Source organism: Pantherophis guttatus, chromosome 13 (genome assembly GCF_059756535.1).
Source record: "Pantherophis guttatus breed Tessera chromosome 13, ASM5975653v1, whole genome shotgun sequence".
Taxonomy (NCBI): Eukaryota; Metazoa; Chordata; class Lepidosauria; order Squamata; family Colubridae; genus Pantherophis; species Pantherophis guttatus.
In genome coordinates, this window is record NC_142075.1 from 15161563 (window position 1) to 15222510 (window position 60948).

The following is a 60948-nucleotide window of genomic DNA, read 5'->3' on the forward strand; positions in this document are numbered from 1 at the left end:
TTGTTGTTAGTTGTGAAGTCGTGTCCGACCCATCACAACCCCCATGGACAACGTTCCTCCAGGCCTTCCTGTCCTCTACCATCCTCTGGAGTCCATTTAAGCTCACGCCGACTGCTTCAGTGACTCCATCCAGCCACCTCGTTCTCTGCCGTCCCCTTCTTCTTTTGCCCTCAGTCTTTGCTAGGAGATATAAATTTGTCCTTGTAGTTTGCTGTAGTTAGCTTCTACGGCTGAGTGGGGATTTGAACCCGAGATCTTCTGGGTCCAGATTCAATACCTAACCACTACCCCATGCTAGCATTATTAATAGGGTTGCCAGGTGTCCACTATTTGAGTGGACAGTCCACTTTTTTCACATTATGTTCATTATTTTTTTCCCAAAATAGTGGACATTTTTTTTTATTCAAAAGCTTTATGATGAAATGGTACGTAATCTAAAGCTGTACAGTCTAAGAGAATAAGGATAGGAGAATCGCATTTTGTCTTTTTTTTTCATAAGTTAGAATGAGACAAAGATCGAATATCCATTGAACTCGATTCTCCGAAAAAATTAATGATGAGATTAAAATAAAAATATATTATAAAATTATGTACAGTTCACATTTTTAAAATGTATTGTAGCTTGTGTCAACTGACCTAAAATGGTGTGTTAAAATGTTTGTAAGAATATATATAATTTAATTGTAAATTTTCTTTTTATTTTTTTACTACTTAACATCCCCCCCCCCAGCTTGTCCACTATTTTTTGGAAGCAGACCTGGCAACCCTAAGCATTAAAGCTGGGACCTCATCAGGTGTCACTTCCTCCTCTCCTTGACAGACATATGCATTGGAAATCAAAACCAAAACATCCGAGGGAGTCATCATCCAAGGAACTGCAGCTTTTCAAAATATTTTTCTAACTCCGCTTTTATTTTTCTTTTATTTTTAGGTTGAGGCTTAAAGCTGATATGTATGGTGTATTCTTTGTCCTCCCCAGCACAGCGCCAAGTGGATAAATGCCTCCCTCATATCAATAACAACTGCTGATTTCCCTCTTTTGGGGGAGCCCAGTAATCAATCCTTCCAAGCAAGCTGTTTCGGAGAAGTGCAAGCTTGCAAGCTGAGCTCACCATCTGTGTTTTCCTCTAGCCAGATTTTGTGGCAAAATTCCCCAGAAGAAGAAGAAGAAAAGAATTTGACGAGTTCCATCCACTCCAGTTCTTTTATTATTAATTTTTTTAAAGGTAAGGGTTCCCCTCTCACATATGTGCTAGTCGTTCCTGACTCTAGGGGGCGATGCTCATCTCCATTTCAAAGCCGAAGAGCCAGCGCTGTCCAAAGACGTCTCCGGGGTCATGTGGCTGGCATGACTAAATGCCAAAGGCTCACAGAACACTGTTACCTTCCCACCAAAGGTTGTCCCTATTTTTCTACTTGCTTTTTTTATGTGCTTTCAAACTGATAGGTTGGCAGAAGCTGGAACAAGTAATGGGAGGTCACCCCATTACACGGCACTAGGGATTCGAACTGCTGAACTGTCAACCTTTCGACCAACAAGCTAAGCATCTTAGCCACTGAGCCACCTCGTCCCTTATTTTGTTTCCACTCTGAGACTAAATAAGCCTCGTAGAATTAAACATGCAAGAACTGGAAAGAAGAGGTTTGGGCTCTCGATTCACATCTTAGAACCAGAAGTCTTCAGAAACAAAAAAAGGAAAAAAATGCTTTTAAAAGCCTCTGGCGATCCCAGTTGCCCGATCATCAGAGGCTTTTAAAAGCATTTTTTAAAAGCAAATGCTTTTAAAAGTAAAAAAAAAAAAAGTTGGCCATGCCCACCCAGTCAGACCCCCCGCAAGCCATGCCCACTGAACCGGTAGTAACAAATTTTAGATTTCACCCCTGCTCCAGAGGATGGTAGAGGACAGGAAGGGCTGGAGGAATGTTGTCCATGGGGTTGCGATGGGTCAGACACAACTTCACAAATAACAACAATCATAAATACCTTGACATCTGTTTTTCTCTGTTTCCAACGCAAAACTTTCTGAAGTAGTTTACCTTGGACGAACCTTTTCTCCCCTCTATCTATTTTCGGCTCTCGGTATTCCCCACCTTGAACTTCTCAGGACCTAGAATTTGTCAGCTTGCTTGGAAGATTCCAAGAGAGAAACCGATGCACCAAAGATTTAGGCTTGTGCTTTCCCCAAATATGCTGGCGGTTCGAATATCTTCAAATGATCAGCTTGCTCTCAAGGGTGTTGCTTGGAGGGTAACCTTCACTGACATTTTAAAATGGCATTGAGAAAATTGATTTTTCTTTTCCTTTTGCAAGTCAAGCAAAAAAGCAATTGCCACTCTCTCCACGAACCCCCTTCCTGTTATGAATGGCACTTTTCTGTAAATATATATTTATATGTGTGTGTGTGTGTTTCCTCTAGCCAGGTTTTTCCTACGTAACCAAGGTTTTTCTGCAACCCTAGCTCAGTAGAATCACATCCACTCGATTCTGGGCTTTTTTACTTGCTGGCTGCCAGAAAAGAAAAAAGCCCAGAATCGAGTAGATGTGATTCTACTGAGCTAGGGTTGCAGAAAAACCTTGGTTATGTAGGAAAAACCTGGCTAGAGGAAAAACACATAAATCCTACGAAGAAGTAAGAAAATGTATATATATATATATATATGTATGTATGTATGTATGTATGTATGTATGTATGTATATATATATATATATATATATATATATATACACACACACACATACATACATACATACATACATACATACATACATACATACATATCATCCTGTACCTGAATTTTTGTTCCCGATTCAAAGCAAAAAGTCCTTATTTTTGCAACAATTTTGAACTGAAATATCATAATGGATATGGAAATGACATATGCAGGTAGTCCTCGGCTTACAACAATTTGTTTAGTGACCGTTCGAAGTTACAACAGCAGTGAAAAAAGTGACTTATGACCGTTTTTCACACTTAACAGTTGTATGATCAAAATACAGATGCATTTGAGATCCTCTGACAAGCAAAGTCAACGGGGAAGACAGATTCACTTAACAACCCTGTTTCTAATTTAACAACTGTAGTGATTCACTTAACAACAGTGGCAAGAAGGGTCATAAAAGGGGGCAAAATTCACTTAACAACTGTTTGGCTTAGCAATGGAAATTTTGGGCTTAGTTGTGGTCGTAAATCGAGGACTACCTGTGCTTCATAGAATCAAGGAGTTCGAAGCCACCTCCAAAGTAATTGAGGCCAACTTTCACCTATTTTACAATTGGCAGGAAGCCAGACATACACTCAACAGTGAAATATTTAATTCATGCAGAATTGCATTTATAGTATCAAATATTTATTTTCAAATATTTTTGGCTTTATTAAACAGAACAGAGAAAATAAGAATCAGAATTTTTTTAAAAAAGAGAGGGAAAAGGGAAGAGAGGAACCACAACAAATTAGACCCCTTCTTATATAAGTTTGTGCTAGTATGTATTGTACATGCATATTTCTTGAGCTATTTTTCTAAGAGCCTTGATAGTACAGTGGTCTAAGCACCCTGTTATTAACACAGCTGCCTGCAATTACTGCAGGTTCGAATTTTACCAGGCTCAAGGTTGACTCAGCCTTCCATCCTTTCTAAGGTAGGTGAAATGAGGACCCAGTTTGTGGGGGCAATAAGCTGACTTTGTATAAATATACAAAAGGATGAAGGCTATTGCTTAACGCATTGTAAGCTGCCCTGAGTCTCCGGAGAAGGACGGCATATAAATCAAATTTTAAAATTTTTTTAAAAAAAATTCTGTGTGTGTGTATACTGTACATAGAGAAAAATATATAGTTGTACCTACATATACCCACACAAACACAGTCTCTCTTCACACATATAGAACATATAGAACATATCAAAGGCAGGCCCTGTAGACCAAACACAATATGTTTCATTAATTTTTGAGAGAAAATGTTACTGGTTTGTGATGTAACTGCAGAACCATTACAGAGTTTGTTCTGTCTTTAAGATAAATCTCTCTCTCCCCCCCCCCTCTCTCCTTCTCCTCTCTCTCTTTCTTTCCCTCTCCCTCTTTTTCTCCCTCTCTCTCTCCCTCCCTCCCTCCTTCTCCCGCTCCCTCTCTCTATACTCCTCTCTTCCTCCCTCTCTCTCTCTCCCTCCCTCCCTCTCCTTCTCCCTCCCTCTCCTTCTCCTTTCTCTCCCTCCCCCTCCCCCTCTCCTTCTCCCTCCCCCTCTCCTTTTCTCTGCCCCCTCCCTTCTTACCTCCCCCTCCTCTCTCCTCCTCTTTCCTCCTCTCCCGCTCCTTCTCTCTCTTTCCTCCCCCCCCCCGTCTCTCATCTGCAAAAGTGATACCTAAATGGCTTTTTGTGGGGGTAGATAACATGGGACAGTTTTTCCGAGTTCGAGACCCAAAAACAGAGACAAAAGTCCTCCTGTTGCAGCTTCTTCAAATGCCAGTTGAAAACCACGATGTCCTCTTGTAGTTTAGGAAACATCAGCTTAAATCCAAATGGAAGGAAAGAGGCTGGTATGGTGACAGTTCAAAATGGCCTATTTTTCATTTCAGTTCAGTCCTGGCAGGATTTGAGCGGCTCGATTCAAGGTTCCTTCTAATACTGTGTCGAAAGCTCTCCTCCGGTCTTCGCCTGCTGTTTCCCCGCCACCATTCTCAGAGCCTGGCAATTTATTTAGCTGATTAAAACAAACAAAAAAAACCCCAGAAAGCACTGACATCATTGTTGGGAAGTAGCGGGAGATGCTATTGTGGTCTCTGTCTCCCCACTGCCATCATTAATTCATTTCTCCATCGCTTTGCAGCCCTACACCTGGCCTACGTTTCCGATCTGACAAGCCCCGTAGGAGTAGTCTTCTCTGGGTCCGGTGGGAACCTAATCAAGACAACCTTCAGCGTGATAATCCTACCACAAAAGACAAAAACACCTCCCTCGTCAACTTGACTGTCAAGATCGTTACAAGGCTATCTTCCTTCCATTCTTGAGATATTTTTTTTAACCATTTTTTCCACCTTTTAAAGCAAAAACAAAGCATCATTTATTTTTCATCGGCTTGAATGTTGGGGGGGGGGAGGTGATGAAAGGTAGGCATTTTTAGCATCACACTAATTTATTCTGATAGGGATGCGGTGGCTCAGTGGCTAAGATGCTGAGCTTGTCGATCTAAAGGGCAGCGGTTCGGCGGTTCGAATCCCTAGTGCTGCATAATGAGGTAATGAGCAGCTGGCGACAGCGCAAGTGCCCACAGAGTGGGCTCTGCGTGCCACCTCTGACACGCGTGCCATAGGTTCGCCATCACGGATCTAGAGAGATCCCCTTCCCTCTCTAGAGACAGACCCCTTACTACAAAGGAGTAATAATAAGAATATGGGACACGGTGGCTCAGTGGCTAAGATGCTGAGCTTGTCGATCGAAAAGTCGGCAGTTCAGCGGTTCAAATCCTTAATGCCGCGTAATGGGCTGAGCTCCCGTTCCTTGTCTCAGCTTCTGCCAACCTAGAAGTTCGAAAGTACGTAAAAAAATGCAAGTAGAAAAAATAGGGACCACCTTTGGTGGGAAGGGAACAGCGTTCCGTGCGCCTTTGGTATTTAGTCATGCTGGCCACATGACCACGGAGACGTCTTTGGACAGTGCTGGCTCTTTGGCTTAGAAACGGAGATGAGCACTGCCCCCTAGAGTCGGGAACAAGTAGCACATAGATAGATAGATAGATAGATAGATAGATAGATAGATAGATAGATAGATAGATAGATAGATAGATAGATAGATAATAGGATGGGTGGATGGATGGATAGATAGATAGATAGATATAGGTAGATAGATAGATAGATAGATAGATAGATATAGGTAGATAGATAGATATAGGTAGATAGATAGATAGATAGATAGATAGATAGATAGATAGATAGATAGATAGATAGATAGATAGATAGATAGATAGAGGTAGGTAGGTAGGTAGGTAGGTAGGTAGATAGATAGATAGATAGATAGATAGATAGATAGATAGATAGATAGATAGATAGATAATAGGATGGCTGGCTGGCTGGATAGATAGATAGATAGATAGATAGATAGATAGATAGATAGATAGATAGATAGATAGATAGATAGATAGACCTCCTCAGGACAGAAAGAGCTGGTGCGCATTATGTGTGTTATGGATTGAAATCTTATTACATTCTCCACCAACGTGTATGAAATCAATGGCCCAAAATCAACTCTGACGCAACTGTAATTTGTTTGACGCCACCGCATGGCCACGGAATGCTGAAATCTGAAGTCCACCTTCACCTTGGAGAACAAATGACTGTTAAATTCTAGTTCCCATCTCCGGTTCCAATCTCAGTATGTATCCATCTCTTCCTGTACCATCTTTAGCTGTCCAGCGCTAGGACTTAAGACGCAGAGAAGACAGAGGACCGAGAAAACTGTTCCTCATCAAAAATGTGTGAAGGGTAATTTTTAAAAAGAATTTGTGGCTACAGGCAAAGGAAGAAGATTATAGGGGGAAAAAAGATATTAAGAAGGAGATATTACCATCCTGCATTACATGGAGATAAAATAAGAGGCAGCAGTTATGATGGTAGATAGGACTCTCTTCCTTTAGCTGAGAAAAGGAAAAAAAAAAAGCTAGAAATGCAGGGCCAACAGTTTGCACACTACCAAGAATGTTAATGGAGTTATTTATAAAATTCATGCTATAATAAAAACGATTATAACAGCAATTAATTCCTGTTAATGTTAAGCAGAGTTAATGACATACCTCTGGCAAAATATTAAGCTCGCTCATGTTACTTCGTTTCCTATACAGCTTGGCCTATACAGCCGTACTTACTACTGTTATTATTCTTATTATTAAAAAGGTAAAGGTTCCCCTCGCGCATATGTGCTACTCATTCTCCACTCTAGGGGGCGGTGCTCATCTCCGTTTCAAAGCCGAAGAGCCAGCGCTGTCCGAAGACGTCTCCGTGGTCATGTGGCCAGCATGACTCAACGCCAAAGGCGCACAGAACGCTGTTACTTTCCCACCAAAGTGGTCCCTATTTTTCTACTTGCATTTTTTTTTTACGTGCTTTTGAACTGCTAGGTTGGCAGAAGCTGGGACAAGTCACGGGAGCTCACCCATTACACGACATTCGGGATTCGAACCGCTGAACTGCCAACTTTTCGACTGACAAGCTTAGCGTCTTAGCCACTGAGCCACTGTGTCCCCTATTCTTATTATTACTCCCTTGTAATAATGCTGTAAGAAAGGGGTCTGTCTCTAGAGAGGGAAGGGGATCTCTCTAGATCCGTGATGGCGGACCTGTGGCACGCGTGTCAGAGGTGTCACGCGGAGCCCTCTCTGTGGGCACTTGTGCTGTCGCCAGCTGCTCTTCTGGTTTCCAGTGCACCAGCCAGCGGTTCTAGGATTTTGTGGCTCGAACTCTTGGCGCTGCCAGTTTCTCCACCAGGGTTTCGCCTCTGTGTTATTACACCTCGGCACTTTGGGCCAAGGCCCCTCCGTCCCAGTCCCTTTGCCGTGGCCCATTCATTGCAGTACAGTTCACGTCGGGCTTTTGGGCACACAGGACAATTCAAAGCCAGCCAATCGATGCAGGGGCTCGGGGGCTTTGGGAGTAGAGTTAGATACTTTGATCTGTAGCATGAATGTTCTATGGAACATTCTTCCTCCAGAGATCAGCATGGTTCAAACCTGGCCTTTTTGTAAACCCCAAAACTCCTGGCTCAGGATTAATGTCCCAAAGTGTGTGCAGGGCCCCATTTCTTGATAATAATGTGATTATGAGATATGATATTCTATTGGCTGCTATGTACTTTGATTTTTATTTTTGAATTGTGGTAATTGAATTGAATTTTGTGCACAACCTAGAGTCTCTTGTTGAGATGGGTGGTTATGCAAATTGAATTTTTAAAAAATAATAGATAGGTCAAGAATGCGACACGATGCATAGGTAGAGGAAGAAGAAGGGAGAAGGGTGAAGGGAAAAGGGAAAAAAAGAGAAAAGAAGAGGAGGAGGAGGAGGAGGAGGAAGCAGGAGAAGCAGAAGCAGAAGCAGAAGCAGAAGAAGAGGAGGAGGAGGAGGAGGAGGAGGAGGAGGAGGAGGAGGAGGAGGAGGAGGAAGGGAGGAGGAGGAAGCAGGAGAAGCAGAAGCAGAAGCAGAAGCAGAAGAAGAGGAGGAGGAGGAGGAGGAGGAGGAGGAGGAGGAGGAAGGGAGGAGGAGGAAGCAGAAGAAGCAGAAGCAGAAGCAGAAGAAGAGGAGGAGGAGGAGGAGGAGGAGGAGGAGGAGGAAGGGAGGAGGAGGAGGAACCAGGAGAAGAAGAAGAAGAAGACGAAGAAGAAGAAGAAGAAGAAGAAGAAGAAGAAGAAGAAGAAGAAGAAGAAGAAGAAGAAGAAGAAGAAGAAGAAGAAGAAGAAGAAGAAGAAGAAGAAGAAGAAGAAGAAGAAGAAGAAGAAGAAGAAGAAGAAGAAGAAGAAGAAGGAGAGGATGATTTATTTCATTGAATTGCAAATCGAAAAGTATAAGACCTGAAGTTCAATGAACCGTTAATGCTCACAGTAGTAGAAATCCTGGGGCAGCACCGTCAATCCACCCCACGGAGCAGCCTCCCATTTTCCTCTTCACCTGCATGAGTTTATTGACATCTCCCTACTGTGCATGTTTCATGGGCACCAAACAAAGTTTCTGGCAGCCTAATGATGATTAATTTTATAGATTAGAGGCTGACGATAACCCTGACCCTGCACAGTATGAGAGAATCCTGGTTGGCCGGAATTGCCATCGACTCCTTTGAAAGGGAAATCATTCTGATGTTTGCAAGCTGTATCTTTTGAAACAACTCCTGCCGGTTTTCTTTTGGGCAGGGAAAGGGGGCAAGATGGCATTTGGAAAAGACGGTTAGCAGTTCCCGGGGACAATCAGGAATGGGAGGTAAATGCAAATGTGGGCAGATTCAGGGGTGGGTTCTAAATTTTTTTACTACCGGTTCTGTGGGCGTGGCTTATTTTGTGGGTGTGGTTTGATGGTCATGTGACAATTCTTTAGGATTTAGCAGAGGTACTGGTCTACCAGGCTTTTAACTGCTTGCAGAGCTGTACCAGTCTACCCATTTGTTCTTGGAGGGTTCCGGTCTACCCATTTGTTTTTTGGAGGCACGGGTCTACCTATTTGTTTTTGGAGGCACCGGTTTACTCATTTGTTTTTGGAGGCACCGGTCTACCACCACACTGCCTTTTAACACTGATCAGCTGTAGGGCAGCCCTTTGAAGCCCCGTGGCAAGAATTTAAATAGTTTTTTTCCTTTTAGCCTATCAACTGGGACTCGGGAGGCAGCGAATAGATTGGGGGCAGGGCCAAATAAAAGGTAAGAATAACACAGGGGCCGGGGGGCAGCTCCTGAACAAAGAGAACTGGTTCGGTGACGTCATATCATCACTGATATGGGCGGGTTGTATCCAGAAGGATTAGAAAGCCACGTGCAACCACCGGTGAATATACTGAGAATACTCATCCAGCCTACGTTTTAACCCTGTTTCAAACGAAAGGAACAAAATAACTCCTGGCTTTGATTAGCAATGATCTTATCAACCAACATCTATTTCCACCTATGCCCCGTGCCATGCTTTCCAAGCAAACTGGCTGGGTAGTTAATTTCTATCCATCTCTTTCATCTCTCTTGGTTTTCTCAAACTAAATGGAGCCATTTCAACCATTGAGACCAATCCATACAAGAAATCCAAACGAAAGCATTCCTGACAAATAGTGGTGGTTGGGAGGGGAGGGACACCATTTTCTCCTTGAAACATCTGCCAAAAAGAAGCCCATGACTTCCTTCAGTAACTGGTTCCACTATCAAACAGCTCTGGCTGTTTGGAAGCTGGGTATTGCGACAGAAAGTAAAGCCATCGAAGAAATAACAGTATAGCAGAATAGGAAAGGGATCTTGGAGGTCTTCTAGTCCAACCCCCTGCTCAAACAGGAGATCTATACCAATTTAGATAACTGGTTGTCCAATCTCTTCTTAAAAACCTCCAGTGATGGAGCATCCATAACTTCTGAAGGAAAATGGGAAAGATGGGACCATTTGCCTATGTCTTCTTTTGTCTATTCAGTGGCTAAGATGCTGAGCTTGTCGACCGAAAGGTCGGCAATTCAGTGGTTTGAATCCCCAGCGCCGTGTAATGGGGTGAGCTCCCGTTACTTGTCCCAGCTTCTGCCAACCTAGCAGTTCGAAAGCACGTAAAAAATGCAAGTAGAAAAATAGGGACCACCTTTGGTGGGAAGGTAACAGCGTTCCGTGCACCTTTGGCATTGAGTCACGCCGGCCACATGACCACGGAGACGTCTTCGGACAGTGCTGGTTCTTCAGCTTTGAAACGGAGATGAGCACCGCCCCCTAGAGTCAGGAACAACTAGCACATATGTGCGAGGGGAACCTTTACCTTTATTTTTTACTTTTGTTGGTGGAACTCTCAAGGTGCTTCCTTCCACTAGTCTATTTTGAGTTTGTGGAACGGAGATGTTTCTACGTTTAATTCCCACCCATAGCATTGAACGTTGGCCTTTTCCATCCTTGCCAGCTGCTTTATTTCCAGCTCGGACTTTTTCTGTATTGTGTCATCCTTGCTAGCGATTGAGACATCCAACTTCACAAGTTGGAGAAAAGGGAGGGAGAAAAGAAGGCTGTTCTGCTTCTCCTGATAAGACATCTAAAGATCCTTGAATTCAGCCTGTGGACAACCTTGAGCAGAGGAAATTAAAATAACTTTTTTCTCCCGTCTTGACTTTCTCTAACTTTCCCTGTGTCAAGTTTACGTGATAAATTCTTTGGATCAGAGATCTGTCCTTTCCAAGACGGGCACGATTTAATTCTTTGGCATGTAAATTTTCCTAATGTTTAAATTATCCTATCCTTTGGGTCAAGCTTGACTGCTCATGATTGCATTTACACGTCGATACAGTTTTCTTGGCAGCATTATAGGAGTTTGACATTTCCTTCTAGATTACTTTTTTTTTTCCACTTTCCAAGCTAGCCTGTAGCCCTGGCATTCTTTGAGCATTTTGCATTCAAACATTATCCCAGCCCAACCCTTCTGAGCTTCCAAACTCAACCAAGTATGTTTAAATGCAACTCCAATCTCTCTTTTAAAAAATTATTGCCGCAATTGTACATAACTTTTAATAGGGTCTTGTAGGAGGTGACCAGGCTGAGCCTGAGGGAGGGGTCAAATATGTCATCAGTCTCAAGTCCTTGCGTGTCCACAAGAGATCTAAGTCCAACCCCACTTTGAATTCCTTTGACTCTTATCTACTGCCAATTTGCTTGGACCACTAATAGTTCAGATTCTTGTAGAAAGTTTCAGCTTGCACTAAATCTTTAAACCCATTTGAACTGCCTGGATCTCTTGATTTCCCTGGTGCTTGACAGATCTCTTTAATTTCAGACACTCTTTTCGCAGAGTTGTGATCAGGGAAAGACACAGTTGCTAGTGGAATCGGAGTGGAAATCAAATTGCCCAGTCCACATTGGGTAGAGTTCATTTGCAATCTTGTTTTTCCATACAAAGCAAATTGCATCGGTGGCACTCTTATCAATAATGAAGATAACTCCAAACTTCCCCTACTGAATTGCTTCTGGTTCTGGGTAACTGGTTCAGTGGTGGGTTGCCCCCGGTTCAGACTGGTTTGCAAGAACCGGTAGTAAAACCGGCGGGAGGCTCTGCCCACTGACCCCGACATCATCAGGAAGCTTCTTGTTCTGTCCCCGTCCCACACACGCACCCCCACAGACGGCCCGGAGTTAATAAGCCACATGACAAAGTCTTTGAAGATAAAGCTGGCAGCAACCCAGTGGCTAGCTGCCAATTCAGACTTTACTCACACAAAACAAAGATTAGACTGCAAGCATTCCGATAAAGCAGGCAAAGTTTCAGCAATACAAGGATTAGTCCAAATGCAGTCCAACAAGGCAGGCAGAAGTCCAGTAACACAGAGATCATGGATTATTTCTAGTTTTTGCTCGTCACAAACTGAACAGGCCACCACACCCACATTTATACCCTGTGGGGTGTGGTCCAGTGACTCAGCTAATCTCTGGCACGCCTTCCCCTCTGCTGCGCATGCTTCTCCCTGCGCCACTGTCGAGGATCCAGCCAGCACTTATCTCCTTCGTCGCTGTCCACCTGTGGCTGTGGGGACGTGCTTGGCTCTGGGCCTATCTCTTGGCCTTTGGTGTCCTCCGGAGGCATTGCCAGAGAGGAGGGTCCTGGAGAGGGAGGCCTTGCCAACTCCTCTCCCTCACTCTCAGAGCCTGCATCTGTCGATAGCCCAGGCTCAGGCAACGGAGCCACAACACTTCTGCTCATAAGTGCACGTGGCAGTGGTGGGTTGCCCCCGGTTCGGACCAGTTCTATAGAACCAGTAGTAAAACCAGTGAGAGGCTCCACCCACTGACCCCAACATCATCAGGAAGCTTCTGCGCATGCGAACCGGTAGTAAAGGTTAGTAGAACCCACCTCTGGACTGGTCCCACTTTGGAATCGGGGATGGGGGAGAGAAAAACAAACATGTCTTTCAAAAGTACTTCTAATTTTAAATTAATTCCTAGCCATGTCGGTGTGAGGAGAACATTTTGTCAGTGACAAATATAATGAAAATAAAGGCTCGGAGATCAAAACATTATGGGATGGGGATAATCCTCTTTGGCTGTTGGCACTGGAATGGAGAGTTCCATTCAATCACTTTAAATTATATTGATTTCCCTAGCCCCCTCTCTCAGCTTTCTGCCTTAAATGGATTTTTCATCTCTGGAAATCGATACTATGGATCTCTTGACGTGGAAAGGTGGGGAGACAGGCTTGCTGAAATGTGGAGCAGATGACAAAAAGAAACCCAAGATTGTTTCCACTTGGGCTTCTTGCTTTGAGGGTCCTAAAAACTGACCTGGCGTTTTCGGCTAGCTCTAGCCAGGAGTTTTGCAAAAGAAATGGAACCAACCAGAGGCAGATGTCAGAAGAACCAGCTGTCAACAGAGCTGTAATTGAAATGATAGATTCAGCCGCACATAGGTACAGCTTTTAGTTTCAAAGCTTAACATTCTAAGGAGGAAATGACCTACTCGAAGTACTAAGTATTCTAAGCTTGTTCTGAATGACTTCTTTTGAGCTTGGAACACAACGCTGTTGTTTTGTCTCAAGCTTTAAACTCCAAAAGTATCTGTCTGAATTCAGGGGTGGGTTCTATTTTTTTTACTACTGGTTTTGTGGGTGTGGCTTATTTTGTGGGCGTGGTTTGATGGTCATGTGACAATTCTTTAGGATTTAGCAGAGGTACTGGTCTACCAGGCTTTTAACTGCTTGCAGAGCTGTACCAGTCTACCCATTTGTTTTTGGAGGCACCAGTCTACCACCACACTGCCTTTTAACACTGATCAGCTGTAGGGCGGCCCTTTGAAGCCCCGCGGCAAGAGTTTAAACAGTTTCTTTCCTTCTAGCTGATCAGCTGGACTCGGGAGGCAGCGAATAGATTGGGGGAATAAAAGGTAAGAATAAAACAGGGGCGGGCAGCTCCCGAACAAAGAGAACCGGTTCGGTGACATCATATTGTCACCGCTACCGGCTCGGCCGAACCGGGCCAAACCCACCACTGTCTGAATTGCATTCTTTGAGAGTTTGGTGCTGTTCTGAAGCTTATGATGACTGGTTGTTTCATTATTTGTTTTCCACCCTAACCAATCAAGGCACAGAGACCAATAGCTGTTAGGGTAATGATGATTTAATAGCTGACCAGCTGCTGTAAGGCTGTGTAAACTGAGATGATGAACTGAGGATGAGTCAGCAGGATTATTGCCCTTTAAGAAGCTGTCGATATAAAGGAGGTCATGAGAGGGCGTATCTCTCTCCTCGTGTATCTGCATTGTAGTTCTCCGTGTAGAGTTGAACAAGACTGACTGCTTGCCTGGCTTTGCTTAGCACGTGTATGTATATATATGACTTGTAGATAAACCACTGTTTGTAACGACAAAACCTCTGTGTCCCGTATTTTGCTCCTGGGTAGTCTCAAAATATTAATCACACTGTAAACACTCTGACAGGTTATGGGCCCAGTGCAGAGAGAAGGCCAGAGTTACTAGAAAGAAGAGAAACCCAGTGAGAACTTGCACCAGAGCCAGAGGGGTTATGCAACGTGGTTTGATAGTGGTTAGTGGCTAGTGAAAGAAAGCAGGCAGGACTTAAGGGAGCACTTAAGTTTAATAGCACTTAAACTTATATTTTATTTATTATTTATTTATTTGATTTGATTTATATGCCGCCCTATCTCCATAGGACTCAGGGAGGCTCACAACAATAAAATATCCGAATAAAAGCATGTTAAAATACATGTTAACCCCCCCCCCCAGTCTAGGCTGAACAGCCATGTCGTTAAGCCGCGACGGAAGGTGTGGAGGTCAGGAGCCAACCGGAGCCCCAGAGGAAGTTGGTTCCAGAAGGTGGGAGCACCCACAAAGAAAGCTCTAGGGGTCACCAGTCGACACTGTCTAGCCGACGGCACCCTGAGTAGGCCCTCCCTGTGAGAATGCACTGGGCAATGGGGAGCTGTTGCTGGTTGCAGATGGTCCGACAAATATCCTGGACCTAAGCCATGTAGGGCTTTATAGGTCATCACCAGCACCTTGAATCTCACCCGGAGGGCAACCAGCAACCAATGCAAGTCGCTTCGTTGTGCTTTATAACACTCTCTAAACAGTTTACAGAGTCAGCCTATTGCCCTCAACAATCTCGGTCCTCATTTTCCTGACCTTGGAAGGATAGAAGGCTAAGTCAACCTTGAGCTGGTCAGGATCAAACTCCTGGCTGTGGGCAGAATTTTCCTGCAAAACTGCATTCTAACCCCTGCGCCGCCACCAGTTCTGTCCCTGTGGCTACTCATTTGGACTGGACAGTATGACAGAGAGGAACATTATGATATGCAGTGCTGGAACAAGGCACATGGCTTAGGTCTGAAGTGTCTCTTTGGACTAGGCTCTGGGGCTGCATTTCAGTAGATGGAGGGAAGACCTTTTGTAACTATATGCTTGCCTCCCTGATAGGAAGATTACAATGGATGGTTTGCAGGTACGGTGTGGAGCTTGCAAAAGGTACGTTTTGGTAAGAAAGAGAAAAGACTGCAGAGAATGCAAAAGACTTGTGTGTGTCTCTGCATTGTCTGCAAAGTATTGCTAATGCTGCAAATATTTAAGAGGTAAATGCAAAAATCACAGTTTGGGGTACATTGATGAGCTTGGTTTGATGTGTTTTCCCCCTGTACCTTCTTAGGTAGCCGGCTGATGTTGAGCCTGCATCAACGTTTAGTACATTTAGAATTATAGTAGATTTAGAATTACAGAAACATCTGGGTGATGGCAGACTCCCAAGAACCAAGAATAAGACGTGGAGTTACTTCTGAGCAGTCTCTAGTATTGTTCACCTACAGACAGAATCTTGCCAGACTAAAGTAATTATCTGCATAACTATAGATATACCCTGTGAACTGGTAGGGAGGGGCTCTCTTAGCCCTCTTCTGCCCTATCAGACTTTCCAAGCTCCGTTGCCTCTTTGCCCTTTGGAAAGCATCCCCTCCGTTCTGGAGCTCCAGACTACATTCCACCACAGGAAGAAGTTGGGTCAGTGGTTCCTTCATGTATTTTGACATCTGTGCATGCTCTTTTGCTCTGTTAATGGATTATTATCATTGCTAATATGTTGTATGCCCTCCTTGTCAGGGTTCTGATGGATGCCCTAATTAAATCATGAGTCTCGAGCCAAGCTTCAAAAGAAATCCAGTTATTTATTAGGAGCTTCATGTTGGCACGTTCCCAAATGAAGCCAGCTGTGACCCTACGTAAGTTACGCTCCAATTATGACCCTGTTTCCCCCCCTCCCCCCAAGGTGTGTCATCGATCACATTCGCCAATGGAACAATTTCGCAGGTTGTAGAGGTCACTCCCCTCAGCTGCTGTAGGTAACCCTGGGATACAGCCTTGAGACAGATAAGCATGGAATGTGCATCTGTCTTTGGCTGCTATGCCATTTCGCAGCTTTCCCATTCCCCCTGACCTATGGCAACTCGAGAGCAGGCCAGGGATGCTTTGTGAGTTGACACTCATATTATTTTTGTAAAAGTGGGGGCGGGGAGGACAAAGGTAGAAGAAGCTCTATACTTCAGTGGGGGATATCTGTCTTCAAAACCATTATCTGATGCCGTGGATTTGCGGCTTCCATTATAAAGCCCTTCAATAGTGAATGAAAAGAAAATGAGAATATACTGCACCTTTGTACAGATGTTAGCAGGTATAAAATGACTCCAGTGAGCATTCAACACTTATTTAATTCACCAACAAAATAAACTGATGTTAGCAGTCACCACACAGCTCAAAACTGTAGGGAGGACAGAGAAAAAAAGACCGAATTTGAGATTGATCTCCTTTTTCCCCTTTAGATTTGTTATCTTAGGAATGCATGAGTGGAATACAAATTGATGCGATTCCTCCTTTCCAACACAAGGAAGCTTTGGGAATGAAGAGCAGGAATTTGCAAAAGCTTTCACTGCTCCTTGAAAGAAGAGAAGAGTCCCTGGAAGCTAGAAAGCCAAAGTAGACAATAACCACTAAAAAAAAATCTTGAGCTAAATCCAAATTAAGTCAATTCGATCTTCAGAGTGGAGCAAGTTGGGAGGTAAATCAATTGGCAAGGATACTAAAAACTGAGCTTAGTAGCTTCATGTTTGTTTGGAGCAGTGTTTTCAACCGTGGCAACTTTAAGATATTGGTAGGTAGACTTCAACTCCCAGAATGCTGGTTGGGGAATTCTGAGAGTTGAAATCCACCTAATTTTAAAGTTTGAGAACCATGGGTTTGGTGGTTTTTTTGTCTGTCTGTCTGTTATGTATAAGCTGGGTTGGCAAAATCAGAAATGAGGAGGTGATAAGCCACCTGGGAAAGCCAAGGGAAATCATCAAAACCATTAAAAAACGAAAGTTAGAATATTTCAGACATGGGATGCGACACCCGGAAAAATACTCCATCCTTCACTTAATCCTCCAGGGAAAGATTGAAAGCAAACGAAGTCCAGGCAGAAGAAGAACATCATTTTATTTATTTTTTTATTTTTACTTTATTTTATTTATATGCCGCCCTTCTCCGGAGACTCAGGGCAGCTTACAATGCGCTAAGCAATAGCCTTCATCCTTTTGTATATTTTATACAAAGTCAGCTTATTGCCCCCACAAACCGGGTCCTCATTTTACCTACCTTAGAAAGGATGGAAGGCTGAGTCAACCTTGAGCCTGGTAAGAATTGAACTCACAGTAATTGCAGGCAGCTGGAAGGTAAATACTACCTTTAACAGTAGCATTAGTCTGCTGCGCCACTCAGGCTCATGGCTTCAAAACCTAAGGGACCGGTTTGGACAAAACTCCGCAGCACTTTTTCTCCGGCCGCTGATAAAAATAGGATCGCCAACATGATTGCCGACATCCGATGATGGATATGGCAGAAGAAGAAGAAGTCTGTCTGTCTGTCTGTCTGTCTGTCTGTGTCTATTGCAGGAAAAAACCACGGAGTAATTCTAATTGCAAAATTGGAATGCTCCAACCTTATTCATTGCCACCTGAGTTGTTCTCTCCATCAACTTGAAAGCTCCCTTTGGACCTAACAAAAAAAAAACAAAAAAAAAAACCCAATTACCGTATTTTTCGGAGTATATGACACACCTTTCCCCCCCTAAAAGAGGCTGAAAATTTGGATGTGTCTTATACTCCAAATGTAGCTTTTTCGAAAGTTTTTTTCAGCCCTAATGAGGCACTAACGAGGTGAAGCGATCTTCCCAGCTTTGCCTGCTCCCTCGACTCTCCGCTGTGCTTTAACGAGGCGCAAGCGAGTGAAGCGATCTCCTTGCTTTGCTCCGACACTCAGCTGTTCTTTAGCTTTTTTTCAGCCCTAACTAGGCGCTAGCTGAGTGAAGTGATCTCCCCGTGCTTTGCATGCTTTTCTCATTGCTGCTTCCTCTCAACTGTGCCTTAGAAACCGAGGTGGCGCAGTGGTTAGAGTGCAGTACTGCAGCTACTTCAGCTGACTGCTAGTTCAGCAGATCAGCGGATCAAATCCCACCGTCTCAAGGTTGACTCAGCCTTCCATCCTTCCGAGATGGGTAAATTGAGGACCCAGATTGTTGGGGGCAATATGCTATTTAGGATACTGTCTTTGGTGTAAGCCACCCAGAATCCTCGGAGAGTGGGCGGCATAGAAATATGACTAATAATAAAAATAAAATAAAAATAATAAATTTTATCCCCAAGCAGGGGATAAAAAACCAGCAAACTAATGTGCTGAAGCTGACCAGACTAAGGACGCTAGCCAGATGAATACCTGGTAGGCAGAATATTTTTCCCCCTATTTTCCTCCCCAAAAACTAAATGCATCTTATACTCCGGTGCGTCTTATACTCCGAAAAATATGGTAAGCATAAGAGAGAGATCTGATATCCATTTCCTCCCTTCGCCCTTGGAAAGAAGAAACCAACGCCTCTCCTGCTGTTGAGATGCCACCCGCGGAGCATAGGATCCTTCTTTAATCTTTATGACAGGTTCTTTTGATTCTGGAGATTTTTTTGGGGGGTGGGGAATCTCTTTCTGTGCTGGTGGAAAGCTGAAATAAAAATGAATGAATGAAAACTTGCTTTCCGTTAATGTGCTGGAACACACTTTTCAATCCGAGCAAGAGGCCATTTTTTTTTTACTGAGAAAAATCAAAGGAAAAAGAACTTACTTGGAAGCCCCATTATTGAGCAGCACACGTACTAAAAATATTATGAACACCATGAAGAATGTTTCAACAAAAGAGAGAAAGCTGTCAGCTGAACAGGGGGATGAAATGGGCAACGGATTCTCAAGGCGTGCTCTCTGGTGTGTTGGTTTTTCTTGGCCCTTCCTGAAATGCTGTTTATTCTAGAGGAACTTTGGAGGTAGTACCTGCAAGTTATTGCTTAACGCATTGTAAGCCGCCCTGAGTCTCCGGAGAAGGGCGGCATATAAATCAATTTTTTTTTAAAAAAAAGTGCATAAACAAAATCAAAATCATACCAATATGGGCTTGATGGTTGAGTTCAGAGGATGTTTGTAATCCAGTTATGTTGCTTTTTGGATGTACACAAGACCTGAATTATTAAAGTACCTGAATGCTTATATCCCCTTCCCCAAAGAAAAACCTGATAGGTTTCATAAATGAAATTTTTTGCTACCTCTTCTTCCTTCCCGACACAAATTTCATTTATCAGACTGTTGTCTAGGCTGCAGCTCTTCCTCCAGTCCCACAAGGTCGTTCCTTGTCAGACTCCAAAGCAAGAATGACATGTGGTGATTCTCCCAAGCTGAGATCCTTATTGTTTTCACACCTGTAGACAGAATCTTGCCAGACTGAAGGCTCAACCATCTAAATCTACAATAGGCTGACCGGCTCAAGGTTGACTCAGCCTTCCATCCTTCCGAGGTCGATAAATTGAGGACCCAGATTGTTGGGGGCAAATATGCTGACTCTGTAAACCGCTTAGAGAGGGCTGTAAAAGCACTGTGAAGCGGTATAGAAATCTAAGTGCTATTGCTACCCTGTTTCCCCTAAAATAAGACATCCCCTGATAATAAGCCCAATCGGGCTTTTGAGTGCATGCGCTAAAATAACCCCCCCAAAAAATAAGCCCTCCCCAAAAATATTTAAATACATGCGCAGCCGTTCCCCGCCATTTCCTCTGGTTAGGGTTAGGGAGACAGAGCTGGAAATCAGGTAAGATGGCAAGAGGAGCCCCGTCTTGCTCCATGCACCCCAAAATAATAAGACCTCCCTGAAAATAAGGCCATGCATTTATTTCGGGGTTCAAAAAAATATAAGACAGGGTCTTATTTTCAGGGAAACACGGTATTGCTATATAGTGCCTGGTTCTGAGTGGCTTTTCAGTTGCTGAATGCGGTGTAGATGGCCGGCTATTAAGTTGTTGGCTGTTGTTTCCTTATCCTTGCCAAACTCTTGCCTCCTAAGTACTTTATAAGCAGGTGGTAAATCAGCACTCTTGTTGACTGACAAGGGGCCCATTTCCCAGGTTTCAATCATTATTCATTCCAGTAGAGAGAAATTCCCTGAGGATGGGATCCAGCACGAGTCCGAAAGCTCGGAAGACTAAACCTTTGGTCCCAGTGACCGACCCAGCTTTGATCTTGAAACATTATCCCAGGACCCATCTATTCGTTTTCAGTCATACCTCTACGCTCCACGTTGTCCTAAGGCTTTAAATCTTCACTGCCGCTTTTCGAAATCAGAGCCCCTTCGTTCTGCACTACTTTTAGAGTATTTTTGCCTGGAATGACACAGATTCAAGATGAAAGCAATAAAACGCACTGGGGGTATATTGTACCTGAAGGAAGACTGTGTCTGCATTTTTGACAAGCCGCTTATTTGCTTAACGCGATGGCTAAATGATTCTCAGGGTCTTTGCTTTCGTAGGAGGCTTTTAAATCTAAGAAGGTGGGTATTTAATTACGCCTCTTGTGAAAAAAGCCCAAAATGCGTAAAGGGGGTGGGGAAGTGACTTATTTCTATTCGCCTTGATTGAGAAATGGGCAGCAAACCCAGAGGCTCGAAGTTCATTACAGAAATGGAAAATGTAATCTCTGGTTTCTTTTTTACACGGTCCAGTGGGAAATGTACAAAAGAACTACTTGTCGGAGAACTCATTGATTTTCTCCCATATTATCACAAAAGGAGCATTTGGGTTTTCCTCTTGGGGGGGGGGAGGGAAAGGGGGAGGAAATCTTAGTGGAGGAGAAACTAGTCCACGAAGTCACCAAGAATTCGATTCACTGGCGTGGGTTTGAGTTCAGTTTTCAGCTGCTAAATGAGTTACAATGGCACCGGAAGGCCAGACAAGAAGGAATGGATGGAAACTAATCAAGGAGAGAAGCAATCTAAAACGAAGGAGAAATTTCCTGACAATGAGAACAAATAACCAGTGGAACTGCTTGCCACCAGAAGTGGTGGGCATCTGGAATGGTACAGGGTGTCCTCCTTGAGCAAGGGATTGGACTAGAACAGGGGTCAGCAACCTGCGGCTCTGGAGCCGCATGTGGCTCTTTCACCCCTCTGCTGCGGCTCCCTGTCATTCAAAATATGTGTCACAACCGCCAATGTGCGACACCCACCGGCACGCGATTTATTGAGCTTTTCAACCCCCGGTAGGCCAACCATGGATAAATCCAAGGAAAGAAAAGTTTCAGAAGAAAACAGAAGGTTTAATTCAACTACATATGCTAGTTCTGTGGCCGCTGAAGAAATAGGCACAGGAAGGGTTTTGTGGCTCCCGGTGTTTTCTTTTCTGTGGGAAACAGGTCCAAATGGCTCTTTTGAGTGTTGAAGGTTGCAGACCTCTGGACTAGAAGACCTCCAAAGTCCCTTCCAACTCTTATTATTTTGTTATTCTGACTGACCTCGTATTAACTGTGGCTCTCCTTTGTTTGGTAGGGTAGAGTAATCCTAAAATTACCAATCTAAGTAAGATCTATGATCCTAAGTAACTAATCAATGTCTTTGGGTGATATGGGTTCTTATTTTTTTTTTCTATTGGAAAGCTCCTGCTGAAGAACGAGTTGTAAATCTGTCTTTACTTTCAAGTGGAAAAATTATCTGAAACCCTAAATCGAAACAGGGGTAGGTAACCTGCAATTCAAACTCCTATTTTTGCAGCACTGGTCAAAAGGGCCCAGCAGAGATTAAACTACTTGAGACTTCTCAGGAAACAACATCTGAATGAAAAGCTGCTGGTGAACTTCTACCGCTGCACCATAGAGAGTATTTTAACTTACTGCACCTGTGTATGGTTTGCCAGTTGCAGAGTGGCAGATAGGACAGCGCTCCAGAGGATCAACATCATTGCCCAGATGATCATGGATTGCCCTCTCCCCTCTTTGGAAAAGCTTTATAGCGCCCGCTGCCTTCAAAACATTCTTAAAGATCCATCTCATCCTGGACACCCTTTTTTTTTTTTTTTTGAACTATTACCATCTGGCAGACGGTACAGGATAACAAAAACAAGGACAACTGGGCTGAAAAACAGCTTCTATCTCAGAGCAGTAACTATATTGAATTCTACTGTATAGTGCAATATTAATGCAATATGGGTTTTCAATTCAATTGTATAGAATGTGAAGGATGTGTGTTTGTGTTTTATTTTTATAATTATAATGTACACTGAGGATGGCATTTAATTTCGTTGTACGAGGTGCAATGACAATAAAGTAAACTAAACTAAATTAATTATTAATTAATTATTTCCCTGCCTCCTGGAACCCTTTCTCACCTCAATTGCTGGAAATCAGTGAAAGTTTCCTGTGTTAAAAGAAACCGCAATGTAAACCTAAAAATAGGCATAACAGGTTTTTTAAAAAAGAAAACAGAAATTAACACTTTCTCCCTGCCCTGCATCAGGCCAAATGGAAAATGTAGCTTCTGTCAATGTGTGCATGATGATATAGCTCCTCCTACGTTACACCCCCTTGCACCCACCCCATGTCAAGGGTGGTTCTTCCTCCCACCAAAATGATTCTGCTTTGTGAACAGAAATTAGTGCACAGCAATACTGTGATGTGCGTATACAACAGCAGCCTGGAGAGAACTTGAGATCTGACACTTCATCTGACATGCGTGCACCGCTTTCTGAGCTCTGCTGTTAATTAACGGATTGCCTTTCTAATTAATAAAAGCATGTATCTGGTCGAAGGAAAGCTACCCTTCATTCTTGAGAAATTTCTTCAAAGTCCTGTTCATTGTCATCCGTGTCCTTGGGGAACCTCAAATTTTAAGGCTGCTCTAAAATAAAGTCTCTCTCTCTCTCTCTCTCTCTCCCTCTCCCTCTCTTTATCCCTCCCTCTCCTTCTCTATCCCCCTCTTTCTCTCTCTCTCTCCCCCTCCCTCTCTTCCCCCTTCCTACCTCCCCTTTCTCTCTCCCCCTTTCCCTCTCCCTCCCTCTCCATCTCTCTCTCCCTCTCTCCCCCTCCCTTCCTACCTCGCCCTCCTCTCCCCCTCTCCCTCCCTCCCCTCCCCCTCCTTCTCCCTATCTCCCCCTCCCTTCCTACCTCCCCCTCCTCTCTCCCCCTCTCCCTCTCCTTTTCCCTCTTCCCCTCCCTTCCTACCTCCCACTCTCTCCCTCCCTCTCCCCATCCCTCCCTCTCCTGCTCCTTTCCTATCTCTCCCTCCTCTCTCCCCCTCTCTCCCTCCCTCCCTCCTTCTCCTTCATCCTCTCTCCCCCTCCCTTCCTACCTCTTCCTCTCTCCCCCTCTTCTCCCTCTCTCTCTCCCTCTCTGGCTCTTCCCCCTCTCCCTCTCCCTCTCCTTATCCCTCCCTCTCCTTCTCTGTCCCTCTTTCTGTGTCCCTCTCTTTCTCCTTCTCTCTCCCTCCCCCTCTCCTTCTCTCTCTTCCCCTCCCTTCCTGCCTCCCCCTCTCCCTCCCTACCTCCCCCTCTTCTCTCTCTCTCTCCCTCTCCATCTCCCCCTCCATCTCCCTCTCTCCCCCTCCCTTCCTACCTCCTCCTCTCTCCCCCTCCTCTCCCTCCCTCCCTCCCTCTCTCTTTCCCCTCCAAGAATGCAAATCATATCAAGGAGATTTGAGAAAGAAATGTGAAAAGCTTTGTTTGGAAATGGGTGGCGCATTCTAAAGACCTCCCTATTAATCTGAGCAATTACTAGAGGCAACGGCAATAGGGAAGGTGGCTCTGGGGCTGGGCCCTCTGTGATGCCTCTGTCAAAATTATTTAGCAGGTTCCACTTCACCCAAAGTGACACCTTTCTTGGGAGTTGAACAATAATGAGCCGTCAGTTGGCAGCAGATTAACGTGCTCAACCCGTAGGGGACAATAGCAGAACCTCGCATTCCAAACCCTGAACATGTTTCTGTCTTTGTGCACTTAATGCTGGCGGAGAAATGTTTTTAAGTCCCAAATACTGGCAACCTGAGATTTCCCTTCCCAGCCAAGGAGCTTGGGGGGAATATCGCTCTTGAATTCCCTCACTTTTCATTCTTGGATAGTCTTCAGTGATGTCCCAGATCCCCCCCCCCCATTAAGATGGCTGGAGTTTAAGGGCAGATTGTTCTGTGTAGCTTTCAGGAGATTTCATGTTTGACTTCTGGCAGAATAAGAGAGTTGGAAGGGATCTTGGAGGCCTTCTAGTCCAGTCCCCTGCTCAAGCAGGAAACCCAACATCATTTCAAGACAAATGGTTGTCCAATCTCTTCTTAAAAACTTCCAGTGTTGGACCACCTACAACTTCTGGAGTCAAATCATTCCACTGATTAATTGTTTCAACTGTCAGGAATTTCCTCTTTAGTTCTAGGTTGGATCTCTTCTTGAATAACTTCCAGCCACTGCTTCTTGTCCTGCCTTCAGGTGCTTTGGAGAATAGGTTGGCCCCTTCTTCTTTGTGGCAACCCTTTAGATATTGGAGCATTGCTATCATGTCAACCCCAGTCCTTCTTTTCATTAAACTAGACATACCCAGTTTCTAGAAGAGGCTCAGAAAAACCTCCTTTCTAGAAGTCAGCACCAAAGAATGATCAACATATGTCTTGTTTTACGAGTCTCAGGACAATGGTTAGAAGACACAAAATTATTTGTTTTGCTCACTCGCCTCTCACATTCCTTCTTATAAGTATACAAATAATTTCCTTCCTTCTCTCCCTCCCTCCTTCCTTCCTTCCTTAGAAGCATAATCATTGTTCCTTTCTTCCTCCCTTTCCTATCTTTCTCCCTCCCTCTCTCCCTCCCTCCTTCCTTCCCTAGAAACATAATCATTCTTCCTTCCTTCCCTCTCCGTCCCTCCCTCCTTCCTTCCTCCCTTCCTTCCCTAGAAGCATAATCATTCTTCCTTCCTTCCTCCTTTCCCTCTCTCCATCCCTCCTCCTTCCTTCCTTCCCTAGAAGCATAATCATTCTTCCTTCCTTCCTTCCTTCCTTCCTCCCTTCCCTCTCTCCATCCCTCCCTCCTTCCTTCCTTCCCTAGAAGCATAATCATTCTTTCTTCCTTCCTTCCTTCCCTCTCTCCATCCCTCCCTCCTTCCTTCCTTCCCTAGAAGCATAATCATTCTTCCTTCCTACCTACCTATCTTCCTTCCCTAGAAGCATAATCCTTCCTTCCTTCCTTCCTTCCTTCCTTCCTTTTCTCCCTAGAAGCATAATCTTCCTTCCTTCCTTCCTTCCTTCCTTCCTTCCTTCCTTCCTTCCTACCTACCTACCTACCTTCCTTCCCTAGAAGCATAATCCATCCTTCCTTCCTTCTTTTCCCCTAGAAACATAATCTTTCTTCCTTCCTTCCTTCTTCCTTCCTTTCCTTCTTTCCTTCCTTCCCTAGAAGTATAATCATTCTTCCTTCCTTCCTTCCCAGCGAAGCCTCTTTCTCCACCATTTTGCAATTAACAGCAGGAAAAATGGAAAATCTGAAGATTGCTTCTTGTACTTTCTTGTTCTTCCCTATTGTCCAGTTGATTAACTGATAAGATAACGATCTGGGAAGAAGCAGATTAAAATGTATAATGCATGCTGAACCTTCAGCGAAATGTTTAGGCGCAGGATTTAATAGACTTACAAGGAATCTCATTCAGAAGGCAATGCATATTATTAAGTGGTAGGCAGAAAAGAGCCATGCATCCCAGGTCCCCATTGAAGCTGATGAAAGAAAATTTGCTTTTGATTTATTTCTCCATAGAAGAACTTCAATGAAACTCTCATAAGCAGACGGATGTTATAGCAGTCATTTAGGGATAAGGCAGCCTAGGAAAAATTATTCTTTCTAGCAATCTAACGCTGCCCGGCCTCTGGTGCTTCTGTTAAATCCCGAAGGAAAATATCAAAATATGGTTTCCTGTCATGGGACTTGTTAAAATTGGAATGAATGAAAAGCCAAGGAGGCTTCAATTTGAGACGTGGTAACAGTCGTGGGTTTCAATTTTTTTTACTACCAGCTCTGTGGGCATGGCTTGGTGGGCGTGGCATGACTTGGTGGGCGTGGCAGGGGAAGGATACTGTAAAATCTCCATTCCCACCCCACTCCAGGGGAAGGTTACTGCAAAATCCCCATTTCCTCCCGATCGGCTAGGACTTGGGAGGCAGAGAATAGATGGGGGTGGGGCCAGTTAGAATTTTTACTACCGGTTCTCTGAACTACTCAAAATTTCCACTACCGGTTCTCCAGAACTGGTCAGAACCTGCTGAAACCCACCTTTGTGTGGCAAGAAGTAACAATCATGACGACGGTAGTAGCCCTATCCGCTTTGTCCAATATTTAAGGGCGCTCAAAGACACCATCAAGAGAATGGGGAAGACATACTTAAGTCCCCAGAGTATTAAGTAGGAAAATGGACACTTCTGTTGCTGAAATGGCACAATATTAGCATTTACTGGTTTGCTTCGACATGTGGCGTGTGGCAGCTCTGCTACATTTTGGGGACATCTGGCTCATTGTGTCCTTGAAGAACTGCCAAGATTTGTTTTATTCTGCAGGCAGCTTTGGGTTTGGGGCATTCTTCTTCTGTCTTCTACTCTAATCATCTGGGCAATAGTAGGAAGATGGGTAAGAGTCAGCTAGGAGTAAAGGTTGGATCCATGATCATCAAGGACCAGGGCTGCAGTTGGCTTTGGCTGTGTTCTCAAAAGAAGCGCTCCCACGAGTAAGTTACACTTCAGTTGAACTGAATCGAATGGTTCAGGCATTCATGGAACTCCAGAAGTTACCCATATAAGCTGAGTTTGCACAATACACTAATCTCAGGCTATATACATAGCACCAGAGGCCCGACTCAAGTTGGATTCACACATTGTGCTAACCATACATAGCTAGTATATTGTGTGAACCAGTGGTGAAATCCATTTTTTTTACTACCAGTTCTGTGGGCGTGGCTTGGTGGGCATGACAGGGGAAGGATACTGCAAAATCTCTATTCCCATCCCACTTCAGGGGGAAGGATATTGCAAAATCTCCATTCCCACCCCACTCTGGGGCTAGCCAGAGTTGGTATTTGCCGGTTCTCCGAACTGCTCAAAATTTCCGCTACCGGTTCTCCAGAACCTGTCAGAACCTGCTGGATTTCACCTCCGGTGTGAACTCATCCAGTTCAGGTTGTCACTAAATCATAAATAAAGAAAATCTAGGTTAACATCAACATGTAATATCTTGAAGATAAGACCATCCTAAGACTTCCTTTCCTGTTTCTTGTATTCAACCTTAGCATTTTTAAGACTTGTGGACTTCAACTCCCAGAATTCCTCAGGCAGTTTAACAAGTCCACAAGTGTTAAAATTGCTAAGTTTGGAGACCCCTGCTCTAGAAGAGTGGCCCAAAATGTCTGTAAAGGTAAAGATTCCCCTCGGACATCTGTGCTAGTCGTTCCTGACTCTAGGGTGCGGTGCTCATCTCCGTTTCAAAGCCGAAGAGCCAGTGCTGTCCGAAGACGTCTCCATGGTCATGTGGCCAACATGACTCAACACCAAAGGCGCACGGAACGCTGTTCCCTTCCCACCAAAGATGGCCCCTATTTTTCTATGTGCATTTTTTACCTGCTTTCAAACTGCTAGGTTGGCAGAAACTGGGACAAGTAACGGGAGCTCACTCTGTTACGCAGCACTAGGGATTTGAACCACTGAACTGCCAACCTATCAATTGGCAAGCTCAGTGTCTTAGCCACTGAGCCACCTCATCCCTTAAATATCTGTAGGAAAGCACTATTCAGGTGAGAAAGTACTATTCTCTTAATCCCACTGGCTAATATTTCAGGAAGGGTTTTTGGCAGGGGAGGGGCAGCCTTCATTAATCTGGGCACCTCCAGATGTGTGGATCTTGGACTTCCAGCTTTTTCAGCAATGGAGAAATTCCAGAAGTCCATACATCTGGAGGATAAACCCATTGGGGATAATTGAAGCCACCTTGCTCAACGAATTTCTAAAATAGCACCTACACGGTGTCTATAGAATATTACTTTTTTCTCCTTACAACCCTCTTGGTATTCTTGCTGGTGGTTCACTCACCATCTGGATCATGTATTTCTCATGACTTTGCATCAAAAGAAACTCTACCCAAATCACACCAATTGTTTTGAAAACATCAATAGGCAATCCACACGTGTGTTATGCACATCCTCTAGAGACACGATTTCTTGCATCTTTAATAGGCAGAAGAAACTGGTGGTCGTACCACCCTCAGCACAGCTACGGAGTTGAGATAACAAAGATATTGGCAGAAGTTCATCACGGAACCCCCCCATCATGAATAGGTGTGAATGAAGCGGTCCAGAAATTCCACGAAAAGCAATGAAAAAGCGGTCCCTCATCAAAGTTCTTGTTCGGAGTCTTCAACGAGGATTTCATCCACTCTCATATCCGTTTCAGACACAGGGACCATATGGCACACTTGTTCTTGGAAAGCTAAGGCAATTGTGTACGGTTTTCCTTTTGGATGCTGCAGGCATCGTTGGAGGTAGGTATCATAATACCCTTTTCCTCTTCCCAGCCTGTTCCCCATTTTGTCAAAACCAAGTCCCGGCATCAGGATGAGATCTAGACCATCTGTGGAAGAGAAAGGAAATATCTTGGGGCGAAAGGACATCAAACAAACTTTTCATTTGTCAATTTTCGTTTTCTTCCTGATCTGCCCAAGAATTGAGGTGTATGTGGGGGGGTTTCCCAGTTTAAAAAGCTGAACTATGGTGCTGGAGAAGACTCCTGCGAGTCCCTTGGACTGCAAGGCGATCCAACTGGTCAGTCCTAGAGGAGATCAATCCTGACTGACTGTTCTTTAGAAGGCCAGATCCTGAAGATGAAACTCAAATCCTTTGGCCACCTAATGAGGAGGAAGGACTCACTGGAGAAGAGCCTAATGCTGGGAACGATTGAGGGCAAAAGAAGAAGGGGACGGCAGAGAACGAGGTGGCTGGATGGAGTCACCGAAGCAGTCGGCGTGAGCTTAAATGGACTCCAGAGGATGGTAGAGGACAGGAAGGCCTGGAGGAACATTGTCCACAGGGTCACGATGGGTTGGACACGACTTCACAACTAATAACAACAATGCATTTCTTATCATCCCAATCATTAATACACCTATGTATTAAACAGCCCTCTCGAGAATAGAAAGCAAAATTAACACGAGGCCATATGAAAAGCAGAAAGCATAGTAAGACTGGGGGGAAAATGTTCCGTGTATTTGAGAACGCTTTGCTAAAAAGCCTCTGGCTGTAAAGCAAGATTGAACAGGCATTAGAAAAACTCCTAAGCAATTTTCTCTGGGAAGACCTTCTACAAAAGGAAAGGAAGCTGTGAAAAGCTCCTTTTCTGCCTGACGCTTGCTTTTATTGTATTAAAACTCACATACCAAAGATTATTAAGGCAACTGGCTAAATATATGCAGACGTATTTGTATAGGAGGCATGCTGGTAACTGCAATTAACAAACATCAACAGATTATTATTTTTATTTTTTTTTAAAAGGCACATAAACAACGAAACCCTCCTGGCAGACTTGCATATAGTAACAGCTAAATATCATCGTAAAACTATTTTTTTTTTCACATTTTGCTCTAATTTCTTTTTCTCTTTTGATTTTTGCACTCCGCTCCACAAAGGAGATGTCCCTCTTGTTTTCACTTTTTTTTTTTTTTTGATTCCGTCTAAATAAGTTTCTCATCTCTAATGCCGAGGGTTTTTTTAAAGGGGAGAAGTTGGCAAAGTGAAGATAGCTGCAACAGCAAGCCATTTATCTCCCCCTCCAAGTTTTTTCACGGTAATAATTCCACAGTTGTTTTATTGAGTGTTCCATAAGATAAAATCTCAGTTTGTGCACTTAATATATATTTGTTTTTTTCCTGGGGGGGGAGGGGGGAGGGAGGGAGGTGGGCTTGGCAAAGGGAAAGGAAACAGCTACAATTACTGAAGCATTTGTTTGGATGTCAGATAAAAATGGAATAAAGATTTAATTGCAGATCAACCCCCAGTTGAGAAACATCAAGCTCTCAGCATGGACCTGTCAGTATTATCAAGAGCCTTCTGGATGAAACCCTGAAATTGCAATTTAAACTGGTGAATTTTTTTTTTCCAGCTCACAGAAGTGGTTTCTTCTTCCCGCTTTCACGCTTGAAAGTAAATAGCTTGTTAAAAGATTGATTTTGTATGTAGTTAGTGATGAAGAGGCCAGAGAACATACCGTATAGCAATAGCAATAGCACTTAGACTTATATACCGCTTTATAGCGCTTTAGAGCCCTCTCTAAGCGGTTTACAGAGTCAGCCTCTTGCCCCCAGCAATCTGGGTCCTCATTTTACCCACCTCGGAAGGATGGAAGGCTGAGTCAACCTTTGAGCCTGGTGAGATTCAAACTGCCAAATTGCAGTCAGCTGGCAGTCAGCAGAAGTAGCTGCACTCTAACCACTGCGCTAACGTGGCTAATATGTAAAAGTTTATCTCCAATAATCTGCAGATTCTTGGTTTCTACTTCCTTCCATTTAATATTAATGGGGAAAAAAATTAAAGAGGGTGGTGCCTTCAATGCAAGAGGAATTTTAGGCAGCCGAGGAAAGTTCAGTGTTGGAGAGATGACCAGGCTGAGCCTGAGAGAGGGGTCAAACACGTCGTAAGTCTTGAGTCCCTTTGCGCCAGCGGTGAAATCCATTTACCTTCGCTACCGGTTCAGGAATGAGAGCACACGGGAGTGCGCTATGCACATGCACGCCTCTTCTGCACATGTGCAGAAGAGCGCATGGACAGATGATTTAAAAAATGGGACATAATGACCGGGGAGATTTCACTGCTGCTTTGTACCCAAAAGATCTAAGTCCAACCCACCTTGAATTCAGTTGACTCTTATCTGCCATCAATTTGCTTTGACCATTAGTATTTCAGATTCTTGTAGAGAGTGTTAGCACACAATAAATCTATATTCACTGGTGGCACAGTGGTTAGAATGCAACATTGCAGGCTGACTCTGCCGACTGCAGGGAGTTTGATTCTGACCAGCTCAAAATGAGGACCTAGCTTGTTGGGGGCAATATGCTGACACTGTAAACTACTCTGTAAAGCACTATGGAGCAGTATGTAAGTCTAAGAGCTATTGCCCTTGCTCTTCCTTTGAACTACCTGTTGTGGCCCGGCAGCGGTCAGCGGAGCTGGTGGCCGACTCAGACAGTCAGGAGGTTGGGGGGGAACATGGGCCAGTCTTGGAGTCTGGGAAGGCTCTGATAAGTGCTCTGCGTCGGAGGCAGAGATGGGGCCAGGGCCGTCCGACAGTCATCAGCTGCCTTCGGAGTCGGATATCAGTGGGGCAGAAGAACAGCTGCAGCCTGTTCCTGAGGTGTGCATGCACAGAGCTGCCAGGAAAAGGGAACAGCTAAGGAACAAGGGTCGACTCAGGAGTAAAGCCACAGGTGGATGGTGAATGGCCCCTCCCATAGGGAATAAAGAGGAGCGAAGGGAAGGGGAGTTTGCATGAGACAATTAGTTGGGGTAAATAAAACAATTCATTGGGGTAAAGATCTGTTCCTGACTTCTTGCCAAATAATTGCTGCTGCTACAGCGTGGCATTTAGAAGATATCGGCCTGGCAACTCTCCAAGACTGATAAAGGTCTGTAGTTGTAAAATCTCATGAAAGACTGTTTGTCGGGACTTTGCTGGAGAGGAATTTCCCTTTAACCTAAATAAAAGAGGTTTTATTGGGATGAGGAGTCTGCTCTTGGGAAGCCTAGGTCAGAACACTGCCTGGACTCCTGATTTCCAAGAGTTATAATAAACATTGCCACTAGATCAAATCTCCCTCCAGCACTTTCAATAAGGAAGGTCAACTCGTCCACCCCATGTGAAATTTCAAATAAATTCTCTAGCTCCCCAAGAATAAGGTAGGAAACCAGAATCTTCTTTTATGGGAAGAGGAAATTTGGAATAAATTCAGTAGTGATGTTTCTGCCATCCTGCCCTCAAACCTCAAAGGGATGGGCTTTTGCCGCTCTTCCATCTGCTTTCAGAATTGATGCAGTTGTCCCTGCCAGGAAAAGCGAAGGTACAGGCTGGCATTCTGAACCTCTGCTGGATTTTTAAAGGCAACTATATGTAGGTCTGGTTTTTTTCCCCCCCTCACTACGGAGGAGGATTTGCCAAGGGGACATTTGAAACAAATGAGGCAGCACGAGTTAGAGCAGCCCATTGGAACAAACTTATCATCTTGCTTGGGCTGTGGGTTGGTTTTTTTTTTGTTTTTTTTAAATTGCAGCAGAGGAAAACTTTCGGAGCAAGAAAACAGAAAAAGTCCAACCGATCTGGCCGCCAGGGAGATAGAAATGCAAGCTGAATGTATCAAAACTAATACGGAATTTAGGAAATGATTGGGCCATCTGGTTTGAAGATGATGAGGGACAAGAAGGCCCACCTGAGCGTTTTGGGAGGGAGGGAGGGAGGGAGGGGACTCACAGGAAAAGGGTTGAATGTTTTCTTTACTGAAAGAAGTACTGGAAGAGTTTTGCTATTTTCTTGTGTTTTTAAATTGAAAGAAGTATTGGCAGAATTTGCCATTTGTGTGTGTATGTGTTTAATCTGGATTAAAGTTATTTTAATCTGGGTTAAAGTTATTTATGGGATGTGGTGGCTCAGTGGCTAAGACGCTGAGCTTGTCGATCGAAAAGTCAGCAGCTCAGCGGTTCGAATCCCTAGTGCTGCGTAACAAGGTGAGCTCCCATTACTTGTCCCAGCTTCTGCCAACCTAGCAGTTCGAAAGCACATAAAAAATGCAAGCAGAAAAATAGGGACCACCTTTGGTGGGAAGGGAACAGTGTTCCATGCGCCTTTGGCGTTGAGTCATGCCGGCCACATGACCACAGAGATGTCTTCGGACAGCGCTGGCTCTTCGGCTTTGAAACAGAGATGAGCACCGCCCCCTGGAGTCGGGAACGACTAGCACATATGTGCGAAGGGAACCTTTACCTTTTTAAACTTATTTTAGAAATACACTGTATTTGTTTTGCTTTTTCTACTTCAGAATGGCAAGAAATGATTCTGTTTGTTTATTTATAGTCCAATCTTGCCGTTTGGTTTGGATGCTTCAAATAAAACAAAAAACGCGAATTGAAAATAAATATGGAGGAATCTTTATAAAAAGAGGAAAACTGAAATATAAATAAAAGTAATGGTCTCGGCAGTAGCATCCCTTAAAGTTTAGTACGATCCAGATTCCTGTGGATTTCAGTGGTTTCCCTCCATGTATCTTTCTTTTGCTTTTTCATTCAAAACAAGAATATATACTTTCTCCCAAGTATGCCCAAGACTGCAAAAATTAAAGGAACTCTTTAAATATTGGAATAGAAATGTATTTATTTAATACAACCAGGTTTGTGGCAGCACAGTGGTTAGAATGCAGTACTGCAGGCTGACTCTGCCCACTGCCAGGAGTTCGATCCCAACCGGCTCAAGGTTGACTCAATCTTCCATCCTTCCGAGATCGATATAACGAGGACCCAGATTGTTGGGGTGCAATATGCTGACTCTGTAAACCGCTTAGAGAGGGGTGTAAAAACACTGTAAAGCGGTATATAAGTGCCATTGCTATTGAATGCAGGTGCAAAGATGGAGTTGATAGCAAATTTCTACGGCATGCCTATTCCACTACGGTAAGTAATTCATACAACAGCTTGGTGCGAGTGATTAAAACTCTGAAAAATTATGGTTATACCTGAATGGCTTCTTTTAATGCTCGCATTGATGAGAAGTGGTCCCTGGATGTGCTTTCCATCAACTCAGCACATGATTTGACACCATCATAAAGAGGAGTCAGCAGGGGGCATAAGTTTTTTTTTTATATATACCCACATCTCTTTCCTTATTACGCAATCTTTTTAGCTTAACATCTCCAGCCTGGAACTAAATTGCTTCCTCTCACTTAATTATTTCTGTTTCTGGATGGGAGCTGCAATTTATTTGTATATTGGTATCAATGCACTTGGATGAGTACTCTGTATGTAATTACTGTCAGGGCGTTTTCATAGCTGATGCCAGAGCTGTTCTGTCGAATTGATTACAAAAAAAAAAAAAGTGAAATGAATTATTTGTGGGAAAAAGGAGAACAGCCAATCCACTCCTCCTTTGACGATTAGGGGATTAAATAAAGCATCCCAAAATGTTGGGTGCTGGTCTTTTATGTAATAGAGGCATTTGACTATTCAATTCAGAGATTTGACTTGAAGACCATTTGACGGACTGAATCCACAAATTAAGTCAGATTTCCAAATTGAAGCAAGCAAAGCATTGGAAGTATTGAATCAAATAAGATTGATGAATTGGAGAGTTTTGCACATAGAACCATAGAGTAGGGGTGAAGTTCAATTTTTTTTTTTTACTACCGGTTCTGCGGGCGTGGTGGGCGTGTTGTGGCTTGGTGGGCGTGGCTTGGTGGGCATTGTAGGGGAAGGATACTGCAAAATCCCCATTCCCTCCCCACTCCTGGGGGAAGGATATTGCAAAATCTGCAAAAAGTGGTGCCCAAGGCAGCAGTCATATGCAGAAACATTTTTCCTTTCCCCTGGATTGATCCTCTAAATTCAGGGGTGAGCTTCAAAAATTTTAGCAAGGGGCTCTCTGCCTGGTTGCTGAGTGGGCGTGGCCACGGTGGGCGTGCCTAGTTGGCCTCCTGCACCATGGTGTGTCGGGGATGTTGCCCTCCCCGGGCACCGGAGGCTTTTCTTGAGCCTCCGGGAGGGCAAAAATGGCCTCTCCGGGCTCCAGAGGCCCTCTAGAGGCTGGAAATGGGTCTTCCTGAACTTCCAGTAGGCCTGTTTTTCGCCCTTCCCTGAGCTTCCTCGAGCGCCCTGCACTTACGTGCATCCAAAACAGGCCGTGTGGGGACTCCTGGGAGGGGGGTGGGCGGGGCCAGCCAGGAGTGAGATTTGGGGGTTCTCTGAACTGCACAGAATCTTAGCTAGAGGTTCTCCAAAACCCCTGTGAACCTCCAGCAGCCCACCCCTATCTAAATTAAAATTCAAGTCCAAATCAGATTGCAAATCTAGATTCATTGATTTAAATCAGATTGTGTTTGGTTTACACACCCCTAGCACACAATTTATATTTTAGGCCAAGCTACATACTACTGTATGCAACCACGGGTGACTGTATCCAAGTCTGTAGCTTCTTCTAGGGGTGTGCAGAACTAGGGGTGACATGATAGCAGTGTTCCAATAGCTGTTCCAGGACAGCTATTTGTCTGACATGGTAGAGGGTCTCCTACATGAGCAGCGGGTTGGACTAGAAGACCTCCAAGGTTCCTTCCAACTCTTGTTGGTCATCGATTAGGGAGTGATATATCTCCAGTCCAGGAAAGGCTTAACAATGTAACACTGGATGGAATTTTTGTAATGGAGATAAGCCATTGGAGTGAATTCTCAGAAACTGGATGGCTTAGAAAAATCCTGGAGCTTAAGAAGGAAATACTGTAGATCAATTGCTCCAGCCATGTCTGTCCAGCTCTGAAGCAAACTGTTGTGGTCCGCTAGCAGCCTGCGGAGCTGGCAGTGGAGTCGGACAGTGAGGAGGCTGGGGAGGAACATGGGCCAGTCCTGGAGTATGGGGAAGGCCCGGACGAGGTCTCTATGTCAGAGGCAGAAATGGGACTAGGGCTATCTGGGAGTGATGCACGGACTCTGGAGTTCCCAGAGTCGGACAGCAGAGAGGCAGAGGAACAGGAGGAGCCTGTTCCTAGTGCACGCATGCACAGAGCTGCCAGAAGGCAAGAGCAGCTAAAGCAAAAGGGACGACTCAGAAGTAAGGCCAGGAGATGATTGGCCCCTCCCATAAGGCTTAAAAAAGAAACAAAGGCACTTGGGCCTTTTGCAGGAAAGCAACATTGCTAACTCTGTTTCCAGTCGGCATCTCTTGTTTGTTTCTGAACTTCGTGGGGCTTTGCCAAGTAAGGCCTTTGGCAGGGTGTCAAAGAAGATAAAGGTTGGTGATTTTCCTGAAGGACTTCTTCCGAAGGACTTGTTTCGCAACTAATTGGGACTCAGCTGGGAATGAACGTAATTCTCAACCGTTACAATAAAATAGGTTTGTTTGGAACTAATTGTGTATTGCAATTACTCAGTAAGCCTCGGTCACAAAACAAACTATTTTTGCCTCTCTATGTGAGGATATGCTATATGAATATATTTAAACTAGATTTCTCAATGAGCTACCATCATTTTAATAGCATGGAATAACCTTCCCCGTTATTATAGGTTTTTTCCCCCCACCTTTTGGCCCCAAAGCACAGCTATTCGTTTCAGAAAACTGCAAGTTATTCCCAGACAGCAAAATTGTTGTGTTGTTGAGTTGTTGGCCTGGCTTTGCAAAGGAAGACTCTCGTTAGCCTGCAAATAACTTGACAGACACACAATGCGGTTACTATTAAGGAAAACTCCACTGGGTTTAGCGGAGCTTATTCCCAGATAATTATGTGTGGTGGCGTCGCATTCTGATTAAACTGCGTTTTGCACAGGAGCTCCTCCGCTGAGCTCCAACCTACTTTCAGCTACAAAGAGTATAAATAGATAATAACTGATCAAGGGGATAGCCTTATTTGATGAGTTTCTGTAATGAGGGCTGAGGAAGGCTCCTGCATATTTTTTTCCCCCCCAACCAATTCTCCCTCGGTTTGGTGAAGCCATTTATTTTCAAAATGTCTTTTGATGATGTCATTTATTTTCAAAAATGCCTTTTACCCCTTTGGAGAAATTCCCGTGGGTTAAGTGCCAGGTTGGGAGCGCACGCTGGCTCATGTGGCAAGGAGGACTCTGGGATGGAGGTTAGTCATGTTCGAGACCTGAATTCTGCCTTGGGGCGAGGTTGAGTTCCCGTCCTTCGCTCCAGCTCCTGTCCAGGATATTAAAGGAGCCCCCAACTGCATGTCCTCTGGATAATGGTGATGTAACCCAGTTAATTCTTTCAACTCAGAAGTGCTTCAGTGCTTTGGACATGAGTGGGGTATTCTTGCAGCTTTGATCGGAATGTCTCTCAGCATCCCATCTTTGATCGTGCAATCATCTCTCTGATGATCTATCACCTTCCCAACTTCTCCTGCTCCTATGAGCCACAGTGGCACAGTGGTTAGAGTGCAGTACTGCAGGCTACTTCTGCTGACTGCCCGCAATTTGGCAGTTCAAATCTCACCAGGCTCAAGGTTGACTCAGCCTTCCATCCTTCCGAGGTGGGTAAAAATGAGGACGCAGATTGTTGGAGGCAAGAGGCTGACTCTGTAAACCACTTAGAGAGGGCTGTAAAGCAGTATATAAGTCTAAGTGTTATTGCTATTAAGCCCCAGAGGAAGATGTCACAAAAGAACTCAGGGCTTGAGAAATTATAGATAGTGGTCAATTTACAACCAGTCATTTAGTGACTGTTCAAAGTTACAACAGCACTGGAAAAAAGTGACCTATGACCATTTTTCACACTTACGACCATTGCAGGATCCCCACAGTCATATGATCAAAATCTGGTTAGCAATAGCAATAGCAATAGCACTTAGACTTATATACCGCTTCACAGTGTTTCACAGACCTCTCTAATCGGTTTACAGACTCGGAAGGATGGAAGGCTGAGTCAACCTTAAGCCATTCAGAATCGAACTGCTGGTAGTCAGCAACGTTATCCTGCAGTACTACATTCTAACCACTGTGCCACCAGGGCTCTTCCTTCCCTCATCTTCTTTCCTTCTTTCCTTGCTTTCCTTCCTTCCCACTTAGCAATAGCACTTAGACTTATATACCGCTTCACAGTGCTTCACAGCCCTCTCTAAGCGGTTTACAGAGTCAGTCTTTTGTCCCCAACAGTTTGGGTCCTCATTTTAGCAACCTCAGAAGGATGGAAGGCTGAGTTAACCTTGAGCCGGTGAGAACTGAACTGCCGAACAGCTGGCAGCCTGCAGCCAGCAGAATTAGCTTGCAACACTGCATTCTAACCACTGTGCCACCGTGGTTCTTGGATACTGGGTAGCTGGCATGTATTTATGATGGATGCAGAGTCCCCATGTCATGTGATCCACCTTTGGCAACCTTCTGACCAGCGAAGTCAATGGGGAAGCCAGTTTCACTTAACAACCGTATTGCTAAATTAACAACTGCAGTGTTTCACTTAACAACTGTGGCAAGAAAGGTTGTGGGGCAAAACGCACTGAACAACTAGCAGCAGAAATTTTAGGCTCAATTATGGTTCTTAAGTCAGGGACTACCTGTATTGTTGACTTTCCCTTCTCTCTAGAGCTGTGATGGCACAGCTCTAGGTGTGCCACCACAGGTGGCACACGGAGCTGTATTTGTGGGCACGCAAGCATTGCCCTAGCTCAGCTCTAGCATGCATGCGTGCACTGGCCAGCTGATTTTTGGACCTTCTGGGCCCCCAGAAGTCGGGAAATGGGCCGTTTCCGGCTTCCGGAGGCCTTCCAGGAGGGTGGGGAAGGCTGTTTTTGCCCTCCCCAGGCTCCAAGAAAGCTTCTGGAGCCTGGGGAGGGCGAAAAATGGACCTACCAGGCCCACTGTGCCATCGCATGCCAAAAGTGGGGGGAGTGAGGGGGGGAATACATGCGCATGCATGGGGGGTGGGGCGCATTGAATTATGGGTGTGGGTACACGCGCACACGTGCCCTCCCCCGGCACACAACAGCAAAAAGGTTAGCCATCACTGCTCTAGAGAAATCTAAAGAAATTCTGCAGTCATTTTGGTGGAGATGTTCAAAAAAAAGGCCATTTGTACCCAGCTCTGGTTACGACTTTTTTTTTTTAATCAAGTAAAAGCAAAATCTTGTGCCCATCCCTTCAGGAGTAATACCAGTTTTGTGACATGGTACATATGGAGCAGCTGTCAAAAGCAAAAATATAATTACCGAGACAAACTAGATTTAAACAGAGTCCTCTGTTTAATAAACATGGGAACACAGCTTTAAGTAAACACCTCTCTGATTATTTTGGAAAAGGAATTTGGAGCAAACCAAACCAAACAACCCAAAAATCCCTGCTCAGCTCTTCCAGGTTTGCAAATCATAAATCACAGCTTCCACTCGAATACAATTCCACTCGATCAGTCGAATTCCACTCGAATACAAGCTGGGCGGAATACGACCTCGAAGATGACCCTCATTCTGTCAAGGACCTTGGAGTACTCTCATCTCAAATGATCTAAGTTCCAGAACTCACTGCAACAACATTGCCAAAAAGGCATTAAGAGTAGTTAACCTAATCTTGCAAAGCTTCTTCTCCGGTAATATTGTACTGCTAACTAGGGCATACAAAACCTTTGCTAGACCAATTCTCGAATACAGCTCATCTGTCTGGAACCTGCACTGCATATCGGACATTAATACAATTGAGCAAGTCCAGAGATATTTCACAAGAAGAGTCCTCCACTCCTCTGCTCGCAACAGAATACCTTATGCCACCAGGTTTGAAATTTTGGGATTAGACAATTTAGAACTACGCCGTCTTCGGTCTGACCTAAGTGTAGTACACAAAATTATCTGCTATAACGTCCTACATGTCAATGACTACTTCAGCTTATAAAAACAACACAATAGAGGAATGGGATGGGATGGGATGGGATGGGATGGGATGGGATGGGATGGGATGGAATAGAATAGAATAGAATAGAATAGAATAGAATAGAATAGAATAGAATAGAATAGAATAGAATAGAATAGAATAGAATAGAATAGAATTCTTTATTGGCCAAGTGTGATTGGACACACAAGGAATTTGTCTTGGTGCATACGCTCTTGGAGTACATAACACCAGGATCTTATCACCATATGTGATAGTCCACCATATGTGGTGGACTTGTCCTGAAGCAAAAAATTATTGGTGCAAGATTAAAATCTGGCTGGAAGAAATGATACAACAACATGTTGAATTTAAACCAGAGTTGTTCCTACTGGGTATCTTTCCAGAAAAAATTAGTAAGGGAAATGCATATTTGATTATACATGTAATAACAGCTGCAAGAATTGTGTATGCTCAGTGCCCACACCCATAATTTTATATGACACCCCTCCCCCCACCCTCGGCTCCTGGCATGTGATGGCATGGTTTTCTCTCTTCCCAGCCTCCAGAGCCCTTCTAGGAGCCTGGGGAGGGCGAAAATGGCCTTCCCCACCCCACTCCCTGGAGGCCCTCTGGAGGCCGGAAACAGCTCATTTGCCAACTTCCAGTGGGCCTGGAAGGCCCGAAAATCAGCTGGCGTGCCCATCAATATGGCTACGTGTGCCACCTGTGGCATGCGTGCCATAGGTTCGCCATCACGGGAATAGAACATTGTTTATTGGTCAAGTGCAATTGGATACGTAAGGAATTTGTCTCCAGTGCTTAAGATCTCAGTATACATACAAACAACAAAGTGATGCATCCATAAAATACCATTAGGAGAAGGTAATATTAAAAGACATTTAGTTGCATGGGAGTTCTTTTCTTAAAATGTGAGATGGCCCCTTCTCCAGCTTGCTTTTCAAGGCCGGAGATAAATTCTTCTACAGGGAGAAAGGTTATATCATACCTGGGCAGGGATGGGGGGCGGGGGGAGGGAGGGAGAGAAAATGTCATTATGGCTCATTTTTTAATGCATTCTACCCCGCCATCTGGTGGTCATAAAATGCATTTACTCAACTATTTCTCTAAGGAGGGGGAACTGCACCTGGTTTGCAGAGCTCTGTTAAGTTGCTTATGTCCCAGTAAGAACGAGCCAATTTTACTCTCCTATTTATTCAGGGATGGGCTTCAAAATTTTTAGCAAAGGGTTCTCTGCCCAATTGCTGGGTGGGCGTGGCCATGGTGGGCTTGGCCTAGTCGGCCTCCTGCACCATGAGGGGGAGGCATTTTCGCCCTCCCCAGGCTCCAGGGGCTTTCCTTGAGCCTCTGGGAGGGCAAAAACAGCCTCCCCAGGCTCTGGAGGCCCTCTGGAGGCTGGAAATGGTCCCCTTTCTGGTCTTCCTGAACTTCTGGTAGGCCCGTTTTTCACCCTCCCTGAGCCGACTGCAAGGAAAATTAATCCTCCCATTCTCCCATCATCCAGTCAGAGCTGAAGAGGCTTCCTGGATGAGAAGCGAAAACGTCTTCAAAGAAAAACCAGAAAGTCCTGTTGCCTCTTGAAAGAAAAAGAAAAAAAAGCACCTTTGGGACAGTTCAGCACCGTTATAATTTCAAATGGTCACTAAATGAGCTGTTGTAAGTTGAGGTATTCGTAAGAGGGTGAAGATTTAGTGCATGCAAATTGATGCCTGCTTTTGTCCCTCTTGTATCAAGGTATAACCATGGGTGAAATGCTACTAGTTCGCACCGGTTTGGGCAAACCGGTAGTGATAAACGCTACTGGTTCAGGCGAACCGCTAGTAAAAAAAAAGCTACCGGTTAATCTGAACTGGTATTTCTGATGATCACCTGTGCCACTCAATTTATATTTGCTAGAAAGCAGGAAATCCTGCTTTCTAGCAAATCTAAATCGCGTGGCACAGCTGTTTCCCCCCCCCACTGTTCTACTTGCCTTGTTAAGTCTCTTTTTTCTGCGCAAAGCGCACAGAGTACGTTTGGCACACAGTGCATATGCGCGAGCAGCAAACCGGTGGCAATCCACGGAGGATTTCACCACTGGGTATAAGCCACATCTTACCGGTATCACAATTCCACGTCACAATTCCAAACTTACCCGCCATTGCCAATGCGTCTTCCCGCGCGTCGTCTTCAGCAGGTTGATGGATATTCCAGGACGTCAGAGGAAGTGAGGCAATCTCTTCATAGGAAACCAGCTTGACCATGTCCATGTGGCTGCTTTCGGGCTTGTACCACGGAATGAAACATTCTTTGCCTTTTTGGAAAATGTCTTTAATGATTTCGTTGGTTCGGACCTCGTCTGGCATGCTCAGGAAGACCGCGATGCGCTGGGAAGCAAGGTAGCGAGGATGGGCCATCACCTGTTTTGGGAAAAGGAGAATCCCCAATCAGGCTTATGAATGAATGCAGTGGTGGAATTCAATTTTCTTTTACTACTGGTTCTGTGTGCGTGGCTTGGTGGGCGTGGTGTGGTTTGGTAGGCGTGGCAGGGGAAGGATGCTGCAAAATCTCCATTCCCACCCGGAAATGGTGTTTGCCGGTTCTCTGAACTACTCAAAATTTCCGTTACCGTTAAAAAGGAGCCTGGTGGCGCAGTGGACTAAGTGCTGTTAAAGTCGCACTTAGTTGCCAGCTGTCTGCAATTACTGCAAGTTCAAATCTCACCAGGCTCAAGGTTGACTCAGCCTTCCATCCTTTCGAGGTAGGTAAAATGAGGACCCGGATTGTGGGGGCAATAAGCTGACTTTGTATAAAAAAGAACACCGCTTGGGGGGGGGGACGAAAGCCCTACTAAGCAGGTATATACAAAAGTATGAAGGCTATTGCTTAATGCATTGTAAGCCGCCCTGAGTCTCCAGAGAAGGGCAGCATATAAATCGAACTAATAAATAAATAAATAAATAAACTTCCTCAAGCAGTGAGGGAGTGTCAGAACAGCCAGGATACTTATTAATTATTGGGAAGGTAATTCCCCCACCCCCGAATATCTCTATAAAAAGAGCATCAAAGGAGAATGTGTCCAGTGGTCTTCTCCTCTTTAGAGTCACAGGGACAGACCTTTCAACCAGTGGTATCAGATTTATGAACAGGGAAGAGAATATAACACAGCTATTCTCGCTTGTCACAGTGTTTTAGCTGTTGGAGGGGAAGATAAGGCATGAAAAACGAGGAGCAGACATTATTCTCCGGGACCTAAATAGACATTGAATGAAAATGTAACTTCTTCAATAAATCTGGATGAGATTTTTCTACCCCAATCTTTCCAGAGATCCCTGTTTTGTTTTATTTTTTTTTCATTTATTTATAATCTGCCTTTATTATTTTTTTTACAAATAACTCAAGGCAGAAAGCATATCCAACAAAACTTCCTCCTCTTATTTTCCCCATAAAACAACAACCCTATGAGGTTGGCTGGGCTGAGAAAGAGTGACTGAGCCAAAGTTACCCAGTTGGCTTTCATGGCTAAAGTAGGACTTCAACTCATGGTCTCCAGCTTTTTAATCTAGTGCCTTAACCACTAGACCAAACTGATGATTGGTTGGTTGTTGTTGCTATATTATTATTATTATTATTATTATTATTATTATTATTATTATTATTATTATTACTACTACTACTACTACTACTACTACTACTACTACTATCATTATTGCTATTATTATCTCTTTTATTCATTAAACATGAAACTCAGTCAACTGAACATTCAAAAATGCATCACAAATACCATTGACTGGTGCTAATGGCTGATACGGGTTGCTGCCAGCATCCTAGGTATCAACCAAGTACCTTCTTAAAATATATGATGTTCCGAGTAGCGCAGTTTTTTTGCAGTTCCGCTGGTGTTATTGCAGGAAGCTGCAATTTCTTGATGTGTTTTGTAAAATTCTTGGACATGGTACCAAGTGCCCTGATGACAATGGGTATCACTGTTACATGTTTCATCCATAGCTGTGTAGTTTCGATGGCCAGGTCGTGATGTTTTGTTATTTTTTTCCCAGTTCTTTTTCTTCGACTCTGGTATCTCCTGGTACAGCGATATCAATAAACTGTACGCTTCGACCCTCAACAACCGTGATATCTGGCTTACGTGTTATGTCCCAAATGACGATCCGTCTGTATTCGAAAGTCCCACAAGATCTTCACTGTCTATTATTATTATTATTTACTTTATTCATTAAACATGAAACTCAAGTCAACTGAATATTCAAAAATGCATCACAAATACCATTGACTGGTGCTAATGGTTGATATGGTTTGCTGCCAGCGTTCTACGTATTATTATTGTTGTTGTTGTTGTTGTTGTTGTTGTTGTTGTTATTATTATTATTATTATTATTATTATTATTATTATTATTATTATTGCATTTACAATTAGTGTTAACAGATTCAGGGCAGTTTACAACATCCAGGTATATAATTAAAATAATTAAAAACATTTTTTAAAATGTGATCCTGATTCTAAGGTGCCTTATTCTTGTATCTCCAAAGAATCACAAGTCAGGAAAGAGCCTGAGACTCTAGAAAGAGTGCAGAGAAGAGCAACAAAGAGGATTAGGGGACTGGAGGCTAAAACATATGAAGAACGGTTGCTGGAACTGGTTATGTCTAGTTTAATGAAAAGAAGGACTAGGGGAGACATGATAGCAGTCTTCCAATATCTCAGGGGCTGCCACAAAGAAGAGGGAGTCAAGCTGTTCTCCAAAGCACCTGAGTAGGACAAGAAGTAATGGGTGGAAACTAATCAAGGAGAGAAGCAACTTAGTTTCCAGACAGTTAGAACAATTAATCCATGGAACAACTTGCCTCCAGAAGTTGTGAATGCTCCAACACTGGAAGTTTTAAAGAAGAGATTAGGCAACCATTTGTCTGAAATGGTATAGAGTTTTCTGCCTGAGCAGGGGGTTGGACTCTGGTATTGTTCTTTTTCAAACAACAATAACAACCAATTACACAAGGAGTTTTGCCAGGGAAGGATCTTGTAGGGTCTTTATCTCGCCCCTAACATTCATGAAATCTCTAAATTCTTCTTTAAATGAATTATTGGCATTGAGTTTGTTAAACTTTGGTATGTTTTTAATTTTCTGAGCTACTTTGAAAGCTGGTTCAAGCAGGACAGTGGGGAGTAAATCAAATAAACCATACCTCATTCTGAGTAAAGTCAAAGTTCATAAGATTTCTTATAATGCATTCATATTTTCCAAGTGCACTTGGCCCTCTCATTTCTATTGGGTGCTTCAATACTTCAACATGCCCGAGAGGTGTTTATACGTATGATAGAGCTATCAATCATTATGATAAAATAGATTAAAATATGCTGGGAAATTACCCAACCACTGAAATAGTAGGAAATTGAAAGGTTCAGGTAGAAAAGAGAGAGCATTTATTTTGCTGGTGTTTTTCTCCTTGAAATATTCATTTTCCAAATATCTTAATATTCAGTAGAATAATCACGCTGGATTGACTTTCCTGCTGCTGCTGAATTAATGGCTGGCTACTTTTACTTGATGAATGTTTGTTTTGGTGACTGAACTCTTATCTGTTTGCACGCTCCGATTATTCATTAATTCTGGCTGATCCGGAATGATGAGAGTATTTAAGTTTTGACAATCTTAGTACACTTTCCAGTATGACTTTCAGGCTTTTAGTGGTATAGAAATGGCCATTTTTAAATAATTTACCAAGGGCAATAATAGGGAATACAGAATATCCTGCATCTAAATAACACTTTCAATTTCAAGAAATGGAGGTACTGACAGATTTTATTTTCCTGGGCTCCAAGATCACCACAGATGGGGACTGCAGCCAAGAAATTAAAAGACGCTTGCTCCTGGGGAGGAAAGCCATGGCAAATTTAGACAGCAGATGTCTCTGCTAAAAAGTAGAGACATCACCCTGCCGACAGAAGTGCGTATTGTCAAGGCTATGGTCTTCCCAGTTGCAATGTATGGCTGTGAAAGTTGGACCATAAGAAAGGCTGAGAGCCAAAGAATGGAGGCCTTTGAACTCTGGTGCTGGAGAAGACTCCTGCGAGGCCCTTGGACTGCAAGGCGATCCAACTGGTCAGTCCTAGAGGAGATCAACCCTGACCGCTCTTTATGAGGCCAGATCCTGAAGATGAAACTCAAATACTTTGGCCACCTAATGAGAAGGAAGGACTCCCTGGAGAAGAGCCTAATGCTGGGAACGATTGAGGGCAAAAGAAGAAGGGGACGGCAGAGAACGAGGTGGCTGGATGGAGTCACTGAAGCAGTCGGCATGAGCTTAAATGGACTCCAGGAGATGGTAGAGGACAGGAAGGCCTGGAGGAACGTTGTCCATGGGGTCACGATGGGTCAGACATGGCTTCGCAACTAACAACAACAACTAGCAGGATCTGCTTGCCACTTGCCTATTTTAGTCAATTTCACATCTAGTCTTGTAGGAAAGCCAAAACTTCTCAATTTCATATCCCCTTAGTCAGTTGCTCAATGAAAACAGAAAAAAAAAAATAATTCCCAGACTTTCATTTTCAGAATGAAGGATAAATTTTCCCTCAGCACCATTTCTCAGATGAAAGCCTGTAAGAGATTCTCAGTCATCCAGGTCATGGTTGTCCCAAAGGGGCTTTTTTCAGGAGGCAACTGGACTTTCTTGTTTTTTTGTTTTGAAGACGTTTCGCTTCTCATCCATGAAGCTTCTTCAGCTCTGACAGGATAGTGGGGAATGGGAGGATTTATATTCCTTGCAGGCTTGTAGCTATACAATTTGGGATGAACACCCTTTGAATGCTGTGGGAGTAGGAATGGATTTTCAGAGGAAAAATTGCAGACTACAGGAAGCAGAAGCACTAACTCAGGTGACCCTGAGGACACAGATAAACCTCCAAGGGCTTCAAAGACCCTCTAAAACAGGAATCTCCAACCTTGCCAACTTGAAGACTTGTGGATTTCAACTCCCAGAATTCCCCAGCCAGCTTTGCTCTGGGAGTTGAAGTCCACAAGTCTTAAAGTTGCCAAGGTTGGAGACCCCTGCTCTAGAAGGATGAAACTTTTCTTTTCTTGGATTTATCCATGGTTGGCCTACCGGGGGTTGAAAAGCTCAATAAATCGCGTGTCGGCGGGTGTCGCACATTGGCGGTTGTGACGCATATTTTGAGTGACAGAGAGCCGCAGCAGAGGGGTGAAAGAGCCACATGCGGCTCCAGAGCCACAGGTTGCTGACCCCTGCACTAATCCTTCTCTTCGATAGGCTAAATACACCTAGCTCCCCCAATCACTCATAGGCTAAATGTCTATGGATTTAGACAGTGGTGGGATTCAAATAATTTAACAACCAGTTCTCTGCTCTAATGATTTCTTCCAACAACCAGTTCACCAAACTGCTCAGAAAGTTAACAACCGGTTCTCCCGAAGTGATGCGAACTGGCTGAATCCCACCACTGGATTTAGACATTCAAGGAGAGTGCCATGGGCGTTGGGGACACCACCTAAGGCAGCATCCTTTCCCTGGAGTGGGGAGGGAATGGGGATTTTGCAGTATCCTTCCCTTGCCACGCCCACCAAGCCACAGAACAGGTAGTAAAAAAAAATTGGGTTTCACCACCGGCTCCAAGCCTAGCCTTGCTTCCAAGAGGAGTTGGCAACCGGGGCACAAAGCCAGGTCTTCGCCTTGAATTCACGCTTCTGGGAGAAAGGCTTGGAGTCCCTCCCCTCCAAGACACGCGAGCGCAGCGCTGGCTGGATGCCCCTTTCCCAACGTTGACAAATCCCCTCCGCGCCCACCCGCCGCCCTTTTTCCAAAGACCCTCCCTCCAGGGGTGAAATGCTCCCAGTTCGGACTGGATCACCCGATCGGGTAGCAATGGCGGCGGGTGGTTCGGAGAACCGGTAGCCAAAATCTCTGCGCCCTCTTCCAACGAAAAAATGCTTTTAAAAGTTAAAAAAAAAAAAAGCCTCTGATGATGGGGCGGCTCAGCTGGGATCCTCAGAGGCTTTTCAAAGCATTTTTTTTCTGCAACCTCTTGGCCGAAGAGGTGATAAAAAAATGGTTTGAAAAGTCTCTGAGGATCCCAGCTGAGTTGCCTGATGGCAGAGAGGCATTTTTTTAAAAAGTCTCTCTGACGATCCCAGCTGAGTTGCCCAATGGCGGAGAGGCATTTTTAAAAAAAGTCTCTCTAATGATCCCAGCTGAGTTGCCTGATGGCAGAGAGGCATTTTTTTTTTAAAAAAGCCTCTCTGACGATCCCAGCTGAGTTGCCTGATGGCAGAGAGGCATTTTTTTTTTAAAAAAGCCTCTCTGACGATCCCAGCTGAGTTGCCTGATCCCCAGAGGCTTTTCAAAGGATTAGAAAAAAAAATGCTTTGAAAAGTTTAAAAAAAAAAATAAGTTGGCCACGCCCACCCAGTCACATTACCCCTCCCCCCCCACCACCAAGCCACTTCCACAGAACCGGTAGTAACACATTTTACATTTCACCCCTGCCTGCCTGCCTCCCTCCCTCCCTCCCTCAGCGGCGTACGGGGGCGGGGGGGGGAGTGAGGAGGGGCAGCAAGGGGGGAGGATTCTCAGTCGGGAGGGAGGGAGGGAGGGAAGGGGGGAAATCCCCGAGGTCTGCCAAGTTCTTTGGGCACCGCTTGGAGACGCGCGTGGGCGCACGAGGGCTTTCCAGCTTTGGGGAAAGGTTCCCCAGGGGGGGAAATTCCTCGCGTTCTGCGGGGCTCGGTTGCCAAAGGGCCCCTGGAACGGGGAATCAACCGACCGGCCGTCCGGAGAAAGCGAGCAGCGTCCGCCGTCTCTCTCTCTCTCTCTCTCTCCCACCCACCCAAGGCACCCACCTTGCCGGCCAGCAGGCGCGACTGGCGCAGCTTCTCGGCTTCGCTCAGCGCTTTCAGGCGGCGCTTCAGCTCCGCTCGCAGGGCGCGCTTGGCTGCGTGCAGGGCTGCCATGTCAGCCGGGCTGGCGGCGGCTCCGGCTCCTCCTTCCTCCGCCGCCGAGCTCTCCATGCGGGACTGACTGCGAGAGCAGCAGCAGCCGCAGCCTCGGTCGACCTCGGGGAGGCGCCCCGAGCCCAGAAGAAGGGCTGAGCGGACTCTGGAGGGGAAGCTCTCCAAAAGGGACCGCCGCTCGCTGCTCGCTCCCCTCGCCTTGGAGAGGCGCCAAAGCAAAGGGAGGCAGCCGGCTCCAAAGTCCAAAGATGAGACGGTGGTCGTTGATTTGTCACGGAGGAATGGGTCGGGTGGCTTTATTTTATTTTACTTTGCTTTTGATTTTCTTATTTGCTTTTATTATTTATTTTCTTTATGATTTTCTTTTATTTTGTTTTGTTTTTTTCTTATTTTCTTTTGTTATTTTGTTTCATTTATTTTATTTTATTATTTATTTATTTATTTTTTATTTAATTATTATTATTATTATTATAAAATTATTATTATTATTTTATTTATTTTATTTTTATTTTATTTTATTTTATTTACTTTATTTTATTATTTTATTTTATTTATTTATTGTTTTGTTTTTTTTCTTTATTTTATTTTACTTTACTTTATTATTTTACTTTATTTTTTATTTTCTTTTATTATTTTATTTTTTTATTTGTTTTTTTTTCTTATTTTCTTTTCTTATTTTGTTTCATTTATTTTATTTTATTATTTATTTATTTATTTTTTATTTAATTATTATTATTATTATTATAAAATTATTATTATTATTTTATTTATTTTATTTTTATTTTATTTTATTTTATTTACTTTATTTTATTATTTTATTTTATTTATTTATTGTTTTGTTTTTTTTCTTTATTTTATTTTACTTTACTTTATTATTTTACTTTATTTTTTATTTTATTTTATTATTTTATTATTTTATTTGTTTTTTTTTCTTATTTTCTTTTCTTATTTTGTTTCATTTATTTTATTTTATTATTTATTTATTTATTTTTTATTTAATTATTATTATTATTATTATAAAATTATTATTATTTTATTTATTTTATTTTTATTTTATTTTATTTTATTTACTTTATTTTATTATTTTATTTTATTTATTTATTGTTTTGTTTTTTTTCTTTATTTTCTTTTACTTTACTTTATTATTTTACTTTATTTTTTATTTTATTTTATTATTTTCTTTTTTTATTTGTTTTTTTTCTTTTCTTTTCTTGTTTTGTTTCATTTATTTTATTTAATTATTTATTTATTTATTTTTTATTTAATTATTATTATTATTATAAAATTATTGTTATTATTTTATTTATTTTATTTTTATTTTATTTACTTTATTTTATTATTTTATTTTCTTTATTGTTTTGTTTTTTCTTTTCTTTCTTTTCTTTTACTTTACTTTATTATTTTACTTTATTTCTTATTTTCTTTGATTGTTTTCTTTTCTTTTGTTTCTTTTCTTTTCTTTTTTTATTTAATTATTTTCTTTTCTTTTCTTTTCCTTTACTTTATTATTTTCCTTTATTTTTATTTTATGTATTTATTATTTTATTTTATTGTTTTATTGTTTTATTTTATTTTATTTTTTTTAAATTTGATTTATATGCCGCCCTTCTCCGGAGACTCAGGGCGGCTTACAATGTGTTATTTTATCTTTTTATTTTATTTTACTTTACTCTATTATTTTACTTTATTTTTTATTTTACTTTATTATTTTATTATTTATTTATTTTATTTTATTGTTTTGTTTTATTTTATTTTATTTTATTATTTTATTATTTTATTTTATTTTATTTTATTTATTATTTTATTTTATTTATTATTTTATTTTATTTTATTTTATTACAAAAAGGGCTACAGGTAGTCCTCGACTTGCAACAGTTCATTTAGCGACAGTTCGAAAATGACAACGGCACTGTAAAAAGTTGACTGACGACCGTTTTTCACACTTAACGACCGTGGCGGCACCCCCATGGTCGCCTGATCAAAAATCCAGAGGCTTGGCCAGTGGTTCATACTTATGACGGTTGCCGTGTCCCCGGGGGGGGGGTCCCCGGATCCTCTTTTTGGTGAACTTCTGACGAGCAAAGTCAACGGGGGAAACCGGATTCACTTAACAACCGTGTGACTAACTTAACCACTGCCGTGATTCATTGAACAACGGTGGCAAAATGGGGCCAAACTCACTTCCTAAATGCTTCATCTAGCAACAGAAATTTTGGGCTTAGTTGTGGTCGTAACTTGAGGACTACTTGTATTTATTAAGCCGACATCTGTTGCTGCCCTCATTTCAGACAAGCCTCTGGATTGCAAAACAGCACAAACATGCAGTTCTAAATGCAAAGAATAAAAGCCAAAGAAAAGAAAACATTTCAAAGATGATGCAGTTCCTGCAAGAATCGTCCCCTGCATGGAACAAACGGTTCGGTTTGTGCATCCCTCTTTCTGCAGCTTTCACCGTGGGTGGAAGGCAGCTCGCTGCAGTTCTTGGGCGATAACCATCAACCCTGCTGATAACGTGATCTCCCTTCCTAGCCGATGACGGGTGGTGATAACCACTTAATTTGTTCCATGAGGGCTGTTTTCGTAGATGGTTTAATTGATTTGGCTTAGTCAGGGTATTGTGTGCACCCATCCTTTGCGGGTTGTAAGCCGTAGTTTATGATAAGAGTGGCCCACCTTTTCATAGCTGGAGGTTATATATAAGACTAGCTGAATACCCGTGCTCCGCTACGAAACTATGTGATCGGGCTTGATAAATCGACACTTAAGAGTTTGAAAATTAATGGGTAGTTACGATTGGCCTCTCCTCTCCCCTTCTCTCCCTCAGGCTGGCCCCACAGAAGCCTCTCCTCTCTATCCCCTTCTCTCCCTCAGGCTGGCCCCATAGATCCTCTCCACTCCCCTTCTCTCCCTCAGGCTGGCCCCACAGAAGCCTCTCCTGTCCTCTCCCTCAGGCTGGCCCCATAGATCTTCTCCCCTCCCCTTCTCTCCCTCAGGCTGGCCCCACAGAAGCCTCTCCTGTCCTCTCTCTCAGCCTGGTCCCATCAATCCTCTCCTCTCTCCTTCTCTCCCTCAGGCTGGCCCCATAGATCCTCTCCACTCCCCTTCTCTCCCTCAGGCTGGCCCCACAGAAGCCTCTCCTGTCCTCTCCCTCAGGCTGGCCCAATCGATTCTCTCGCCTCTCCTTCTCTCTCTCAGGCTGGCCCCACAGAAGCCTCTCCTGTCCTCTACCTCCCTCAAGCTGGCCCCATAGATCTTCTCCACTCCCCTTCTCTCCCTCAGGCTGGCCTCACAGAAGCCTCTCCTGTCCTCTACCTCCCTCAAGCTGGCCCCATAGATCTTCTCCCATCCCCTTCTCTCCCTCAGGCTGGCCCCACAGAAGCCTCTCCTCTCCCTCAGGCTGGCCCCATAGATCCTCTCCTCTCCCCTTCTGTCCCTCAGGCTGGCCCCATAGAAGCCTCTCCCCTTCTCTCCCACAGCCTTGACCCACAGAAACATCTCCTATCCTATCCCCTTCTCTCCCTCAGGCTTTCTAGCCCCTTCTCCCCATGAGGCTTGTCCCACAGAAGCCTGTCCTATGCTATCCCCTTCTCTCCAGAGTTATTTTCAAGTCGGGAGAGGGAGTAAAACGTCTAACCAATTAGCATCAGAGGGTGTTATAATAATATAGGAAATATTAATGCTCTGATGGTCATTTCGAAAAATCCTTTCTTTGAGCACCTAGAAGCCAAGAGGAACATACATGGCAAAATTCAAGTTTGTAGGCTTTACGTTTCTGGAGATTTTGTGATTAATGCGTGAGTGGTTTTCGCTTTTATATATATAGATTTGGGACGGTGTTTGGGGGACAGTAGGTAAAATGATTGTGCAAAAAAAAAAAAAGTTGGAGCAGGAGGTGCAAACTTTGAGGCATGGAACATACTATTTTCCCCAAAAACATTCCATTTTCCCTCCGGAACAGGGTGATCCAGTTGCTCGGGGATCAGACTGTTCCCATCTGGAACACGGCAACCGATTTGCTATTCTGGGAGATTTACTTTAGATTTTCAGGAACGGCCAGAGTGCCCTGTTCAGAGAAAAATACAGAATGTTCCAGATGTAGAATGAAGATCATCCTGGAAGATGATCAAAAGAGGCTCCTGGATGATGGAAATGAGATTCGCTCAACCCTAGCTTCAAGTTTTATAAAATCAGTTCTGTTGTATTCTGCATCCCTATTTACTGAACAAATTATCGCCGTCTTATGACTTAAACTCGTAATTATGTATTCAGTTAGCCATAATTAAACAAGCAATAGCCTAGCATATGTAGGCCCAAATAATGTTTAATAGTAGGGTTGGCTACCATTAACGAGTATAATGCCTGTAGTCCACATGGTAAAGGTTGGAGGAGCTGTGGTTGAATGCAGCTGGATCTAAGCAACACTCTTAAATTGTAATATTGGTTTGCTGGTACTTTGTCATGTCCTGTGAGTCAAGCCATTGTGCTTCATGACTTATTTTGTGGCTAAAGAAATAATGATTTACCGTGTCAGGTGTAATGGTATGTGAGAAAGACCTTGGAGAGTCAGGGTGAAGAAATGCTTCCTTAGGGAATAATCAGAAAAGAAAGGGCTTAGCCCTCAGCTGCATAATGGGTAGAGAAAGAGGCTCAAAAGGACCCTCCCTAGCTTCTCAGGTTGTATAGGAGGGTGTGAGAGTTGCAATTTCAGACTTGCAATATTGATGTAAATACCACTGGATGAGCTAATTCTACATCATTGTAAGGTCACTGCTTGACGAGATAGAAATAATTTCTATGCTGAGCATTTAAACTGTTCGTTTTACTGCACACTAATATCTGCAAGCAATTTCACAAAAGAAATATATATATATATATATATATTATAAATAACATATAAATAAAGTTTGAAATATAATATTCTCCCCCCTTTCCCTCTTGAGCTCAGTAAGCGTTCTCAGTCTTCTACTAAGAGGGAAGTCATCCCAGTGTAACATCCTCAAGAAAAGCATTGACCAGGTTTATGAGTGATATTGATTGAAGATGGAGAAAACAGCCAAGATCTTTGTCTTCAAAGTGGATAGGGATACCCAGGAGCTTCTATCCTCAAATTTGGTTCTAAAGCCATTGTCCTGCAAGCAAAGAGAAAAGGATGATGAGAATCACTTTTGTCGAATGGTTAAGGCACCTGGCCAGAAACCAGGAGGCGGTAAATTCTAGTCAGGCATAAAAGACATCTGGGTGATGTTGAGCCAATCATAGAAGTTCTAGTCCTGCCTTAGGCATCAAAGCCAACTCTGGTGACTTTGAGCCAGTCCCTTTCTTTCAGCCCAACCCCACCTCATAGGGTTGTTGTGGGGAAAATAGGAGAAGGAAGGAGTACAGGTGGTCCTCAAATTACAACAGTTCGTTTAGTGACTGTTGTCAACTCGCAAAGCATCCCCGGCCTGCTCTCGAGTTGCCATAGGCCAGAGGGGGGATGGGAAAGCAGCAAAATGGCACAGCAGCCAAAGACAGATGCACATTCCATGCTTATCTCTCTCAAGGCTGTATCCCAGGGTTACCTGCAGCAGCTGGTGGGGAGTGACCTCTACAACCCACGAAATTGTTCCATTGACTTATGTGATTGATAAGTGGGGGGAGGGGGGAAACAGCGTAAATTACGTAGGCTTCGCTTGGGAACGTGCTGATATGAAGCTCCTAATAAATAATTGGATTTCTTTTGAAGCTTGGCTCGAGACTCATGATTTAATTAGGGCATCTGTCGGAACCCTGACAACTGTTCAAGGTTAAAATGGCACTGAAAAATGTGACTTACGACCGTTTTTCACAATTACGACCTTTGAAACGTTCCCCACGATCATGGGATCAAAATTCAGATGCTTTGGCAACTGGTTCCTAGTTGGGACCGTTGCTGTGTCCCGAGGTTACGTGATCATTTTTTTGCGACCTTCTGATAAGCAAAGTCAACGGGGAAACCAGATTCACTTAACAACCAGGTTATCCACCGCAGTGATTCACTTAACAACTGTGGTAAGAATGTGGTCGTAAAATGGGGCAATACTGACTTAACAAATGTCTCGCTTACCAACAGAAATTTTGGGCTCAGTTGTGATCGTAAGTCGAGGACTACCTATATTAGCTATGTTCATCGCCTTGAGTTGTTTATAAAACATAATAAAGGTGGGGTAAAAATAAATAAAATAAAAATACGTTATACATCGCTTGCAATGAATAAAGCCATTCCCTCGGGGTGGGGTGGGATGCGGGAAGTCTGATTGATTATCCTGGGTGCACTCAAAGTATTGGATTCGTTCGCTGCCTTGAGTTATTTTTACCAAAAAATAAAGGTGGGATATAAAGAAATAATGACACAATTGTTGAAGCGGTGTTCATCGGGCATAAAAACCACGCTTTACCTAGTGTTTGTGTGAACCCAGCTGTTGTGGCTTGCAAATCACCCAACATTTTGGATCTCCTTGCTAAGTATCTATCTTGCACTATGGAGCTGGGGCCAAGCTTCCTGTGAAAACAACTTTTAAATATTTTAAAGTTTAAATATTTAAATATTTCAACTTTAAATATTTCAAATGAACTGTAAAAATGAGCCTCATCGGATGAGATCTCTTTTCACAAGGGTTCAAGTCACTGTTCGTTACATGTTAATTATGCCTTTTTTCCCCTTTTTTTTTACAAAATTGCAGTGTTTTATTTTGATTTTGGAGATTTATTGCTGCCATCTGGTGGATTTGGATTTGATGGACACTGCTATCAAAGTGAACGGAAATGTAACAGAACATGTTAAAAAAAACCCACCTAGCTTGCAATTTTTTTAAAAAGAATGCATAGATGCACCACAGCTATACGTGCATAATTATGTCTTAAGGTTTCCCTTGGATAATTTCAAGATTTTACTCCGGCAAGAAGAATCTGAAAGAGTCACAGAAGCTACTAGCAGAATCAGAAAAAAAGACAACTGCCTGTGTTCATAGAACATAGAATAACGTAAGTTGGAAGGGAGCTTGGAGATCTTCTAGTCCAACCCCCTGCTTGAGCAGACGACCATATACCATTTCAGACAAGTGGCTGTCCAATCTCCCCAGTGATGAAGCACCTACAATTTCTGAAGACAAGCCATTCTACTGTTGTGGTCCGCCAGCAGTCTGAGGAGCTGGCAGCGGAGTCGGACAGCGATGAGGCTGACGTAGAACATGGGCCAGTCCTGGAGGCTGGAGAAGGCCCGGATGAGGGCTCTGCGTTGGAGGCAGAGATGGGGCCAGGGCCATCGGGGAGTGATGTCCGGACTCCGGAGCCTCCAGAGGCTGACAGCAGAGAGGCAGAGGAACAGGAGGAGCCTGTTCCTAGTGCATGCATGAGAAGAGCTGCTAGAAGGCAAGAGCAGCTAAAGCAAAAAGGACGACTCGGGAGTAAGGCCAAGAGATGGTTGGCCCCTCCCATAAGGCTTAAAAGACCAGCAACGGCTCTTGGGCTCTTTGTCGGAAAACAACGTTGATAGATTTGTTTCTTGTCTTGCTGCATTTATTTCTTGTCGGCGCCTTCTGCTTCTGAACTTTTGCCAAGAAAAGCCTTTGGCAGGTTGCCAAAGTAGACCAAGGTTGGTGATAAGGCTGAAGAATTGTGTTCTAAAGAATTTGGTTTGAATTGGTTTGGACTACGCTGAGAATGAGTTAATTCTCAGCTGTTCTAATAAATTCTGTTTGTTTAGAACTGATTGCGTCTGATAATACCTACTTGGGCCTAGATCACAACATCTATTAATTCTCACCAAGGAAGAAAATTTTCTCCATAGTTCTAGGTTGCTTCTCTTCTTGATTAATTTCCATCCATTGCTTCTTTTCCTGCCTTCAGGTGCTTTGGAGAATAGCTTGACTCCCTCTTCTTTGGGACAGCCCCTCAGATATTAGAACACTGCTATCATGTCTCCCCTGGTCCTTCTTTTCATTAGACTACCCAATTCCTGTAACCGTTTCAGCCTCCAGCCCCCTAAATCATTTTTGTTGCTCTTCTCTGCACTCTTTCCAGAGTCTCAATATCTTTTTTTACATTGTGGTGACCAAAACTGGATGCAGGATTCCAAGTGTGGCCTTACTATGGCATTGTAAAGCCGTACTAGAACTTCACATGTTCTTGGTTTTATCCCTCCATTAGCGCAACCTAGAATTGCATTGGCTTTTTTGACATACCGTTCACACAATATGCTGTCCAGATCAACTAAGTTGTCAGGGTTCCAAGGAACACCGCCAACGAAATAAAGCTCTGAGGCCTGAGGTTCCTCAAATTTCCAATTTATTATTGGCAGTTAAGAAGCAAAAAAAGAAAATTGTCTTCTAAAACCGATACCAAGCTGATGTCACATTGCACCAGTGGTGGGTTGCCCCCGGTTCGCACAGGTTCTATAGAATGGGTAGTAAAATCGGCGGGAGGCTCCGCCCACTGACCCCCAACGTCATCAAAACACTTCTACGCATGCGTAGAAGAGCACGTGTGCGGCCCCGCTGCGAACCGGTAGTAAAGGTAAGTAGAACCCACCCCTGCATTGCACGGTAAATTTTGTTGAGTACTGAATGTGGTTAAGTCTTATTTGGACCTTAATAGTATAACAGAAGCCCAGTTCTCTTGGCTATTATTTTGGCTCAGTACATTGCCTGAAGCCAAGCTGACCGGAATCAACGAGGTGCAATTTATTACGGTGCGGCTCAAATGATTTAGGAGAAAAAGGCCCTCAGTGCTCCCACCCTCTGGAATGAATTGCCTACTGAGCTCCAGACGGCTCCTGATCTCCGCTCCTTCCGTCGGGACTTGAAGACTTGGCTTTTCAAACAAATAGGCTGAGACTGATTCTGGGCTTTATTATTTACTACTAATTAATTATTTGGATTAAATTATGATTTTATTGTACTTGTTTCTTAACTTGTGTTCGCTGTCCTGAGTCCTTTGGGAGAATGGTGGTATATAAATACATTTAATAAATAAATAAATAAATTTCTATTTTGTAGACATTGAATGGAAACTCCAAGGGAAAAACACAGTATGCTTTAGATATAGATGTGGCTCTCAGATACACCCACAGAAATCTCACTGCAGATCATGATTAATAGGGAAATAGTCATATACAGGAATTGAGAATTGCTATAATTCCCTGAAAGGAAGATTAGGGGTTTCCCCCCAAACATCAAAGTGAAAAAGCCATCTTAGATTTGCAGAGAATACAACCTTTTTCTATTTGATTCCTCTTTGGGGAATTCTGAATCTTAAATGCAGGATCATTTTTCTTTTCCTTGACTACAGTGTGTCCTTGAAATGAATGGGGAGAGACTCCTTTTTCTGAAAGATCCCAGCAAGGCTGCAGTTAATGGGGAATCAATATTTTCAGGATTGCGTTGCAGGTTGCCAGTATCTCACCCTTTGCCACGTATTTTAGGAACACACAAAAAAAACAAACCAGGCATTTTGCAAGTTCCTGTTCCCCTTGAGGAAGAAGAATATGCTACTGTGTGTTTCTTTTGCTATGGAAAGTTTCTTTTGCTGTGTTTCAAGGCAAATAATTAGCAAACCTAAAACCTCAAAGCAGGCAAGCCAGAGTTTGATTTAATATGTAACTTGATGCCTGAGTGGCCTGGAAGACTCTTAAAACTAAAAGAAATGAGGGGTGGGTAGGTAGGTAGGTAGCTAGGTAGGTAGGTAGATAGATGATTGATAGATAGAATTTTAATAAATGCCAATTACCCATTCAAAAACAAAATTCCACTGAGTTCCACGATATTATTACCACACTATTGAATTTTTCTGATCTTTAGGAATAATTTTACCCATATTGCATAGAAATAAACTCTTTGAACTCTGTGGGGTTAAATGTTCTCTTGGGTTGTACTATCGAGTTGCACTTTATAAGACAATACAGTAGTGGCCAAAATTGTGGAAATCTTTTTGGGAAAAGTGTATTTTCTAAAACTTAGCTAATAACACCCCCCCTTTTTTGGGGGAGTAGTACGATAAAATTATAAATCAATGGAAAGATAATTTAATCAAGAATGTAATGCAATAACTTTTATGAAGGATTTGCTATTAGAATATCAGTTACAGTATAAAGAAGAAAAGTGAAACAGGTAGAAAAAACGAGATATACTCAGTTGGGTAACCTTTAGCATGAATTACGGCCTTACAACGTCTTCCCATGGAGTGAACCAAGTCTTTTAGTTCTGCAGCTGTTATAATGTGAAACCAAGATTGAATGATGGCTTCTATTAACTGGGTTTTATTGCTGGGTCGCTTCTGACTAAGAAGTTTCTTTAGTTGGCTCCATAGATTTTCAATTGGGTTAAGGTCTGGGCTATTCCCAGGCCATTCCAGCAGTGGAATATGGTTATCTTGAAACTCCCCCAAAAAGTGGTGTTATTAGCTATCAAACCTCAAAAAAGCCTTTCCCAAAAGGTTTCCACAATTTTGGCCAATACAATTTTGTATTTACTAGAATATTCATTCAAACCCCTCGTCACTAATGTGAGTTTTCCATTTCAACATGCAAGTAGATTTACAGATGTCTTTTATATTTATTCTGAGTCTATTTATGGATACTACACACAACACTACTGATATAAGGTAAGGTTTAAGCAAACGCTGCAGTACCTTAGACGTTGAGAGATCAGCACAAAAATTCAGTATAGTTAAATCAATATAAAGATGTGTTGCATTATTACGAGCTGTTAAATTAATATCCAATTCCGTGAGCTTTTGGTCTCGAGTTCTGCATGAAAAATTAGTGATGCTAAAGGGCAAACATCGAAGGCAAAAAGAGAAGGGGACAACAGAGGAGGAGATGTTAGATAATGTCAGTTTGAGTTTGGGCAGACTCGGAGAGAGAGAGAGGAGGACAGGAGGGTGGTCCATGGGGTCTCGAGCACAACTTAGCATCTCTGAACAACAAAAAGGCTGAGAAAACTTACCCATCCTCCATTCTCACTGATCCACTTTCCTTTGGTGCTCATGATATAGTCTGTGATGAAATAAGAGATCTGTTTCAAGTTTTCTTTTGCCAAAGGTCCTTGGAGTTTTTTAGCCAGGATTCCGCCAAACAGGAATATTGTCAGAATGCGTCCCCAGTTAATTTTCCCATCTTCAAATTCGTTTTCCATCACTTGATTGAAAATGTTACTAGCGTCTTCTACAGAACGAATCTCCAGTGAGTCCACGTAAGGTCTCAGGTTGATTTCGACTTCTTTCTGCGCCGAAGATCCGGCTTTCCGTAGGACTTCAGCCACTCGGTTTGGGGCCGCTGCAAGTTGAGCCTCTTGACAAATGTATTTCAGGTAATCTTGCACCAAGGTGTTCACATAAAGGAAATTGTAGCTTTCCATTTGAAAAAAAAAAAATAATAACTGCAGAGAACAAAAAAAGAGAGAAGGACTTGATTCTCAGCAGAGCTTTCAAGAATGAGTGGCCTGTCGCTCGGCAGTTCACGAAACAACTTCAGGTTTTTCCATCTGAGGGTGGAATTTTCCTTTTTTTGAAAGCCTTGTCAATAACCATCACTGCGCGCATAAAATATCCATATGTAAATCAACATAGCACATGTGATTAGGAAGTGAAAGTTTTGTGATCCGAGGGAGGGAAAAATACAGCAGCTGTGTAGCTGAGACTTCTAACATGATTTATTCTCGAAATGCAATTTAGAGGAAGTGTTGAAACTCTACCATATCAAATAAAACATCAAATAAAAGCTGGTTTAAGGTTACCAAATCTAGGAGGCATATACTGATACAAGTACCACGTGTTGGATAATATTTCGACATTTCACTAACGTACTTGGAACATGCAACCTGCACCCTGTTTCTCTGTTTTCCGTTTCTTGTGTGACAAGAGTTTAGTTTCCATGGGGCATGGATTTTTTTCTACACCAAGCACAGCTGAGAACATATGCGACTCTTGTAATTATTGCTATTAATCGGTACATTAATATTGCCTTGATTAATTAATATTATTAATTATAATAATTACAACAGTGACCACAGCATGATTGACTTTTGTCTCAATATACAACCTTACAAAAATCATCAAATGATGGGATCCCCAATTGTAACTTTTTATAGCCAACTATGATCTCATTTAGATACCGACCTCTCATCTCTTGATTGGCAAATTCTATGCACTAGCTGTAATACTGCCAAAGACCATTATAACATTTTTTCTCTCGAAGTCAAAAGAGTCATTAAACTATACGTACCACTAATAACCCCCAAAACCAGAAAAAACAAATTACTCATAACAATTATTAATTTTATACGTATCCATTTCATGTATTCATAATCATGTTTATACTTTTATCTGTTATCTAATACATGCTTGACA

The 60948-nt window shown here is 43.2% G+C and overlaps 2 protein-coding genes across 2 annotated transcripts; both read right to left on the reverse strand.

The window, feature by feature from the left end:
* Positions 1 to 28201: 28201 nt before the first annotated feature.
* On the reverse strand, positions 28202 to 48744 carry MTHFS (methenyltetrahydrofolate synthetase). Its single transcript, XM_034421409.3, has 3 exons — positions 48475 to 48744; positions 41757 to 42021; positions 28202 to 28643 (listed from the first exon to the last, which is right to left on the reverse strand). Exons 1-3 carry the CDS (start codon positions 48640 to 48642, stop codon positions 28408 to 28410), a joined length of 669 nt encoding a protein of 222 aa, XP_034277300.2. The 5' UTR covers positions 48643 to 48744; the 3' UTR covers positions 28202 to 28407.
* A 4723-nt stretch (positions 48745 to 53467) lies between these two features.
* Positions 53468 to 60227, reverse strand: BCL2A1 (BCL2 related protein A1). Its single transcript, XM_034421405.3, has 2 exons — positions 59547 to 60227; positions 53468 to 53714 (listed from the first exon to the last, which is right to left on the reverse strand). Exons 1-2 carry the CDS (start codon positions 59955 to 59957, stop codon positions 53604 to 53606), a joined length of 522 nt encoding a protein of 173 aa, XP_034277296.2. The 5' UTR covers positions 59958 to 60227; the 3' UTR covers positions 53468 to 53603.
* Positions 60228 to 60948: the final 721 nt, after the last annotated feature.

What these genes read in the sequence shown, in the direction of transcription:
- MTHFS (XM_034421409.3), bottom strand. Translation starts at nt 48,642, where the DNA reads ATGGAGAGCTCGGCGGCGGAGGAAGGAGGAGCCGGAGCCGCCGCCAGC. An exon ending in CGCGCCTGCTGGCCGGCAAG is followed by an intron (nt 42,022 to 48,474) that starts GTGGGTGCCTTG and finishes TTCCCAAAACAG; the next exon opens with GTGATGGCCCATCCTCGCTA. An exon ending in AGACGCATTGGCAATGGCGG is followed by an intron (nt 28,644 to 41,756) that starts GTAAGTTTGGAA and finishes TCTCTTCCACAG; the next exon opens with ATGGTCTAGATCTCATCCTG.
- BCL2A1 (XM_034421405.3), bottom strand. Translation starts at nt 59,957, where the DNA reads ATGGAAAGCTACAATTTCCTTTATGTGAACACCTTGGTGCAAGATTAC. An exon ending in TCAGTGAGAATGGAGGATGG is followed by an intron (nt 53,715 to 59,546) that starts GTAAGTTTTCTC and finishes CTTTGCTTGCAG; the next exon opens with GACAATGGCTTTAGAACCAA.